Here is a 63,401-nt window from a genome sequence, read left to right as displayed (position 1 = left end):
TTCTTTAACCTGTTTTCACTAGAAATGAATTTGGGGGAGGGCTGGATTGAGCTTCAGCTCCTGCTAGCCTTAGCTCAAATCCATGTAAATTATTTTTTTTTTAGTTTTTGAATTGTCAATTCATATTCCTTTTAATCGGCTCGTATTTTTCAATTCAAATATGTTGCCCATAATCTGGCTCAAATTAAATTTTTTTGAATTAATCCAATATCCAAACTCATTAGATCCTTCTCATTCCCTCCTCTCTCTCTCTCTCTCTCTTTCTTAATGTTCATAGGCATCGTTCCTGACTTTCTTCACACTTTACAATTCACGCCTTCACCACATTGACTTTCTTAATTTCCAACCCATGCATTCTAAATTCATGAATCCACCCTTGATCTTCAGCTATTAAGCCCATTAGCCATATATAAATCCAATTAGTTTATGATTTGTGGTGCAAAATCTTTTTAAGTTATTTATGATACACAACAGATGACAAGGACTAGAAATTGTTTGTGTTGCAGACTTTCTCAAAGTTCACCACTTGGTCCTTTCCAACATGTGTACAACCAAGAGTTGATCATATTTACTTAGCTCGTACAAAGTTGTTGCAAAATTGTACAAGAGTTCATATCTATTGTGCTCGTACAAAGTTCCAAAATTGTCCAAGAGTTCATATTTACCAAAATTATCCAAGGGTTCATATTTACTGTGCTAGCTCCTATAAAGCTGCAAAATTGTACAAGAGTTTACATCTATTGTGCTGGTACAAAGTTCCAAAATTGTCCAAGAGTTCATATTTACTGTACTGATACAAAGTTGCAAAATTGTACAAGAGTTCATATTTATTGTGCTCGTACGTACAAAGTTGCAAAATTGATGTAATATAATGAATATTGATCCAAGGTTGTTAGTTGTACACTGACAATAATGTTTGTTTACTGTTCACATGAGTAAAGTGGAGGCTTTTGAACTGATGGCGCAATGAAATGAGGAACACTTTGGTTAATTGTAGGGATGTTATATTTAAATTATACAAATGATTAACTTCACTTATCTGAGATTAACATAAATACAAGAGTTTTTGATATTCATGTATTCACTCTTTATCATGTTGCAAAAATAATTATTAGTATTCAGTTTTTATACTTTGTTTTAATTCTAAACTACTCTTAACACCATTGCATTTTTATCATTAATTGTTGATATACCAAATATTCATCCACATGGTTGACACATCGGCCCCATACTCTTTATCGAAAACAATAGACATAGCCGAACCAATGGTTGTGCCTTTTTTTTTCTTTCTTTTCTTGCGGCTTCTATTTTATTCTTCCCCTCTTTTTCACACTTGCTTGAAAAAATGACAACCACGACTAAATTGGTGGGTTCGACCACGGTTGTCATTTCATTGTCTTCTTCCAATATTTTTTTCTTTTTTCATAATTCTTCATCTTTTTCTTCCCTAAAATGACAACCATGACTAAAACTACCATTGGTTTAGCCATGGCAACCGAAAAGTGCTAATCCAGTGATGGTTTGGCTCATGATTATTGTTTTTCCAACAAGAGTGAGAAAGAGATGGAAGAAGAAGATGAAGAGGCAACCATGGCCAAATCACCCCATTTGGGTATGCCAGTTGTTTTACCAACAAGTGTAAAAAAAAAAAAAAAAACAAAAGTTGTGAGAAGAAAAAAAAAAAGAAGAAAAAGAAAAGACAACCGTGGTCGACCTAATATGTTTAGGGTTTAGTGTTGTTTTGCTTTTATGTTTTGATTTTGATGATAAAAAATAATATTCTCTTATAATGAGAGAGAATTATTTTGTATTATTTTCGTTTTTCTGCCCTAAATTATTTTATAAGTTGTTTAACCTTCAAAATGAAAATCAATTTCAAATATTTTTAATCCAATGACAAATATATCTTGGTGGCACTTGCAAAATCAAGTTTCTATATCATAAGATTCAATTGAATTTGTTTTATTAAAATGGGTTTTACAGTGTTGAAAAAATAAAGTAAAATTTTTAAAAGTACAGGACAAACTGTCGATCGTTTTCTTCCATGCTGTCAATCGACCCTCGTAGCCTGTAGACCAATCAAATGTTAACTCTCGACCAAGTGCGATCGACAGCTACAACATAAAAATTAGTCGACCATTTTTTAGAATGTCGACCATTTTTGCTCTTCATGTTGACCGATTTTCAAATTTATTCATTAACTTGTCGGCCAATTCTATGAATCTGACAACTATTTTTCTAGTAAATTTTTTTAACGGCTAGTTCAACAGTTCATTTAATGCCCCCAACAACCCACAAACAACCATATTTTTCAAATGGCTTGTAAAGCTCTGTAAATTTCTAGATTTGGTGGAGCATTAAAGAGAGTTAGAGTTAATTGCAAGCTTTAAGTGTCCCAGTTACTCACAAGTGGTCAATTGTTTTAATTTTTTTTCTCTCTCTTTGTTCTTCAATTGTATTCATTGTTTCAAATCTTGTATTAATTTTTGAGAGATCTTATAATTGAGAGATTCATCTGTCATATCTTCTCATATTGTAATTTTCTTGTATTTTTTTAATAATAGTGTTAAGAGGGTCTATTTTGATAGTATGAGATTATAATTCTTAGTCTTGAGAACTAGATGGGCTACTTGTGATAAGTAGAGGGATTTAGTGGAGTTTTTAAAATTTTTAGTGAGAAGTTTAAGTAGTGGATTATACCATTTGACTGAACCATTTAAAAATTGATTATCGCTCATTTGCATATATTTTCATTGCATTTATGTTATCAAGCATTTTTATCAATCACCGTCTTTTACACTAAATCCTTATCCTTAGCCAAAAAAAAATTAAGTTGAACTAATTTTTTTAATCACCCAATTCACTTCCTCTCGTGGGTGTGTGATGCCATTGCTAGACAATTCTATTATTTAGAGGCAACCGTGATTGTCGTTTCTAATAAGGAGAAGAAAGAAAAAAAAGAGCTAATATGGCAACAATATACAGATGAATATTTGTCACCTTAATAGTTAACAATAAAAATGTAATATAATCTAGAATTCAAACTAAGTGCAAAGTTAAATATCAAAATTGATAAAAATAAAAAGTCATTCTAAAATTGAGAACACAAAAAAATGTTTGTACTTTTTCTGTAATTATCCCATAAACGTTTTCAAACTCTAATCATTTTTTAAGTCCATACGATGTCATGGCCCATCACTTAGAGACCAGCCCGGCCCAAGTCCACCGGCAAACAATGCGGGTCTACAAGCCCGTAGGCTAATGTCTCGAGTGGGCTGGGCCTGGTTTTTGTTTGAGCCCGCAGGAGCTAGGCCCAATATTCTTAATTTTTCAAGTCTACCAATTCAAACTGCAATTTATCTAATCTAAATAGTTTTGCAAATTTTAAAATTCAAAAATAATGATTTCAATGGCTGCAAGCCTTATTTGTGCCTGAAAATTAAGGTACTCTTACTAAATACAAATATATTTGATGATGTCATTGAGCGAGAATTTATTGTGGTAATAATTATTGAACGAGACCTGTAATTAAAAAAAGAATCATCCCGTACTGATATTTATATTAGATAAGAGTTTATCAATGACACGATTAAATAATTCAATTCATTTTGCCTAACTTTAAAAATTAAATAAAAAAAATAAAGAGCGTGAGATGAATGTGTGATGTAAAAATTATTTAAACTTTTCACAGGTAAATGACCCCTTATATTTCCAAAATAATTTCTTTGATAGGCCTCGATTGTAATGCACAAAAATGGTTTGGAGGTATCGTTTCGACGTTTTCAAAATATTTTTCATCTTTGAAACTCCAAAAATATAAATAAAAAAAAAAACCTTTTAGGGTCGTTTCTACAATGTCAAAAACATTTCAGTATCGTTTCGTAATAAATTAAAAATATCATAAATTCTTTTTCGAATGTAATACTTATAGTTATGTATGAAATACTTATTATGTAAATGTATGTAATATTTATGAGTAATGTTATTCAATCTCAATAAAGATGATCAACAATGATGTGGCAATTTATGTGGAAGTGTTTGGTTGAAAAAGATAAAAATGTGCTCAATAAATTTTATTTTTATATTATTTAAATAGATGTATAATGTTAACTAAACACTTTTAGGTGGATTGTCATATTACTACGTATCATCTCTATTAGAAATGAATAGTATTAAGTGTTAAATATATATGAATGTATGTAATATTTAGTTATGTACTTATTAACAATAAATGTATGTAATATTTATAAAATTTATATTTATATTTGTTTGAATGTATTATAGAATTTATGTTTATTTTTAAATTAAATATAATTTTTTATATTAAAATTTATATTTACAAAATAACTCTTTATTTTTTTATTTACACATTTTTCTTTTATTTTTGTTTCTTATTTTTTTATAAAAAATATCACTTTTTTATTTTTTTTATTTCTATTTTCGTACAGCGTCTCAACATTTTCTCTAATTATCTTACAAACCAAAAAAAAAAAAAATTATTTGCTATAATTTTAAAAATTAAACAGGAAACATAAGACTGCGTTCTTTTTATTATTTTTAAGTTATTTTTAATTTTTGATTTTCTAAAATAATAAAAATACATTCTTTTTGTTGTTTTTAAAAATGTATTTTTAAAAATAAAAAAAAATTATAAAGAAAACTCAAAATAACAAATTTTAAATTCAAAATATATTTATTTATTCATATTTTATTATTGTAATGAAAAAAATATTATAAAATTTATTAACTTTAAAGATATATATTTTTAATAATATATTAACATTAAATATTTCTAATTTACTAAATAATCAAATTTATTAAATAAAGTATTATTAAAAATTTATTTTTAAAATTTAAAAAACATGTTTTTTAATTTTTTATTTTAAGAAATAATTTTTTAAAATGATAAAAAGAATATATTTTTAATTTTTTAAATACAGACTATCAAAATAAAAAATTAAAAATAAATTTAAAACTCAAAATTAGAAAATTTAAAAACAAAGAGGTGATTATAAAACTTTTGCAAAATTCAATTATGGCATGCATAAAGTAATTATATTGAATTATTTAAAACGTGATCAGAGGAGGTAAAATATTTATTAAAGTATTAAGGTATTAAGTGTTATTTTCTAAAAAAGGTCATAGCTGGAGCCTGGAGGGAAACTGACCGTTAAGAGTTCACCCTACCTGAATGTGCATCAATGGCGACCCACTTCGTCAAGAAAGTCGCCGCCAAATTGCCCACGAAAGCTCCTCCAATAGCCGCCGCCGCCGCCGCCGCCGCCTTCCGTTCCAAAACAACCTCGTCTCAGTACGTAGCCTCCAGAGCCAGAGACCCCACTTTCGAGAAGCTCATGGACAAGTACAAGAACCTCCTCAAAGTGGTTGCCGTTCAAGACCTCATCCTCGCTAGCCCCGCCAACCCACCCTCCGTGTCTCTCGACTTCCTCCGCCGCCTCTCCCAGAAGCTCCACCTCAACCGGGGTGCCCCCGCGTTTCTCCGCCGCTACCCCCACATCTTCGACGTCTTCTACCACCCGTCGAAGTCCCAGCCCTTCTGCAGATTAACGCCTGCCGCCGCCGATATTTCCCAGGAGGAAGCCGCCGCCATCGCCGCCTCGTCGCGGGCGACCATTGACCGGCTCGTGCGGATTCTTTCCATGTCGGCATCCAAATCGATCCCTCTCCGAGCGATCTTCAAGGTCTGGAGAGAGCTCGGGCTTCCCGACAACTTCGAGGATTCGGTAATTTCCCAAAACCCTAATCTCTTTGAGCTCCGCGAAGGAAACGAAACCAATACTCATATACTGAAACTCGTTGGTGAAATTCCTAGCAGTAATTTGTTAACTGCGGTCGAGAATTGGAGAGTCATGGAGTGTTGTAGAGAAGATTCCGAGGTCGATGGGTCTGAAATTAGGTTTAGTTTCAAGCATGGGTATCCTCCGGGAATGAGGCTGAGCAAGAATTTTAGGGCAAAAGTGAAGGAATGGCAGAGATTTCCGTACATTGGTCCGTACGAGGAGGCGGGGAAGAAGAATTCGTCGAAGAGTGGAAGAATGGGGTTGGAGAAACGCGCCGTGGGAATAGTTCATGAATTCTTGAGTTTGACAGTGGAGAAGATGGTGGAGGTGGAGAAGATCAGCCATTTCAGGAGTTGGTTTGGGATTGATTTGAACATAAGGGATTTGTTCTTGGATCATCCTGGGATCTTTTACTTGTCCACGAAGGGGAAGAGGCACACTGTATTCCTGAGAGAAGCTTATGAGAAAGGGTGCTTGATCAAGCCCAATCCTGTGTACAACACGAGGAGGAAGCTTCTTGATCTTGTTGTTCTAGGACGCCGTGGCTTGTTCAACTGTGATTTGAAATTGAGGGATGCGGGTAGCAACCAGGAGCAGGGACGGAAAGAGGAGGATAGAGAAGGATGAAAGGCTTCTTATGACGGGCTTGTTGATCTTTTATTGTTCAGAATAGGGCTTTCCAAACAACTGGCCCCAATCCCAGATGAAGGAGAGAGGTTGCTTAAGTACCTGAGTGGTAGCCTAAAACTTATTGGATGAAACCACATGAATTTTACATAGTGAGATTATTGCTTGATATGTTATGGTATTAAGGCAGTCCAAAATACTATTACATGGTTTTAAGCTGTTTGTCCCGGCCCAGATTTTTGGAGGTTCACTGGCATACAGAAAATGTAAGTACACTTTTTATGATTTGTTTATGATGGCCTACTCGTGGAGTGATGCAGTAAAGATGAGAGTTTTTGAATTTTTCACTTCAAAATTTAATTTATCTCGTTTATGAAATTAGGGGGTGTTTGAATTTAAATAAATTTTGTGATGGGATTATTTTGAAATTTTATAGTTCCTTTAGAAGTTTAGCCTATAAATAATAGAGTTTAGTTCATCTTGGTTTCTTGAATCCTTTTCTGAATCAAGATGTCAAGCTGCAGTTCATAATGGGTAAGGTAGTAGAGAAATGGTAGTCCTCTGACAAATAAATGTACAGTAATGTGTCAGAGCAGCGTGCATGCAAGTGTTGAAGGTGAGTGACATGATAGACATTTATAGAGTTCGATTATAGATTATGCAACTTCACCTTTTAGTACAATTGTTCCTATCTCTTGTTGTAAGTAGATTTTTTGGTCTGTTTCTTTATGGATTCCTTCTTAGGGAGCATGCCGTCTCACTTACCAAGTCTATTCTACTTTTTTGTTCATGATGATCTCTTTTTATAGCTGGGTTTTTATCTCATTGTGTACAGCGTTTGGCTTTTCTCAGTTCTCTTATATATTTTTACTTATAAAAAAAAGAAAAATAAATGATGTTTACTTACTGCTGCACTACACACGGTAAATTTACAAGCCTTCCTGATAAATGATGCTACCTTTCACAGAAGTTAATATTGTCTAATATGGATCGTGCTATATATTAAATCTCCCTCTTGAGCTAAGCTATTTCCTTTGCTTAAAAGTTTTGTCATGATCTCAAGAGATGGGAAGAGAGAAAATATCATTTTACCGACAGGGTTTTATTCATTTTCTCTACTTTTGTAGGGCTCACAGAACATCTTGTGATGAGGTATCGTATTGATATATAAAACTGTAATGCAAAGTGGCTTTAGATGCTCTCCTTCATGGCCTATTCTACATAGAAAATATCATTCAGAAACTATTGCTTACACTGCTGAAGTTTGTGACTTTCTACTCTGTTGGTTGAGGGTCTGGCATGTGCCTTTGTAATCATCACTTAACTTTGTTCATATGCAGTTTTTCTGTTTCTCTTAAATATTTTCCATAAAAATGGTGTAATTTTAGGAGATGTTTGTTGGTAGGCATCTGTTCCGTGGGTGGCAGTTAATGGTTTCTTCGCTTATCTTTTCTCTCTGCTTTTTCCTTCTCATTTTCAGGGAGAACATTTCATTAACCTAATAAATATCTGCCACACCGTTTCACAAAGGTCGAAGATTGATTATGCTTTTCAGGAGTTTCCTTTTATTTGGATATTCAAGAAAATGATTGCTGAAGTTTTTATGCTTTATCTTTGACCGGGGCAAATCATATTGGCAGTTGTACAGGTACTTTGTTAAGCCCCCCCTTATTTTTCTTTTTTATTGTTTAATATATTTGTGACCCTTTAATGCATCCAAATCTGGGTAAATAACATGGTTGAGCTCTCAATTTTTTGCTTTGTAACAAAATACTCAACTATTAAACTTTTAATCTTGTTCCAATTTAGTCCCTCTCTAAAAATTCTGTCAGGCTGTAAAAAAATTATTACATTGTAGATATATAAAATAAAGAAAAATAAAAAATAAAAGAAAGAAGCCGTGGTTTTTGATAGCTATCACTTAACATGTTGAAAATTCTGTAAAAATATATGCATTCACATAATTTCACATATATATGAAATTTGCAGTAAAATTTTGATAAGCGAATAGAGGAATCTCTTTGATTTTGACAAGAATTTTTCAAGAAATTAAAGGTAAAGAAATTAGAAGAAAACCCAAGAAAAAGAGAAAGAACCAAGATGGGTTCTTCCGTTGTTGTGTTCGTAGCAACTGTTACTGATGGTTGCTGCTAGCAATCACTAGCTTTGTATTTTTATTTTTTTTAATTTTATGTATTTGTCACTTTATAATTTTTTGATGAAATTTTTAATGGAGGATTAACTTGTAACAAGATTAGAAGTTTAATGGTTGCTATAAGGACTAACTTGTCACAAAGCATAAAGTTAAAGGACTAATAGTGTTATTTAGCCATCCAAATCTTTGTCAGATTACAAGTCTGACAATAGAATTCTCGAGGAATCGAGAATGAGCATTGGGAGATATTTGGGAGGGAAAGAGAGATCAGAATAGAAAAAGAAATTTAGAGAGAGAATTGGAGGGAAACTCATTTTTAATTTCATTCAACACGATTGGCTTTAGCGCCTGGATCGGTTATTTATACTAATCCGGCAACTTGGGCGCCAAAAACGTTTGGTCTAGAGCCATGTGCGCTTACAACTTGGCTATAGCATGCTGGACCATTCTACTAACTATGCTTACACTGAAATTCAATTTCTAATAGCCTAATTACACATTTATTTATGTCACCAGCTAGCTACCATAACAATCCCCGCCCCTTAAAACATTTCTTGTCCACAAGAAATGTGTAGTAGGCTTGCTGCATTAGGAAATTGATGGAGGAATTATGGCAAGTATTCTTATGTATTATTATCCGAGTGAAGAGAGGACCATTGGACCAGTACTTGAACAAGAGGGACTCCATTTCGGTGGATCACCCTTCTATCTACAATAGCTATGGGTTCAGCATTTTCTTGTACTTCTCCCACCATAGGAGGCAAGGTAGGGGTCGACCTCTGTGTTTCCATAGCCTTCTCGAGGAGGGAAACGTGGAAAACAGGGTGTAACTTAGCATCTTCAGGCAATTGTAGTCAATAAGCCACAACACCAATTTTCTCCAAAATGAGGAAGGGTCCATAGTACTTGGGGTTCAGTTTGGATATAGGTTGTTTGGTCAATGTCTTGAGGTGATGTTGTTTAAGCTTCAAATACACTTCTTCACCCACTGAAAAAATCTGTTCACTCCTTTTTCGGTCCACCAGTTGTTTCATTCTGTTCTTGGCTTTGGCCAATTCTGTTTTAACTATCCTCATCACACCTTGCCTTTGTTGTAAGTAAGCTTCCACTGTTGTGTGTCCCCCCAAGGCTGGTAGTAAGTTTGGTTTATAGCCATTAAGAGCCTCGAAAGGTGTCATCTTTATAGAACTATGGTAGCTCGAGTTGTACCACCATTGTCCTACGACTAGCCACTTGTTCCATCCTCTAGGTTGTAAGAAACTCAAACATCTTAAGTATCTTTCCAAGCACTAATTAACTCATTCTGTTTGCCCATCCGTTTCAAGGTGGTAGCCAGTAGACATTAGGAGCTTGGTGCCTAATATCCTCATGAGTTTTTTCCAAAAGAGACTGGTGAATACCTTGTCTCGGTCCGATACAAGGGACTGTGGAATGTCATGTAGTTTTACTACATTCTCCAAGTAAGCCCTCGTCACTTCTTATGTTGTAAATGGGTGTGACAACCCTATGAAGTGACCAAATTTAGTGAATCGGTCTACTACCACTAAAATGCAATCTTTCCCTTTTGACTAAGAAAGTGTGGGCACATTGCTCAGTGCTCTCTTTAACTGCTCAAAAGCCTGCTCTGCATTGGGGTTCCATTTAAAGCCTTCCTTCTTCAACAACTTAGTTAAAGGCTTGCTAATTGTTCCATAATTTTTCACAAATTTTTGGTAGTACTCGGTAAGCCCTAGGAATCCCCTTAAGGCCTTGATGTTTGCAGGTTTAGGCCATGATACAATTGCCTCTATCTTCTTTGAATCAGTCCCTACTCCAGCCTTTGATATGATGTGACCGAGGTACTCCACTTGTGTTTGTGCAAATGCACACTTTGATCGCTTGATGCATAATTGATTGAATCGTAGGATCTCAAATGTAGCCCTAAGGTGGGTTAGGTGTTGATTGAAGGAGGGGCTATAGATTAAGATATCGTCAAAGAAAACCAACACGAATTTCTAAGGTAAGGTTCAAAAATTTGGTTCATAAGGGCTTGGAATGTAGCAGGGGCATTGGTGAGGCCAAACAACATAACTTTAAATTCAAAATAGCCATGGTGGGTCCTGAATGCAGTCTTTGGAATGTCGTTAGGGTATATCCTAATTTGATGGTACCCTGAACAAAGGTTCAACTTGGTAAATACGATTGCATGCTTAAGTTCATCTAGCAAGTCTTTAATAATGGGGATTGAAAATTTGTCCTTAACGGTGATGGCATTGAGCTATCTATAATCAACACAAAAGTGCCATCTTTCTTTTTAACCAATAGAACAAGGGAAGCAAAGAGACTGTGGCTGGGGTGGATAATAGATTGGTTTAGCATATCCTTGACCATTTTTTTGATTTCAAATTTAAGTTTGGGTGGATACCAGTATGACCTAATATTTACTAGTCCAACATTAGGTAACAGGGGTATGGTATGGTCTAGTGGTCTTTTGGGAGGCAAGGTCTTAGGTTTTATAAAGAGATCCTTGTATTCAATCAGTAAAGAATCAAGGAGGGTCAATTCATCTACCTACCATGTGTGATTGGGGTATCCCTTGCCTGATTCTTCTTCCTGCTGTTCAGTGGCTTGAATTGAAAATAATTAAGCCACTTGTGCCATTTTCTTCTTGAATAATTACTGCAGCTTCTTTCCCTTCATCAGTTTGCAAGTCCCCACTTCCACATTTCCTTGTAGCACCACCATTCTTTGCTCCTTTTCGAGTGTAACTTCCATATTGTTGAAATCGAAACTGATAGGACTTACCTCACACATCCAATCTACTCCCAACACAATATGACATCCCTCCAATTTGAGCAATCTTAGATCAGCTCGGAATTCCTCCTCTTACGTCTCCCAGCAAAATCCTAAGCAAGCTGATTTACTAATTACTTTGTCCCCGTTGGCTACAGTCACTGACAGTGGTAGGGTATTAGCCGTTGGGTATTTCATCTTCCTGGCAGTCATCTCATTAATGAAACTATGGTGCTCCCACTATCTATCAAGACCATGAGATAGTTGTCCTGTGTCTTCCTTTCGACCTTAATAATCTTACTATTGGATACCCCTTTGATAGCATGCAACGATATGGCTCCATCGTCTTCCTCCTCCTCTTCTCCTACAGCTTCCATTTCTTCCTCTTCTGCCTCATTTCCTCCTTCCAATAATAGTAGTTGCTTCCTACATTGGTGCCCCGACGTGTATTTCTCCCCACACTTAAAACATAGTCCAATGACTCTCCTATGTTCTATCAATCTGTCCCTGTTTTGCATATTTTGAGAAGTTAGGGTTAAAGTTGGATACCTATTGTTGGCACCAAATTTGACGAATTCTCTTCCCATAGGTCAGCTCCCGTATGGTATAGCTTCGATTGGTACCCCTTTACTTTGACTCTTTTGTTTCTTCAGTAATGCCTCAAACGTCATCTCCTGCGAGGTAGCCCCCTCTGCTGCTTCTTGTACAATCTTAGGTCGGAGAACTTGTACTACCAATCTCAACTTGTTGGGTTTTTTGCATGGAAGATTAGCTCTAGAAGTTGAAGAGAAGAACTTGTTAGAATGAAGATATTTTTCTGATTGTATTTTTTATTCTAAGTTAGATTAGATAACTTAGTTATTTTTATTATGAGGGGTATGTTGGTCTTTTGTAGAGGCTAAGTTTTAAACCCTTGTAATTGCCGCCTCCCTATAGTTTATAAATAGGAGGCGAGTGCTAGCAGTCGGATATATCATACTAAATCATTCTGATTGTTCTCTAGATGCAAGTGATGCTGTCAAGATAGCGAGAGAGAGAGAGTGAAAGGCTTAGAGATAAAATTAGTCCTTGTATTCTCTTGAGAGTGCAGCAAACTTGTGTGAGGGAGAGTAAGGAAGTTCTTGTATCTTGTTTCAACTGGTTTCTAGTGGATTTATTCTTGGAGAGAAGGCTGGATGTAAGATTGCTTTAAAGCAGTCCAAACCAGGATAAATCTGTGCTTCTTGGATGGTTTGATTGTTCTTGTCTTTCTTTTCCTTTTTGTTTTCAATTGCTGTTAAATATATTCTGTTGTTATCTTGATTTTCAGGTGAGGAGTGTAGAGAGATTGGCAAATCTAAGTCTTGAATCAGTTTTTAAGAGCTCTTAATCCTAAAAGATTGGTATCAGAGCCAAGAATCTTTTCAAGAATTGCCAAGAACCCTAGAAATCTCTAGTTTTAATCCCTGTTATGGCTTCCGCACCTTCTTCCGCTAGGTATGACATAGAGAAATTTGATGGATCAAATGATTTCGGTTTATGGAAAATTAAAATGAGGGCGTTGTTGGGAAATTTGGGATTAGAAGAGGCTTTAGAGGCAGATCAGAAACTGCTCAAGAATGCCTCTGAAGAACAGAAGAAAGATTACAGTGAGCGTAGGAAAGAAATCAACATGAGGGCCTATAATACTCTAATTCTAAGTTTAGGAGATAAAGTTCTTAGGGAAGTTTCAAGGATGGAAACCGCTGAGGCTTTATGGTCTAAATTAGAGAGTTTGTATATGACAAAAACCCTGTCAAATAAGCTGTATCTAAAGGCAAGTTTTTCACATTCAAAATGCAAGAAGGGGAAAAACTGAATAATCACATAGATGAGTTTAATAAAATATGTCTTGATCTAGAGAACATAGATATTAACTATAATGAGGAAGATAAAACCCTTGTATTATTGCATTCTTTGTCAAAAACATATGAAACTTTTGTTGATATATTAAAACATGGTAGGGAAAAGTTATCTCTAGAAGATGTTTTTGGAGCATTAAACTAAGGAGTTACAACAGAAAGTAGAAGGAAAATCTGTTGGAGATGTTCTTACTACTAGAAGTAGGACTGAAAAGAGAGAGTTTAAATCAAAGGGGAAATCAAGAAGCAAGTCTAAAAATGGCAAGAAATAGTTTAAGTGTTATCATTGCCATGAAGAGGGGCATATTAAGAAATTCTGCCCTAAGAGAAAGAAAGACTCTAAGGAGAAATCAAATACTGATATTACATCCTCTATATGCGAGTATGACTATGATAGTGCAGATGCATTAATTGCATCCTGCCTAGAAGATAAGGATTTGTGGGTGTTAGACTCAGGTTGTTCCTTTCACATGACATCCCATAGAGAATGGTTTTTAAACTATCAAGATATTGGCGGTGGAAAGGTGAGGTTAGGGGATAACCATGAGTGTATTATAGAAGGGATAGGAGACATAAAATTAAGAATGCATGATGGATTGGTAAAAATATTAAAATCTGTTAGATATGTTCCAGAATTAAAAAGGAATTTGATATCCCTAGGAGAGTTGGATAGAAGTGGTCATTCCTATAAAGGGCATAGTAGAGTCTTAAGGGTATCAATGGGATCCCTTATCTGCATGAAAGCAGCCCTTCACAATGGTATATATGTGCTGGAAGCAACCACTTTAAGTGGTGAGGTAGCAGTAGGTGAAAATAAAACCTATGATCAAGTAAAATTGTGGCATTATAGGATGGCTCACATCAGTGAGCAGGGACTTAGAGAATTGTCCAAACAAGGCATCCTAGGAGTTGAAAAATTAACAGATTTGGATCAATGTGAAACATGTATTTTTGGTAAGTCTTCTAAAGCTAAATTCCCTGAGAAAGCAAATCACATATCGAAAGCCCCTTTAGAATATATTCATTCTGATTTATGGGGCCCTAGTCAATCCTTAACACATGGTGGGGCAAGGTATTTTTTGTCAATCATAGATGACTTCTCTAGGATGGGTTGGGTATTTACAATAAAATCAAAAGATGGAACTTTTGAAACTTTTAAATCCTGGAAAACCTTAATAGAGAATTAAAAAGGTATGAAAATCAAGATTATTAGAACTGATAATGGTCTTGAGTATTGTAACAAAGAATTTGCCCAAATGTGTAAAGAAAGTGGCATCCTTAGGCATCTAACAGTTCCCGGAAACCCCAAACAAAATGGCCTAGCTGAAAGAATGAATAGGACCCTTTTAGAAAGGGTAAGATGCATGTTAATCCATGCTAGGTTGTCCAAATCTTTTTGGGGAGAGGCTGTTACAACAGCTGCCTATGTAATAAATAGGTCTCCTTCAGCTACAATAGGGTTTAAAACACCCTATGAAATGTGGCATGGTCATAAGCCAAACTTAGCACATCTAAGGGTATTTGGCTGCATTGCTTATACTCATGTTAAGCAAGGAAAATTGGAGCCTAGAGCCAAGAGGTGTCTGTTTATAGGATATCCTAATGGAGTAAAGGGATATAAGCTATGGGCCTTAGAAGGACTGCCAAGGACTTTGGTCAGTAGGGATGTGACTTTCAGTGAGGATTCCTTCTTAAAGGAGGATAAGGTAGATATTCAAAAGGATAGGATAGTAAAAGGAAAAGCTGGTGAGATAGATCAGCGAGTCCAGGATGCTGCCATGCAAAATCCCATGGATCTGGCAGCAGATCAGCACACTGACAGTGCTGAATATCCTATGCATATGGACCAGCATGATGCTGATCCTTATTCTCCTACCTTAGAGAGCTTTCCGCAGAGTAGCAGTGATGATCCCTCTAGTTCTGAGAGGTTCCAGCCTTCTGACAGTGCTGGACACTCAGGATCAGATAGTTCCCCTAGTGTAGGTAGGTATAATGTGGCAAGGGATGGACAAAGGAGGGAGGTTAGACCTCCTATTAGGTATGGATATTCTGATTTAGTCTCATATGCACTGTTAAGAGCAACAGAGTCAGCTGGTGATGAACTTCTTACATATGAAGAGGCTATGAGATCAAAAGATTCCAAGCTATGGTTGGATGCAATGAGATCTGAAATGGATTCTCTAAATAAGAATAATACTTGGGTTTTGGTTGATAGACCCTTAGGTAAAAGGGTAGTAGGCTGTAAGTGGCTCTATAAGATTAAAGAGGGGGCAGGTAAGGGGCAAAAACCTAGGTATAAGGCTAGGTTAGTAGCAAGAGGATTCACCCAAGTGGCTGGGGTGGATTTTAATGAGGTTTTCTCACCAGTAGTGAGACATATCTCGATTAGAATCTTACTTGCTATGACTGCCCATTTAAATTTAAATCTAGAGCAAATGGATGTGACCACCGCATTCCTCCATGATGAGTTAGAAGAGGACATCCTAATGGATCAGCCTAAAGGATTTGAAGTAAGGGGTAAGAAGGAGCAAGTATGCTTGTTAAAGAAGTCCTTATATGGACTTAAGCAATCCCCTAGACAATGGTATCGAAAATTTGATACATTTATGATCAACCAAGGTTTTAAGAGAAGTGCCTTTGATTGTTGTGTATATCTTAAGCATATTTCATCTAAAATTTCTATCTACCTCCTTCTATATGTGGATGACATGCTGATTGCTAGCAAATCAGATGTGGAGATTCATAGATTAAAGCTGAAATTGAATTCAGCCTTTGAGATGAAGGAGCTAGGAGAGGCTAGAAAGATTTTAGGGATTGAAATAGAAAGAAATAGGCAAAAGAGGTTAATCAAGTTATCTCAAAAGGCATACCTAGAGAAATTGATTAAGAGATTTCAAATGCATGATGCAAAGGAGGTAAAGGTTCCTTTTGCACAACATTTTAAGCTATCCCACAACCAATCACCTACTGATAAGGAGAGCATAAGAGAAATGAGCAAGATATCTTACTCTAGTGCGGTAGGTAGTCTCATGTATTGTATGGTGTGTACTAGGCCGGACTTAGCTCATGCTATGAGTGTTGCTAGCAGGTTTATGGCTAATCTGGGTAAGGATCATTGGGCTGCGGTAAAATGGATTTTTAGATACCTCAAAGGATCAATAAACATGACTTTAGTTTATGGTGGAGCTTGTGTTGAAGATGAGCCTAATATACTAGGATTCACTGATGCTGATTACGCAGCAGACTTAGACAGGAGGAGGTCATCTACCGGTTATGTATTTAAGCTATGGAATGCTACCATAAGCTGGAAAACAAATTTGCAATTGGTAGTAGCCCTCTCAACCACTGAGGCTGAGTATATAGCGGTTACAGAAGCTATGAAAGAAAGCTTATGGTTAAGAGGTTTGGTGAGTGAATTCCTAGGTAGAAAGGTTAAGGCAATCTTAAATTGTGATAGCCAAAGCGCTACTCATTTGGCTAAAAATCAAGCTCATCATGAAAGAACTAAATACATTGATATTAGGTATCACTTTATTAGAGAAATCCTTGATAGGAAGGAAATAGATTTAGTAAAGGTAGCAGGAGAAGATAATGCTGCAGACATGTTTACAAAAGCAGTTCCAATGTCAAAATTACATCATTGTTTCAGGCTCTTACATATTTTTTCTTGTGAATGATTAGTTGTTTTGCAGGTCCGAGAAGATTTCAGTTTGGTGGAGCCAGATTCTAGAAGATAATCATGCAAAAATGGTGGAGATTTGTTGGGTTTTTTGCATGGAAGATTAGCTCTAGAAGTTGAAGAGAAGAACCTGTTAGAATGAAGATATTTTTCTGATTGTATTTTTTATTCTAAGTTAGATTAGATAACTTAGTTATTTTTATTATGAGGGGTATGTTGGTCTTTTGTAGAGGCTAAGTTTTAAACCCTTGTAATTGCCGCCTCCCTATAGTCTATAAATAGGAGGCGAGTGCTAGCAGTCGGATAAATCATACTAAATCATTCTGATTGTTCTCTAGATGCAAGTGATGCTGTCAAGATAGCGAGAGAGAGAGTGAAAGGCTTAGAGATAAAATTAGTCCTTGTATTCTCTTGAGAGTGCAACGAACTTGTGTGAGGGAGAGTAAGGAAGTTCTTGTATCTTGTTTCAACTGGTTTCTAGTGGATTTATTCTCGGAGAGAAGGTTGGATGTAGGATTGCTTTAAAGTAGTCCGAACCAGAATAAATCTGTGCTTCTTGGATGGTTTGATTGTTCTTATCTTTCTTTTCCTTTCTGTTTTCAATTGCTGTTAAATATATTCTGTTGTTATCTTGATTTTCAGGTGAGGAGTGTAGAGAGATTGGCAAATATAAGTCTTGAATCAGTTTCTTAGAGCTCCTAATCCTAACACAACTCATCATTTAGTCCTCTTATGAAGCTAAATACGAAATACTCCTCATTCAGGTAAGGATTCTTGTTTAGCATCCTAAACTTAAGCTCCTTGAATTTTGCCTGATAGCATCGTCCCTTTTTGTCTTAGACAGTTGAATTTTTGTACTACGTCCCATCTTCCTCGCTCTCCAAACCTCTCCCTTTCTCACCCTGGACCATCCTTGGAACCATATATCCCCTACATCATGGAGATATGCCACAGCTAAGGCCACCCTCTGATTATCCGCCACACGATGGGTCTCGAATAATTTCTCGCATCGCCTTAACCACCACTGTGGTTTCACCCCTTTGAACACCGGTAGTTCCAATTTAGGTACTGAAAATCCAGTTTGATGCGAGTTGATTGGCACCTTCTGCCTTCTCTCCAGCGCTAATTCTTCCATCGTGGCCGGTTCTCTTTCTGACATCGACAATTCTACATTACGGTGACTACCACCAATTCTCGGTAGAATTGGTTCCGATCGTTCCCTTGGTGGAAAGTTGGGGGAGATCCTCACTTGCGGTTGACCTGCAAACATTCTCATAAACTGTTGCAATTGATCGCGCAATAGATTTCCCTAATCCCTTACTTCTTGCATTTCTTCCCTTGGTTGCATACGCGTATCGCCCCTAAGCCTTTCTATCAATGCGTCTAACTTCCTATCCACCAATAATTCGACCTTCTCTTCCATCAAATCCATTCTGCCTTGCATCTCGGCCACAAACGCCAAAACTTGCTGCAGTTGTGTCTCCATCTGTCACATCCTGGTACTGTCAGCCATTGCTCGATCAATTTTGCAAGAGGGGCAGGATCCTTGCTCTGAAACCAATTTGTCAGATTACAAGTCTAACAATAGAATTCTCGAGGAATCGAGAATGAGAATTGGGAGATATTTGGGAGGAAAAGAGAGATCAGAACAGAAAGGGAAATTTAAAGGGAGAATTGAGAGAGAAACTCATTTCCAATTTCATTCAACACGATTGGCTTTAGTGCCTGGATCAATTATTTATACTGATCCGGCAACTTGGGTGCCAAAAACGGTTGGCCCGAAGCCATGTGCGCTTACAACTTGGCTATAACATGCTGGAACATTCTACCAGCTATGCTTATACTAAAATTTAATTACTAATAGCCTAATTACACATTTATTTATGTCACTAGCTAGCTACCATAACAATCTTATTGAGATTCTAGATCTTGGGATTATTGCCCTTACGCGGTCCCCCTTCGCTCTTGCTCTCGATTTCAGTAGAAGAGGTAAATCGCAGACGAGCCTTTGGCCCTTGCCTAGACCGAGTATCGAACTCGTGACCTATTGGTACTAATCCTAGTATATCATTTGCCTGCCACTCAACCTATGCCTTTGGGGCGAGATTCTAGATCTTGGAATTACCGCCCTTGCGAGATTCTAGATCTTTATCATATGGCAAATGGTTGAAGTGACATCCAAATGTTCCTTTCCATTTGCTGCAGTATTTGGTAGTTCATAAATTCACTTTCTGTCCCTAATAAATTAAATTTATACATTAAGATTTTCACTATTTCTGTTTCTTCTTTCCCTTTTCTTTTTTTTAGCTCACAGATACTGTTAAACGACATTGGGAAGACGAGCTTGAACATTTGGTTTCAGAAGCTAACGCCAGGAAAACAGAGAGCTAGCAACCTTGACCTTCTTATTTAAAACATTAGGTTTCCTTGTAATCCTTGTCTTCATAACAAAGATATGCTATATCTCTGTGTCTGTCAAGTATCAACACTGAAAATTCTTTTTATTGATACTAACTCCTTTCCTATTTTGAGAACTGATACATATGCATTCCGAAAGAAAATTGTATATTGGATTATTGGAAATCAATTGTCAACCCACTGCACATGACCTTGTTTAGCTGCTCTTTTTCTCCTCCAATCTGACAGCAGAAGCAGGCCCAGTGGAGCTAACGTGGCTTACAATCAGACAATTGGGTGTAGCTAAACCATCAATCCTCCGATTGAATGAACTAGCTGTGCTTTTATTTGTTTTATTTTCTTGGCAACATTGAACTTCATCTCTTTATCGCTGTTTGATTTGTTATGTTGCACTTAGACACAACTTTTCTTGGTGAAATTGGATCTTTCTCCAGGAAACAACATTATAAACTGTTTTGCTTTCTCACAGTGTTTAGTCTTAAACTTGCATGCCTAAGGTTGCAGCCACTCTGTGATAAACCATGCTTTTACAAGAAGTGCACAAAAACCCTTCACACACCCAAACTAGTCATATTTCATTATAGAGTGTCTTATTGTCGCGTAAGATGAACTAAAGCCTGCAATTCAATATAAGTTTGCAACCTAGGAATTGGGCTCATGGTGCTGTGGATGCCTTCAGGAGGCTTATTTTGCTCTTACAGTAGTTCACCAGTCCATCGTGATCAGGGAGGTCGTGCTTGATGGCAGCAACTTCCCTAAAGTTCTGGACCCAAGTATGCAGGCGAGGGAAGCTATTGGCTTGCAGCAGTTCTACACCAACTGCTTCTTCAATGGCAGCAAGGCCGCTGGGTATCCATCCCAAGGTGATGTCAGCCAGCCCGACTGTTTCATCGCCACCAAAAAATTTCTTCTGCCCAAGGCCCTGCTCTTCCAGGATCTTCAACACTTCTTTAGCTTCCTCTATTGCCTTCTCTTGTTCTTCTCCTCCTCCGGCAGTTGCAAACAACTTGAAAAACGTTAGGATCTGTGGCACCATAAACACTTGGTTAGGGACGGGGCGGGGAAATGTTCCTTTTGTGTAGGATGAGTTAGCGACTTGACACATTTGAACTCTAGTGAAAGAGCAAGTGATTATCATCTCCTGCTAGTCTGCTACCAAGCCAACGGTTTGAGTGATAAACTTTTGGGTTTCGCAGGGTTATTTGGGGTATGTTGACCTTGTGAGTGAAAACGGAATTAACCATCGAACCATTACAACAACAGGAAAGATATCAAGTCTTTATCCAATTGTACGAGGTTGGCTTGGTAGCAGACTAGATTAGAATGAAATGAACCAACCCCTTGTGCATACAAACTTGATCTCGTCTTTATCTAATTATTATATGGGGAAAGGAAACGTTCCAACAAACGGGTCTTGATCTTCTATTTACATCTTTGGCTAGATTAGAATCAAAACCCACTGAATCATTAGTAGAATCGAAATAAACCAACCCCTTGATTGGGGAACATCGACATGAACTGACCTTGTCCTCTCCAAACTTGGTCCAGAAACGAGCCATGGCCCTCTGGTAGGGGTCGTGAGGGAGAAGTGGATTCTGTGGCCACGTCTCTTCGATGTACTCCAGAATGACAATGGACTCCGCAATGGGTTTTCCGCCATGAACGAGCACCGGCACCTTCTTGTGAACCGGGTTGGACTGCAACAGCATGTCGCTCTTGTTGGACAGATCCTCTTCTGCGTACTCATACTCCACACCCTTCAGATTCAAAGCCCATTTGATTCTGTGGACGTACGGACTACGCCAGGCTCCCAGCAGCTTCACTTCTCCCATATTGTTTGGTTAAAGCCTAACAATAATAGTTCATCTCTCTCTTATCCGCACAAACAAATACAGGTGTGCTTGCTGTGACCACAGATTTTGGGACGGCTCTGTTCACTACTACCATTCCTCGTTTTGAATATTGTGTGTGTTTGATTACAAGCATAGGTTGTATCGAAGGAAAATATTTTTTAGATTATTAAATTATTTAAAATTAAATTTTTAAAAAAAATATTAATTGAAGGTATTTGATTGACTTCATTTTTTTACTTAAAAATTATTATATTTTTTCAACTTTTGATATTTGATTGTCATTATGTTTTATGAAAATAATCACATACACACGTAGATAATTAATAATTAAATACATAAATTAATAATTAATTATATAAAATAATTAAATATATACATATTTAAAGAATAAATCAAATATACACACATAAATATACATACATCTAGTTTAATAAGTTCAATGATGGTTGTAGTTGCCACCTAGTCATAGTCATCGTCGCCGTTTAGCCATAATTGTCGTCAATGGCTATTGTTGTCGTCGCTATTCAACCATTGCCATCACTGTCGTCGCTGTCATGGTTGTCAATGTCCACGCCATCATTGTTGCCTATGTTCTACTCATTGATGGCCATCGTTGCAAGTCGCCGTCAGTCACTACTCGTCGATGAGAAAATCAATTCCAACAAAAGTGAAAAAATAATTTCACGCGATCATAAATAAGAAAATATTTTTTGTGAAAAATTTAATCAATTAAATATCTCAAAAGCTGAATTTTTCACCAAAAAGATGACCAATCAAACGTACTTACTTCATAGCCGCCAAATTACACAAATCACCCTCGACAGATACCCAAATTATTTATGAACTGTAATGGGATCATCGCTGCATTACTTAGCCAGCCAGCCATGCTCTCTTAACAGAGAACTTACAAATATGATTGTCGTGGTTCAGCTGTGTTCATCAGCGAATTAAATGACCATTTAGAAGACTGTTTCTTTGTGGGTTTTCAAGTTAAGACTGTAGTCTTGCGGATTTAACAGTTGCAAATGCTTTTGCCAAATTTTTAAGGTATTTTTCTATAACCATGTAAATTCATGCAAAGATAATGGCACATAATTTTTTTAGTCTTTTTTAATAAAGAAGTATCACATGATTGATTATGTCATCAATCATGATGATTGATTTTTAGTATTATTGTAACGATGATGATGATGGATGTATTTGGAGGAGGAGGCAAGCGGAGTAGAGAACCAAACTAAGTGAGAAAAGGGGCCTGGGGCCATGCGATAATAAACCGTAGAGTCGAGAGACAAAGAAGAGGTGAGCTTCAACTCGTCAATGGCAGCCACTTCGCTGCTTTGTTTCAGCTCTCTTTCCCCCTACAGTTGCCCTACTTCTGGCGCTCACTGGATTTCTCCCATTCTCCCCAGCCATTCCATTCTCTCCGTCCAAAGCCACGGCAGATTCGGTTCCGCAACCAACAGAATCCCAAGAAAAACGGGACCCGTCAAAGTTCGATCCATGGCCGCTTCTTTCGGATCCCGATTGGAGGAGAGCGTGAAGAAGACCGTCAACGAGCACCTAGTTGTCGTCTACTCCAAAACGTGGTGTTCGTGAGTACCCCACCTCCTCAATCTTCCTTCTCCCGCGATCTTTATTGGGTTTGCCGATAGTTGTAGCCGTTTCTGGGGAATTCTTTGGCCAATTGTATGCGTTTGTTCTGAAGGTATTCTGAGGAGGTGAAGTCGTTGTTCAAAAGGCTCGGCGTGCAGCCACTTGTTATTGAATTGGACCAACTTGGTGCGTTTTCCCCGTCCTCTTTAAACGTGTATATTAGCATCATTCTCTATGTTTCATTTTGTTTTCCAATGCGTTCTACGGCACCGTAATTGATATTTCCGTGTACATACTCATAGACGTTTTTAATCTGAACGAATTTGGTCATGTGACTTGAAATCTACGATTGCTCTAAAATTGAGTAATTGCTAATTTGATTTGTTATGGCTATGGGAAGATCAACCCCAGAGTGTAGGCTGCATCTTGTTGTAGGCATTATGGTTCAATAGAACTCTATTGTGATGGCCTTAGTGTTGGAATGTGCAATACGGAGATTTATCAAGATCAGCTTACGCCTGGTGTAATTTTTTTTTCTATCCCCTTGTACTGTTTTCCCCTAAATTTACCAAAATTCTACTAAATCACAATCTTCTTGTGTCCATCAGGCATACCAATTAAGTTAATGAGAGGTTGAATGATCTTGTACATTGAAATGATTTTCTTTGAGTTACTCTAAGAAAATGTGAACATATAGACAAGATACAGCCTCCTAAAGTTTTGCACACTCGATTGTAGATATGATGTTATTGCTTTGCAGTTTTTTCAATAATAGGGGTGCAAGAAGAAGACATTATTAGTGCACAAGCTGATCCCATAATTGTACATATTGGCATATAGGCACACGTTTACTTTGTCATTATTATATTCACGGGGACACTTTTGTTGGCTGAGATACTCTAGGCCTCAAGTCCTCAATCCATTCTTAGATAATGCTGGGAAATTTTATAATCCCCTGCCTTACGAGTAGGCCAAATTGCCATTTATGTGGTTACACTTGTCTGTATCAAGTGAACCTCAGAAATGCCGTGCTTGTAAGCTTATTGATGACTTAAGCATGTGTCTATTTATATATATGAATCTAGCCAAAAATGTAAATGCACTGTCCATGAAGTATTTATGATGCCTTTAAGTATGTTGGCCTACTTGTAGAGTGATGCAGTTAAGATAAGGGTTTTTAAATTTTGTACTTTTTATTATCTTGTTTATGAGATTAAGATTTTGGTAGGATTATTTTAAAAGAGTTTTAGTTGTTTTAGGATTTTCGGCCTATGAGAGCAAGCTTTGGTAGCAATGATAAGTTTGTGCCTTTGTGATTGAAAAATCATGGGTTTGAGTTTGTGGAAACAGCCTCTTTGTAGAAAAGAAAAAGGACAGTTCTGCACAAATACGACCCTCCCCTGATCCTTTGAAAGCAGGAAGGCTCATGCATGGGGGATGCCCTTCAGGATTTCCAGCCTATATGTAGGGATTTTTTATTCAATTTAAAAAGATGATAAGAGTGACAAGTTTGAGTAAAATTGAGTATCTTTGAACAATGACTTGAGCTGTGAGCAATAGAAGTTACCTACCGCAAGCACGGGTAGTGATGATTTTGTGAAAAATCAAAATCCTTCTTGCTAAAATGGTAACCAGTTTTTGTTTTTTGGTTTCATTAGTTCTTAGGTACCTTATCTGAAACAAGCTATCAGCAATTTATGCCTTGACCATTTGGTTAGCTTATTGATCTGTCAGTTTATTGATCAATTCTCCATATACAATTTATTTTGGAAATATAGCTGTTTCAACCAGTGAAAATATGTTCATTCTTTTGTTTAACACATCCTTCAATGTAACTAGGCTCTTGTATCTATGAATCTATCAAAAACTTTGGGCATGTAAGCTCTTTGTGATTTGATGGAGATGAATTAAAGGCATTGATTTTGCTACTGTAATGCAATACATCAATTTAATCCATACTTTTTGCTTATGCTCGACAGTTTCTTCTCATTTTCAGGTCCTCAAGGGCCACAATTGCAGAAGGTGCTACAAAGGCTAACTGGACAGCACACTGTCCCAAATGTTTTTATTGGTAAGTTCTTTTGCAATGCTGAATATTTAGCAGCATATCTAGGATGTTCTTTTTTTTTAGGGATACTGAATTAGTTCATCTTTGTTTCTTGAATGCTTTTCCAAATCAAGATGTCAAGTTGCAGTTCCTAATGGGTAAGATGGTAGAGAAATGGTAGTCCTCTGAGAAATAAATGTACAATACTAGACATTTATTAGGTCTGATTATTTATTATCATATGTTATGCTAATTCATCTTCTATTAAAATTGTTCCTATTAGGCAATATACTATATTTTTCCTTCCAAATTTAATTGTTACTTGGAGAGTATTCCTCCTTACTTCCTGGGACTGGTTTGCCTTCACACACAAACACACACACACACACACACACACACACACACACACGTACATGGCCTCTAATTGTATGTAGATTTTTTTATCTCTTTCTGTACAGGGTTCCTATTTAGGGAGCATTCCTTCTTACTTGCTAAGTCTTTTTTACTTTTTTGTTGATGATGTCTTGTTATAGATGGGTTTTGATCTCAATGTGTATTGGGTTTGTCTCTTTGCAGTTCTCTTATATGCTTTTATTTATAAAAAAAAAAAAAAAAAGAAATGAAGTTGATTTAGATTTACTGCTGCATGACCCACAGCAAATTTTTGAGCCTGCCTGATAAATGATGCTACCATTCACAGAACTTAATATGGTTTAATATGGTCATGCTGTATATTAAAGCTTCCTCTTTTGATTACTTCTTCACTTGAGCCAAATTATCTTTCTACACTTAAAAGTTTCATCACGATCTAAAGAGATGGGAAGAGAGAACAGATTATTTTACCAATAAGGTTTTCTTCATTTTCTCAACTTTTGTAGGGCTCATAGAACATCTGGTGATGAGGTACTGATGTATAAAACTGTGATGCAAAATGGTTTTAGTGGTTCTCCTTGATGGCCTATTCTATGTACAAAATATCATTCAGAAAACTATTGCTTACACTGCTACAGTTTATGTGAATTTCTACTCTGTTGGTCTATAGGCTGGCATGTGTCTCTAATCATTACTTTACATAGTTGATTTGCATTAGAATCATTATTTTTTCTGTTTCCCTAAATATTTTCCATAAAATTAGTGTAATTTCTAGGAGATGTTTGTGTTAGTCATCTGCTCCAGTGGGTTGCAGTTAATGGTTTCTTTAGTTGCTTATCTTTTCTCTCTGCTTTCTCTTTCCCATTTTCGGAGAGCATGTCTCAGCCTTTGTCCTAAGAAATATCCGCTACACATTAAATTTTCCAAGGTCAATTATGTTTTTAGAAGGAGGTTCCTTTTGCTTGGATATTCAAGAAAATGATTGCTGAAGTATTTGTCTTTTTCTGGACCAGGGGGAAATCATATTGGTGGTTGTACAGGTACTCAGTTCAGCTTTTCTTTTATTATTTAATATATCTGTGTTCATCCAAATGTTATTGGGGTTGTGGATCTTAATCATATGGTAAATAGTTGAAGTGATCCCCATATATTTGCTTCTATTTGCATCAGTAGTCGGTAGTTCATAGTCACTTCTAGAGTATCCAGCTGCTAATGAATTTACAAATTATAAGATTTGAAGTGATCCCCATATATTTGCTTCTATTTGCATCAGTAGTCGGTAGTTCATAGTCACTTCTAGAGTATCCAGCCGCTAATGAATTTATAAATTATAAGATTTTCACTCTCCTTGTCTTCTTTCCTTTTTTCTTGCTTGTAGATACTGTTAAACTACATCGGAAAGGCGAGCTTGAACATCTGCTTTCAGAAGCTAACACCAGGAAAACAGAGAAACAACCTTGACCACCTTATCCTTTGAAACATTGGCTTTCCTTGTTACCCTTGTCTTGATGACAAGATATGCTTATCTCCATCTCTATGAATTATCAACAATGAAAATCTGCTTTATTTATACCAACTCCTTTTCAAGTTCCAGAACTAATAGTCATGCATTCCAGAACAAAATTGTATAATGGATTCTTGAAAATGAATTGGCAATGCACTATACACGACCTTATTTAGTTTCTTATTTTCTCCTCCAATCTGACAGCCGAAGCTTTTCGTGTGGAGCTAACATGGAGTACAATCACACAATTAGGTGTAGGTAAACCATCAATCCTCTGATTGAATGAACAAGCTCTCCTTTTATTTGTTTCAATTTCTTGGCAATATTGAACTTCAATTTTTCTTTATTGCTGTTTGATTTTGTGTATTGCACTTAGATGAAACTTTTCTTGGTTACATTGAATCTTCTTACTGGAAACAACATTATATACTGTTTAGCTTCATCACAGTGTTTAGTCTTTAACTTGTATGTCTATGGTTGCAGCCTCTCTGATAAACCAAGTTTTAGCAACAAGTGCACAAAAACACACACACTCAAACCAGTCATATTTCATTATAGAGTGCCTTATTGTCATATAAGATGCTTTCCTAAACCTGCAATGCAATTGCAACCCAGGAACTGGGTTCATGGTACTTTTGCCCTTGAAAGGCTCATGTTGCTCTTACAGTAGGTCACCAGTTCATGATGATCAGGGAGATCGCATTTAATGCCATCAACCTCCTTGAAATTCTCGCAATTTGCGTACATATAGAGATTAGAGATGCAGGTGTGTATGGTGTGACAGATTTTGGAGAGGCAAAGGAGTGAGTTTATGTCTGTGTGGACGATTCCTTGTTTTGAAGAATTCTTAACCACGTACTGGCAGAGCAGAATTGTACTAAAGATTGGGTCGATTAGACATGTAAAACTTGTCGGGCCTGCCAGCTGCCAGCCCTGGTTCCTCCCTTATTGTGGGGTTGCCCTGCCCATCAGGGTCTCAGCCGTTTCCATGGGCGGCCCTTGGTCCACTTGGCCTGCCAGCTAGCCTAGCACGGCCTATAGGGCAAATCTTGTGTGGAACCCCTTTTGTCTCAAGCCCCAACACCACACGACCCACACAAGGTGGGACAGTTCGACACTGACTTATATTACTTACATATTTAGTGAGATTACTTGTACAGTCGTTAACTTATTAGAGTAGACATTGACTTTTGGTAGGTTGGTTCTAATGAGGGATTTGGTGGTTGAATAATGTAGCAATCAATCTCTTATCACATTCTTTCTCAAGATTTCTTTGTCGGTCATTTCATGTGAAGAAATTCTCTCCCACCCCGGCCGGGGGGCCGCTTTGCCCGCTAATTAATCACTTAACTTGACATTGATTTCTTTTTTTCTTTTTTTTTTTTTGGAAGTTTCGGGAGCCAATTGCTCAATAGTTTGGTAGAACCTATGTTGTATATGTTGGAAACGGAAATCTGATATGAAATAAAAATGCGGAAACGGACATTCTTTTTAAAAAAATAGATATAAATAGGGTCCGAAATGAGAACGAGAAACATTTCAGAAACGAAAAAATAGCTCCTCCGAGTCGTTTCAGTGCAAGATAAGGTAGAATTTATATTTTTGTTCTTATACTTTCATTTGACTGTTTGAATTTTTTGTTGTTTCGATTATATTATTGAATTTATATTTTTGAGTCATTTGACTCTTATATTTTGATTTTTTTTGGCATAATAACTCAAATTTTTTATTGTTTCTATTATAGCTATGGACTTGTATTTTCAATCCAATTTAATCCATGTAATTTAACGTAAATAGAGTATGATGTGTATTTTGTCATCTTATTTTATTTTTTTTTTAACGTATAAAAATACAATTGTTAAATTAACTCGAAAATATAAGTTCAGGAATGTAATCGAAATAACAAAAAATTTAAATTGTTACATGATAAAAAGATCAAAGTACAGGAATTAAATTGGTTCAAAAATTAAGTTCAGTAATATAATCAAAATAATAAAAAGTTTGTGTGATTACACCCAAAAAGAAAAATAAAATTACATGGATAAAAATATGGATTTTGGCAGCTAATTTCTTATCCATGATATAGATAAGAAATGTTACTTGTAAACTCGATTATAATACTTAAGGTGACACATATTAATGTATTATATTATATTAATTTAAATATATACTACATTTAGCATAAATATTAAGGGAAAGTGTCAAAATTAAGAATTAACTTAAAATCAGGGGACAGGTTGATCATTTCACATAAAATATCAACTTAATTAGTGGCAACAGCCAACATCTGTTTTGGTGGCCAATCTAATCTTAGCAGCTTTCTCTAGACAGCAACTCTATTCTCTACTTTGGGTAAAAGAATAGAATAATATCCAGACACGAAGAACAAGTAGTGAAAGTAATAATGATTAAATGTGTCAATTATTGCCCACTCAATTTTGTCATCATTTTGGTAACTATTGATTAGGCCATCATTAATCAACAAAAAGTGTACCAAATAGTACCCACTATTCTTCTTCTTTAAATGGCCCTCCCTTCATTCAACTCACATGATTAGTACCCTCTTCGTCTGTCCATGTGGATTGCTATTTTAACATTCAGCTGTGATTTAATTTAATTTATTAAAGTATGAATATTAATGAGAAATAAATAAATATAATATAAAATAGATATAGAGAAATAATATATTTTTTAAAAAAATATGAATAGAAATATGAAGAAATGTATAAATAAAAAAATATAGTGTTTTTTTATAAATATAATTTTTAATATAAAAAATAAATATAAATTCTATAATACATTTAAATAAATATAAACATAAGTTTTACTATTTATAAATCATGACTTATTAATTAAAAATAAATAATAAATTTTTAAAAAAAATAATCAAACATTACTTGTCCATTTTTAATCTCTCTTCTTGGATTGAAATATACTTTTTTAAATCAAAAATGTATTTTTAATATTTTTTTAATATTACAAAATAGTTTCAAAATATTTCTAAAATTGTAGAAACTATTTAGAAACGATTTTTTGGTATTTCTCGATATTTTAATACAAAATATTTTAAAAATATTAAAATAATATTTTCAAAATATTTTCGCACATCATAGTTTATGAAAAGAGGGAATAACATGTTTTGCATTTGTGTGAGTAATAGTAAAAAAAATGTTTTATATCAAATCAGAAACTATTTTTCTGGTTTTATTTTAAAAAGTAGAGATTTTGAAGTTTTATTATAAAAAGGATGGATAAAAAGATAAAATTAAATTAATTTTGAGTTGATTAATATTAAGGGGTTAGGTTTCTCCCTGGAACTGCACCACATGCAGGCACGAGGTAGGTGGGCAAAATTGATGAGCGGGTCAAATCAGATCCGCCCCGCCACCTGCCTGCCAATGGCTATTAAAAGTACTATGTAGCGACATGGTGGTTGGTGGTGGGTCCCCTTGCCCATTCCCATTTTATGGTTGCTCCTTTGCCTTGTTCTCCAACTGCCATTGTGTACGAATTATCGGTTTAATTATCAAATTAATTAAATTTTATTAATTAATTAATTTAATTTAATTTGACTTATTAACTCAAAAAATCAATAATTTTGAGTTGACATAAGAATTTAATTTCTATATTGTCTAAATAATTACTATATTTTCAGGACACCAATATATATGTATAATATTATGTTTATCTCGAGACCAATAAAGAGCACTACAAAAATATTCAACTGTCATCGATTGACTACACCTTTTAGCTTGATTTTAGGCTTGGATGAACCTTGCATAGGAGCTCTTAAGGTGCGTTTGATTGTTAGCACAGAATTTGGGTAGAAATAAAATATTTTCTAGATTTAGAATTAAATTTCAAGAAAAATGTCAATTGAAGATGTTTGATTGGCTTAAATTTCTAACTAAAAATTATTATTTTTTTTTAATTTTAGTTTTTGATTTTCATATATATATAGATATATATATATACGTATATATATGAAATTATGGTTGTAAATGGGACGGTGATGAGGAAGAAGATGAAAGGGAAGGGTCGTCACTAGCCGAACTTCTCCCGTCGTCATCATCATTACTAATCAAGCTTTCCCCATTGCCATCGCTATGCTTCCTTCATCGCCATCGTTCCGCTTCCCCATTCGTTATCGCTATCGAGTTTTCTCCATCGCCATCGTTGCTAAGTTTCCTTCTTCGCCATCGCTGTTAGGCTTCCCCTGTTGCTACCGCCTCATTGGCCAAGCTTCCTCTGCCTCTTGCTCGTTACATCTCATTCGATCGCCATTTCTCTCACTCAAGATTTTAGTTGGATTGATTTTTCATTTCTCTGAAAAATCAATTATAGCCCCTCATCAGAAAATGTTTTCCAGCAAAAGTGTCAAATGGGCATCATGTGACTCAAAGTGGGAAAATAAATTATTTTAAAAATTGGCTAATCAAATATCTCAAAAGTTAAATTTTGGGTGGAAATTGGCCATGTTTTATAAAAAAAAAAAAAAAATATGCAATCAAACACACCCTTAGATTTTTGGGACAGTGAATTCTCAGCAATGTTTGTATTACTCAAGCCAACATTTTTGCTTTTGCTTCGTCTAGTATTGTTGGCACAAGTGTAAAATTACACGATTCATAATATTTTTATTTAAAATTAATAATTATTTTAATCACTATTATAATTATTATTAATTTATTGAATTTAAATAAAATTATTATAGATTTTATAATATCACGTAAGTTTATAAATTTTGTTTTGTAGGTATAATATTTTTCCTATAAATATATGTAATGTTTGTAATTTTAGACAAAGTTTAAAAAAATGGAGAAATTAACAATCACAAAAATAGTTAATGCCTCACGTGGGAAGAGAAAAAGCTACCAAAACACCATTGTTCTACCCAAACAAACCCTGACAGTAGATCACCCGCGGATGGAGTTAGCATCCCACCGACCAGTAGTTAGATACCGCGACCGCGTTGCTTAGTGTCCACAGGCCACAGCCACGGACGAAACTTCGAGTCTAAAGTACCCTTTCCCCCGCTCTAAGCATAATCTTCCGCAAACTACTCCCCCAAATCTGCTCCGTTAATTATTATTTTCAATTATTCATTTTTTTTTATCATGAGTGTTCCAATTTTCGGCCCGGCTAATTCTTATTAGTTTATACATACAGCTCCATCTAACGGGCTAAACAAAACTTTACGATAAGTGGTGAGTAAAATTTCGTAACAATCACAAAAAACATATAAATATCTATAGAAATTCTATTACATGGCGTGATGAGTAGAGTACTGCATTAATCAGACACGACGTATAGAGTCACACAAATCTCATCATGCATCATGACAGACGCGACCCTTAAGAATTTAGTTAAAAAATGCATTCTGTATGTTATTAACATGACTTAAACTTATACTTTTTTTAATTATTTTTATATGTTTACATCTTAAAAATAATTATCATAATATATGTGAAACATAATATTCTATTTTCTTACATGTTATTCTTGTTGGATAATTTCATTTTCGATGCATGTGAATTTGGTTTAACAACGCTTTCTTACATATTAGCGTCATAAAAATAATTATTATTAGGTGTAATTTACTTAACATCTGACATTATTATTCCTAATGTTTATTTAGTGGAGGGAGGTATAATATAATTTTTAAAATATCGGTGTATGTGCTGTAATTTAATTAAATTTTAAGAATGACACTATATGTCCAACATTTAGTTATATTTTGGGGGTGCAACAGCAAGTGGGCGAATTGACGGGGACTATAAAGCAAAAAAGTGGAACCAAACTTTCTAGTTTATAATTGTAATCACCATATCTGTGTCATGTGATTGTTCGGATTTCTCACTTCAGTCCCTGTCCGCGTTATATTGCTTCTACGTAATCCAAAGTAATAAATGTATCAGACTTAACAAATGCAATTCACGTCCGGCAGAGTCGGTGCGGAGAAGACCGTGACTGCTCCTCTCGTTGCCGTGAATCACCGGCCACATTTCCCTCCGGAGTTTCTGTTTCCGGCGACTTTGTTTCCACTCCTCATCAGGTTCAATCTCTCTCTCTCTCACTCTCTGTCTCTCTCTCCAGAAAGCTCCTCTTCGTCTCTCTGTCCGTGGAAATTTTCGCTTGGCTGAGCCAGTAAGCTGTATTGATTCTACGATGTTTGAACCTTTTAGCTGTGCAGTACTTTTTTCGTTTCGCCTTTTTGTTATATCTCCCCCGTCTCGCTTTTCTGAGGTGACAGACAATGATGACCTCTCGACTGCTTCGTTTTATTCCTTGTTTTGTGCTCTTCTCGGCATTTCTTGAAGTGATTTTTCTGTGCTGATTCTTCCTCTTTATGTTGGACTTAATTGGCTGCTTTAATGCTGGCCTAACTTGATAATGCTTGAATCTGAAGTTCTGTTTTACTTCAACATAGCTTTATCAATTTGTTCTGGAACTTGAATCTGTTGTCTGTGGCATCTGAGTTTTTCCGTGTTATCTTGCGTCAATGTAGGTTGGTTGATGCTTTGGGTAGTGTTTCCATTCAGTTTTATAAGAGCACTTACGAGCTTTAGAGTTTATTCAGTCGCATTATGACTTATGAGGTTTAGATGTGAACATACTGAATTATTACCTTTTAATAGTAGCCTTGTCTCTTTACTCTTTGTATGTCCGATAAATCTAGGTTTCCTTTTCTGTTAAAAAAACTATTGGTTGCCTGGACGGGCTGTTTCCTGCTAAATTGTTGTATTGTTAATGTGTTCATTTATAAGTGTGCCTGGACTTGGGCTCTACTAATACAATCGTCATAAAAATATGGATGAATTGGATGAATCTGGTAGTTCATCCCTATATTGTGCATTTTGTTTTGTAGTTTTCATCACATTTTGTTTCATTCTCGTCTATTTCCTCCCCACCCTCTGGAAGAGGAGGGAGGGGAGGGAAGTGAAAGATAGCTTTACATTTGTTTAACTTTTAGTTGCTTTTGTTGATAATGTTGGTGTGGTTTGGAAAAGAGACAATTGTAAATTGGGTTAACATTTTGAAGATGTTATCTCAGGTTCTGAAATGAATGGGGCTCAGTACAACAGAACTTGTGATCTTGAGAAACCTTTTCTGGGATGCTTGGGGAGAATGGTGAACCTCTTTGATCTAAATACAGGTGTTGCAGGAAATAGGTTGCTCACAGAGAAACCACATCGTGATGGTTATTTCCTTTGCTAAGGCTCAAGTTGTTTTATCTTCTCAACTTGCTGATTTTGTTTGTTTTTTTTTTTTTTTTCTGTAAATCTTTCACATATTTCAAAAAGATGGCTGTCCAATTGAGAGGACCTATGTGGCAATATGGGCCAGGAGTGAGCCTGCCTGTTGTCATCTGCTGTCAAGAGCAAGAGGTTGTTGCTGCTCTGTGAAGCCAGCCTCACGCTTTGCCCTCCAATCTAGGTGCCATGAGGCTCGGGCCTTCGCCCCATGCCCGAGCCTCAGGCCCAGCTCCCAACTTGGAGCGAGCAAGCCAGCAATTGCAGCCCACAAGCCTTGCCACAATGGATTGAACCGTTGTCCAGCTGCCTTAATGCCCCTGCTCGGGTCACAAGCTAATACAACTTACCTTGGCACTTGCTAATTTTGTTGATATCTCCTGTTTGGGGCTTTATCAAATTAACATCAAACTACAGTAAGATTGGGAAGATTGAGGGTAAAACTAGATAAACAGTAATACGAATTCCTGTGTGATTGTCAACTTTGCTTCTGCTTGAAATTTGAGTGGTGGACTACAGTCTGGGCTCAATGTAATTGTCAATTACCTTATAGCTACTGCACATTTCAGTGCAGCTTTGTCGATCTCTCTGCCATTGCTGTTTTGACTGCAAAATTTCTTGATTGTAACTTCTTTCTGGAAAGTTGTCCACCTTACCTCACATTCAGAAAATATAGGGAAATCAAATCTAATCTTTTTCCTCCTGGAGAAGATTTCTTCAGGACTATAATCTGTACTATGAGATGAGTTGGAAAAATATCTCCAGTTCCTTTTCTACAATAATGCATTTCAAGTACTATGTCTGTTTAAACCAGATTACTATTTTTGGCCATTTATTAATGACAATAGCCTAAGTTACTGACTTGCTAGTAATTGATTGACAGGTTCTCCAGTCTCATCAGGACAATCAGATGCAGCAAGCGTGAGTCAATTTGGTGATCATATGAAGGATAAAAAGGTAAGCTTTGGGTTACCACACCAATGTAATACTCGTCCATGGCGGAATAAATTCTAAGGAGAATGTGTCTGTGATGCTCAGATTTGAATTATTGTACAATTTATTAACTCTGATCTATCTAGTGTCTGTGAATCACATGCAGATGGTGACTGAGCTAAGGAGTTGTTCAAATAAAAAATCAAATGGAACACCCGTGAGAATGCTCATAGGGCATGAAATGAAAAAAGAAGTGGATTCGAAACATAATCCTCCAAATGTTATTGCCAAGTTGATGGGGCTTGATACTCTCCCCCAGCACCAGCCTGATCCAGCCGGTCAAAGAACTCATTCAAGAGGCTATTCACAAAGTCATCTGGGCAATACTTTGGATTATTGGCAAGAAGAATATGGGCTTCGTGGGCAATTACACTCTGAGATTCATCAGTGTCCAGTTCAGGATGAGTGTAAAGATGTTTATGAAATATTGCAGCAATCACAGAATAGACATTATTTTAGAGATATATCTCCAGCAAAAGAAAGGCATAATAACTGTGCAAACGGGAAAAAGATGGCTCTTGTTCGTCAGAAGTTCATTGAAGCAAAGTGCCTAGTTACAGATGATAAACTTCGCCAATCCAAACAATTCCAAGATGCTTTGGAAGTTTTAAGTTCGAACAATGATTTAGTCCTCAAGTTTCTGCAAGAATCAAATTCTCTGTTTTCTCAGAATTGCTATGATTTGCACTCCATTCCTCCACCTGCTGATACCAAGCAGATCACTGTCCTTAGACCCTCAAAGTTGATGGGTATTGACAAATTGTCTGAGATGGGGAAGAGGAATGAGAAAGAGATAAAGAAAGCATTTCGCATTGGTCAGGTGATTGGATGGGATAAAAGTAATCCTGGATTTTCTCCTCCCAATTGGCGGGCTAATGATAGTCCCACTCAGCCAACTCGAATAGTTGTACTAAAACCTAGCCCTGGTGATCCTCATGACATTAAGGCTATGATTTCTCCCTCTGCTTCATCTCCAACACTATTTCATGGTAAAGGATTCTGTGGTCAAGCGGAAGATTGTGAATCACAGCAATCAAGAGGAATGGCCAAAGGAATAACAAGACAGATGCTTGAAAACTTGAGTGAGCATCAAAGGGACAAAACCTTGCTTTCCTCGGTATTTTCAAATGGCCATACTGGTGATAAAAGTTCCTTCAATAAATCAGAGAATGAATATACTGCAGGAAATGTCAGTGACTCTGAAGCCATATCACCAACTTCCAGGCATTCATGGGATTATATCAACAGGCCTGGCACCCCGTATTCTTCATCTTTAAGCCATGCATCTTGTTCTCCAGAATCATCAGTGTCAAGAGAAGCGAAGAAACGTCTTTCTGAAAGATGGGCCTTGGTGGCATCCCATGGAAATTGTCAAGAACAAACAAATCTGCGGAGAAGCTCTAGTACTTTAGGTGAGATGCTTGCCCTATCTGATGCTAAGAAGTTTGTGAGATCCAAGGAAAAGGGCATTAGGAAAGAACAAGAACGAAGGGGATCAACATCATGTTTTGCTAATGATTTGAATAAGGACAAAGGTTTGGATGATGCTCCTAGTAATCTTTTAAGGTCAAAATCTGTTCCTGTCTCTTCTACTCTGTTTGGGGATGGGCTAAATGGTCAACATTCAGATATTGAGGATGGTAAAATGGATAGCCCCAAGGAGGTGGCAGCAAAGCCAAGGAGCGTGAAATCATCACTGAAAGGGAAAGTTACAAGTTTATTTTTCTCCAGGAACAAAAAATCCCATAAAGAAAAATCTAGTGCATACAGAGATGAATCTCAGAAATCTGCAGAAATGCCCATACACGCCCCTGAAAAAATTATTGATGTTGCATCCCGAAGTTCTAACAATAGTGGGGCTGAAGGTGGTCCATTGTTTATTTTACAAGGATCCACGAGCAAAGAATCATTGCCACTAATGCATGACATAAGCTCACCTAAGGTAGGTTAATCTTCTATGTAGTTGTATGTGTCTTTTGGTAGTACTGTATATACACTCAGGTATACATGTCCATCCTGTTTTGCACATAACAGGGTTAATATTTTTAATTTAGTTTAATCTTTTCTCTTTGCTCCTTTTTTAGTAAACTTGTGATTTATTTTGTGAAATTTTCCCTTTTCATTTTATTATTTTGTAGAAGGCTACATCAACATCTTAACTTTCTCCCAATTCTTAGTTTTGGTGACTCCTTTTTCTATAGGGTACATTACAATGAGCACCTGAGGTTTGACAAAATAATAAAGAACCCCCCTAACATATCAGAAATGACAAAGACCTTCCTCGCTTGTGTAAATGGACCATTTTTCCCTCATTATTTAAGTCTCTCTCTCTCTCTCAGATTGGGTCCTGTCTTTGACGACCCTCCATCTTCTCCAGTGATGGTCCCTCCTTTTGGCTATGGCGTCAACATCTTCTCTGCCACCCCTCTCTTTCTTTCTCTTTCTCTTGCTCTTTGAAAATCACTTGATTTGAAGAGAAGGCTTGCCTCTGATGTTGATCAAAGAGAGAAAGAGGAGAGAGAAAACTTCACAGCGTCAGCGACATCTAATATGTCTTTCTCTCACTCTCTCCCTCCTCCCTAATTCACTAAGGTTGGGAAGCCTGCTGAGGTTGAGAAAAGCCCCATCAGCGATGGGGTTCGTCTCTCTCTTTCTCTTTGTCCTCTCTATTTGTGTTTCATCTCTCTCTCTCTCTCTCTCTCTCTCTCTCTCTAGGATCTGGGCTCCTCTGGCAGCTTTAATGGATGAAGCAGACAGTTGCTTCAAATCCATCATCGAAACAATTGGTTGCTTTGGTTGTCAATGGTGGTGGCAAGCAAACAATCTTTTTGTTTGTGTTTTTCTCTTCTAACTACAGATAGAGGAAGAAAGGAAAGAGAGGATAGGGGTATTTTAGAGATTTTAACAAAATTAACAGAGAGTAAGGGGGAAAGTGATGCAAGATCAATAACCTCAAGGGGTTTATGCCACTTCTAATATGTCTGGGGGCTCCCTGTCATTTTGTCAAACCCCAGGGGTGCTCAGTGTACACCCTTTTCTATAAAGCCATCCGCCCTGCTTCGGCATTTAAATTGAAAGAAATGATCCTGTTCAACAAGAAGATGGTTGAATATGCGTAACTGTGATGTGTTGGTTTTTGAAGGATTGGCATTCTCTTGTTCAAGTGACAGGATTCCTTGCTTTAAATATGATGGCAGGTGTTTTAGCAGATACTTGGTAAATTGTAGTGATGACATTCATGCATCTGTGACTGTTGGTTAACACTGTAGTTCTCACTCCACGTATCTATACTTATTATTTCTCCAATCACAATGAAGATTAAGCCAATCGTCTGATTTTGAATCATCTCCATTTTTGCAGGCAGGATTATCAAAGACAAAATCGGAAAACCAGGAGCAGCCAAGTCCAATCTCGGTTTTGGAGCTGCATGTTGAAGAAGATGACAATATAACACCAGTGTCCCGTAATGTTAAGGAAGACAGAAATGGTATATCAAAATCATTCTCGGTACTTCTCACTTCCGCTCATTCCACTGCCACTGCGTTGTCTCATTTATTCCTTCTAATTAAACTAAACAGGACAAAAGCTGCCTGCGCAGTCTATTAAATTCAAGCTGATTGACAAATCACCACCCATAGAATCAATGGCTCGGACTCTGTCGTGGGATGATGATTCCTGTGTTGAGACAGGCACTTCTTATTCACAGAAACCTTCATTGGTCTCCCAAGGAGCGGAGGAAGAAGAACAAGAATGGGTCTTCTTTGTCCAATCATTATTATCATCTGTAGGACTTGACGGCAAAGTCCAAAAGAACTCGTTCTTTGTCACATGGCATTTACCTGAAAGCCCACTCGACCCATCACTCAGAGACGTATACATTGATTTAAATGACAAGGAGATAGCTTGCGAGGCTGCACGAAGGCAAAGGAGATCGACCCAAAAGCTCGTGTTCGATTGTGTGAATGCAGCTTTGGTGGACATGACAAGAGATGGGTGGGAGACAAACTCGATGGCTACACCTTGTGATTGGCCAGCCCAGAACCAACACCTAGACCCGTCATCCATATTGGTGGATCAGGTTTGGACCCGGTTGGAGGAGTGGTTCTCCTGGAAGGGGAGGTGTGCTCCAGGCGACGTTGACGCCGATATGGACGGCGACGGCCAGGTGGTGGAGGCGCTAGTGAGGAATGAGGTGGTTGGGAAGGGCTTGGCGGAGCGTGTGAAATTGGAAAAAGTTGGGATGGGGAAGGAATTGGAAGCGAAGCTGCTGGACGAGCTTGTGCAAGAGGCTGTAATTGAATTGACAGGTAATGAGTGTTATAACTAAGGCGTTTTCTCTTCCATATTCTGCTTTTTAAAGTTTGTTGACTATTATTTTGTGTATTTTGTTCATTCTCTGCCTATAATTGTTACAAATGTATATTTGTTTTAGTCTTATAATGCAGATGCACGTACAGAATCAGAATTATATGGCATGCTTCCTATTTTAAGCCCCACTTATATTTGAATTTTGATATGTATGATATAATTAAATGTTAACTTATTAAAAATAGCACCTAAGTGAGTATGGAACTTATTGGATGTCTACTTTGGGATCTTTATTGGACTTAGATTTAAATGTTGAAAATATTCAAATAATAATAAATTCCTAGAGTCCGTGCAGTGCTGTGGAATGGACTTGTGATTTGGGAGAGTCGACCAAATTCAGAATAATAAATAGGATTAAATGAGGCAGAGGTAGTTGGTCACATAGAAAAAGAAAAAAAAAACAAAAAACAAATGAAGACTCTTCATTAATTGATATGCAACGGCTGGCGGCTGCCTATCAACTAAACTCAGTTTCTCATTAGGAGATGTGTCACTGCACTTTAGGGAGAAAAATATTCAATGCAACACGATGCATTATTGCACTGATGTTGTGGTACAATTGAGTTTTTTTTCTTTAATTGTGGTTAATAATTTAATCACACTTTTTATATGCGATAAATTTGTTAATAATTTTAATTTTAAGTAATTATTTCAAATAATAAAATAGTGACACGTTTAAGTGTAGTGATTATCAAGATTTTTTTTTCGCAACAAATATGTAACATGATTAAAATAAGGCTACGCATCTCTGTGCGCGATTAAATAAATGTTATGTATAATGACGGGAGATTAATTTTTTATAGAGGTGGAAATGTCTCATTTAGTAAGGATTGATTACGTATTCACTTGGGAGTATATAAGATTGTGATTGTATTCGATTTATTTGGAAGTCAAATCAAGGAGAAATATCGATCTTCTTCAAGATTAGGCGTGCAAAATCCAGATATTTGGGACAACAAAAATAATAATAATAATAATAAATAAATGTTATGCATAAAATTTCTTGTACTGAACTGAAAATAAAATTCATTAAATGCATCTTAAGAAGTGTCCTAATGATACTCATTTGCAAAACTTTATGTAAAATTATAGTATTTAAATTTACAATAATGTGACAAAATATTCTTCAATTATGTAAAAAAAAAAGAAAAAAGCAGGTTACCCTCGCTAGCTTCAAGCTTAATCTTGACGAGTTTTAAATTTGAAAATGGCTAAATTGCAATAATCACTTCTAAGGTTCAATGTAATTGTAAAAACACATTTCACATTTAAGAAATAATAATAACCTTTTTATTATTAAATAAATAAACAAAATTAACAACTTTTCATATTATCAAATAAATGAACAAAATGATTATTTTACTATTTATTCTCTTTTTATCTTCATTTCTTTATGTCTCATCTATGCTGTCTTTTGACTTTAGAAAATAATTAAAAATATAAATGAGTGATGTCTGTTTATCAACAACCACTAGGATCAAACCTCTTGTATTTGATTTTAAATTATACCTAGATGTCTTTGGGATGCTCTCTCCATCTATTGCTTGGTTCCATGATTTTTTATAAAAAAAATAAATTTAAGTCTGATTTACAATAATTGTGCAGGAAATGAATTCGAATCTGAGAACCCAAATAACTCTCCACTTATATCTAATCACTTGGACAATCCCAAAAAACTATACCTGAATGTATGTCCTTGCATCGAGGTTAGAAGATTCAAGTTCAATCACCAAAAATTGTGTGAAAGAGAAGACAAAAAAAAAAAAAAAATTACCTCGTATTAAATGAGAATAAGGCGGTGGATGGTAATGGTTACATAGACAATGGTGAAAATAAATATGGTTAGGTTGCAAGAAGTAGGAGAAGATAAAGAGTACTAAAAAAATAAAAATAAAAAGGTAGAGAAAACAATGATCGACAATGATGGCAACAACAATTCAATAGCCAAAGAAAGAATGCGATATAGAATGCCGAAAAGAGAATATTTACTATATTATATAAAACATCATATATAAATTTTATGATTATCTTAAATTTTAAGGTGATTACGTATAATTCTTTTTAAAAAAATAAATTAGAATCAAACATAAAACTAAATCAAGTGTCCAACCACTCATGAACAAAATTCTTTATATCACAACATTAATGAATGGGCGTCACGTGTTGAAATCATGCATACATAATAAATTATAATTAAATTATGATCTCACATTATTATGATCATAATAACATATGATATTAAGATTATACCTTGAATTTTTTGGGGGTCAAACATGTGTAGTTCCACTCTCTCTATGTTGACTTTGGGAGTAATCTCATGAGAAACCTCGGAATTTGCGACTGCAATTTAGTCAACGCAATAATACAACAACTGACCACTTCTCCCCTCAGCTTTGTTATACATTGTGTATGTATATATATATATATATATAAAACCCTCACCCCAGAAAAGAGGTACAACAGATACATTAATTCCTCAGCCATGTCCACTGCATCTGCACGTACCAGTCCTCTGCTTACCCTTTTCATCCTGGCCGCAGTCCTAGCTCCGCCGCCGGCGGAGGGCGTAGGCCGGGCTTTCTTTGTCTTCGGCGACTCACTCGTCGACAACGGCAACAACAACTACCTGGCCACCACCGCTCGCGCCGACTCGCCGCCCTACGGCATCGACCACCCCTCCCACCTTCCCACCGGCCGCTTCTCCAACGGCCTAAACATCCCCGACCTCATCAGTATATGCACAATAACATCTTCTCTCCTTCCTCCTTAGTTACTCTTTATATATATATATATTTAATTATGTGTATTGCAGGTGAGAAGCTTGGCTCGGAGCCGACGTTGCCGTACCTAAGCCCAGAGCTCACCGGAAAGAAACTACTGGTCGGCGCAAACTTCGCCTCCGCCGGTATCGGCATCCTCAACGATACCGGGTTTCAGTTTGTAAGTGTTGTTACCACTAGCTAGGTGTTTACCAATTAATTCATTTATATTTATGTTTATGTATTTGTTTTGTTTGTTGGGCCGGGTGGGTTCAGGCGAACATAATAAGAATCGACCGGCAGATGGAGAACTTCCGGCAGTACCAGGACCGACTGAGGGCGATGATCGGAGCGAGCGAGGCGCAGCGGCTGGTGGGCGGCGCGCTGGTGCTGATAGTGCTGGGCGGCAACGACTTCATCAACAACTACTTCGTCGTCCCCTACCGGAGGCTACAATTCACTCTCCCAACCTACTCCCGCCATCTCGTCTCCGAGTACCGGAAGATCTTAATGGTGATTTGGCTCTTTCTTCCATTTTCTTCTCTCATTAATTACCATTCCCAACTAGATGCAGAAAGTAAGCCGTAGGTAGTGGTTGAGATATCATAAAACCAGTTTGCTTACGCGTTTTCTCTTACTTTTTCCGCTACCAAACGGCCGGCCGCCGGACAATTCCATAGTTAAATATCTTTCCGTGATTTCGGATTACAGAGGTTGCACGAGTTGGGCGCAAGGACGGTGATGGTGACCGGAACTGGACCGTTGGGTTGTATCCCCGATATGTTGGCCACCAGAAGCAGAGACGGAAAATGCGCCGAGGAGCCCCAAGAAGCTTCCAAGATCTTCAACCCTGTGCTCTTCTCCATGATCGAGGGACTCAACCGCGAGCTTGGCTCCGACGTGTTCATCGCCGTTAATCTCTTCGAGATGCACAAGGACTTCGTCGCCAACCCCCAAGACTTCGGTAATTCCCCTTCACCCTAAATCCTAAATGATCCTATATATTATATATCATGGTAATTAAAGAGACAATAAAAATTATCACCCTTTGAGTAATTAATCGGATCAAAATTCTGAGTTCCACTACATGATTCAATGAAGATCAATCAGTCGCGTGTTTCGTCCAACAACCTTAATTAATACTAAGATGAAGCATCACACACACGGACATGTATATATATATATATGATTGCATGGATGGAAATTATTAAGTGCAGGTTTCGAGACGTCGAAGACGGCGTGCTGCGGGCAGGGGCCGTACAACGGGATTGGAATATGCAGCGTGGTGTCAAACCTGTGCAAGAACAGGAGCGCTTACTCCTTCTGGGATGCCTTCCACCCGAGCGAAAGGGCTAGCCGTTTGATCGTTGATCAGATGATGAGTGGCTCTAACAAGTTCATGAATCCCCTCAACCTCAGCTCCATCATGGCCATGCACTTCTCTTCTTCATCCACTGCCTGATCCTCATGATCACCATCGTCGTCGTCGTGTTGTGTCACTTAGCAATTGCATCAACACACACACATACACATACATACATACATATATATATATATATAATCAGTTTAGTCTCAACTCTTGGAATGTGACGTTGGAATGTTCTATACTTTGGCTATATATATATATATAAATATATATATATATGCTAGCTAGCGTTCATTAACTACTGCAAATTAACTTATATAACAAAGGGCTTGAGCTCTTGCTGCGACTACAACGGCAGAGCGCATAAATTATGACTGATCCTTCCATTTCTCTAATGCTCGGCCATCACATTCCGCCAAATACAGCTGCTGAATCAACCAAAGATCATGTCTCGCCAAGCTCTGCTCATTGTAGGCGATCGGGTTGGGCCTAGTAGGTTTGGGTCTATGACCCAGGTCAAAAAAGAGCTCGGTCTGGCCCGCATTGCAAGCCCATTTCGTTGGGTCCAACTGAAATTTATTTTTTAAAATAAGAAAATTATAATTTTTTATATTGTAATTTTAATTTTTTGGTATATAATTAGTAAGCTTACTACTTTAAAAATTATAAATTATAAAAAAAAAAGTCATAACACAATCGTAATAAATAAAAAGTATATAAACATTGTTAGTACGATCATTTAGACAATCTTAATGTGTTGGGTTTTGTTATAGGTATTTCTTGGACCACTTCTTATGGGCTGAATTCAACTCAGTAGGCCGGCCCAATCTCTTGAACCCCAATAGGTCCAAGGCAGAGTTCGTCAGAACAAAGTTACACATCGCCGAGACCCGATCTCAGATCGCGGAATTAAGCGAGCTTCTAGCAATGCTTCTAACTCGCTGGCCTAAGTGTTCAACTCGCATAGCAAAAAGACCACGGAACTTTCTCATTTTTTATGAGCATTTTTTTTTAATTTTTTATAAAAAAAAAAGAGTCACAACACGATCGTAATAAATAAAAAGTATATAAACATTGTTGGTACAATCATTTAGAGAATCCTAATGTGTTGGGTTTCAAATCAAATGTTAAAATGATTAAAAATAATTTTTGTAGCAATATAACTACTTTTAAGTTGTATAAATATTATTGATATGATTATTATGAGCATTTTTATTGCAAATTTAATTTAGTTTAGTTTTAAAAGTATAATTAGATTATTAAAAACTAGGAAGCGGAAATATAATTTTTATATTCATTAAATAAAAAGTATAATTTTGTAAAAATTAATTTTAAAAACTATATCAAAATTGGTTCCGAGATGTTTTTATTGGGCTAGAGCTGTTCATCTTTGCGAGTTTGAGTTTGGCCCAACCCATTTGATATTACTAGTTATGAGGTGTGTTAAAATATCACAATTGAACATATAAATAATATTTTTTTATAAAAATATTATTTAAACACTTAAATTTAATATTTATAATAACACTCTGTTAAAGTCTAATAAGTGGTCTAGAGCCTTTCCCTACCAAATGCTGGTACAACCCACGTAGTGATTCATTTTTACACTGGGCCAAATTACGGATGGATGGTCATTAGGGCCCAGCCTTTTGTTATGGGCCCATGCCCAATTACGATGGGCTGATAAATTTTTATTCGGCTCGGTGTTTGCCCAAGAAGTGTCACCCAACTATTTTCTTTTTATGCTAATGTTGGTAAAACAGAAATTCTGAAATATATTTTTTTCTCAAGTTCGAGTCCTGTTATATATAGATTTTTTTTTTGAAAATTCTTTTTTTTTTTTTACCTTCTATTGGTGGTAGTTATTTGTTTATCGTAACCTAGAAGTTGTATTTTAATGTTTTGTTTTTAAAATATTTAATTTTATTATTATCAAAATATAATTTTTTTTTCTTTTTTGCGTGTGGGAGAGAATGCCTTGATCAAGGTGATCTAACTTAGAGTCTACAAATGACTTGTAAAGAAGAAATCAATTAGGGATGTGATGTGAGCGAAAAGTATGTAGAGTTGTAGTTTTTCATATGAGTGTGTAAAATGTAGAAAGTAAATAGAGTTGCAATTTGAGCAAAGACATGAGAGTATCTTTGTTAAAGGATGAGCTTCTCATTTATAGGTAGAGGGAAAGCCCCAATCCTTGGTGGAAATTTTGGGATATCTTCTAGATTTATAGGCAAGAATATTGGAGACTCGCAAGAGTCTCTCAAATAATAGTGGTCGAGTGTCGCATGAATTCCTGAGAGAATTTCTTGAAGGATTTAAGAGAGGCTCTCTTGTGAGGTCACTCGGTCTTTTGGCCTCAGTCATTCGATTTTAGTCACTCGGTTGATGCCTTTCGAGTTTTTCGGTCATCCGATGACTTTATGCACCTATGATTTGTTTCCTAGATCTCTTCTTTTTGATAGAATTGTCTAGTAATGACACTTGTGGTGAATTGGGTTTTGAAAATTTTTGGCTTATTTTGAAAATTTTATGCCTCAAAGAGAATTTAGTGCATAAGATATTGATTGATAAAATTGCTAAATAAGATAAATGCAAAAAAAATCAAAAACAAATAGGACAATCAATTTTTAAATAGTTCAACCAAATAGCCTAATTCACTACCTTAACTCCTTATTAAGAATTTTAAAAACTTCACTAACTCTCCTACTTGATCACAAGGAGGCCCTCTAGTCCCCAAGACTAGAAATTACAATCTTCTACTATTAAAATAGGTCATATAACACACTTGTTAGGAAAATACAATATGAATATAATAAGAGAGGATTTGAGAGATGAATCTCTAAGTTACAAATTCTCTAAAAAATTACACAAGGTTTGAATCAATAAATACAATTGAAGAGTAAAGGCTTAAGAGAGAAAAATTTAAACAATTTTGAGCACTTGAGAGTAGATGAGACCATTGAATGCTTACAATAAATTCACTAAACTGCTTGAATGATTCACCAGCACGTAATTTATAGTACTTGATGGGCCATTTGAAAATTATGGCAATTAGTGGTAGTTGGAGGCATTTAATGAGCTTCCAAAACTAGTTTTGGAGACTCTATGACAAAAACGATTGATAAATTCTAAGAATCGATCGATATATTAAAGTAAAAATTTGAAAAATGGTTGACCGATTTTTATATATTGACTATCAACCGCACTTGGTCGAGAGTCATCTTTGGACCGGTCGATAGACTATGAAAGCCAGTCCACAATAAGAACAAAAACAGTCGATAGTTTCTTAGAATTGGTCAATAGTTTTTCCTTTACTTTTTTTTTTTTAAGATTTTGCTCCATTTCTCCAACACTATAAAACAATTTTTGAATCAAATTTAGGAGAATCTTTTAAACATAAAATTTTGTTTTTCCAAATTCCATCAAGATATTTTGAGAAAGAAATAATTTACATTTAAAGATGAGTTGAAATTGATTTACATTTAGGTGACTTATAATATACAATTAAAAAATGCACATAATAAGCAAATTATGCTGTCATTATAAAAATAGATTATTTTTTATCATCAAAACCAAAACATAAGAGCAAAATAACACTTCCGATGAGATTTTGGATCTCCTTTATTTAACATGGGCCCACTTTCTCACACACAACAAACTTAATTTTGATACTAATGATGGATTTTGCAAAAAGCTTGCTATTTCTTAATTTTTTGTGCTTTTTTGGTCCCAAAAGCTTTTATTTTTTTATTTTTTAAAAAGATAGATTGGAGTTGAAAGCACTGCCCTTTTCTTAAAGAAATAAATAACAATGTGGGAAACCCTAAAGAAATATGTTTGAGGGTTCCTTCTTTATGATTGTCAAACTGATTGTTCCTTCCTTCCTTCTTCTTAATCACTTTGTTTATTGCCAAACTTTGATTAGTTTATTTGCATGAACCAGAGATGGACTCTGTTTGGCTATCCCTAATTTCCGCTTGTAGCCAGTACGAGGTTTTTTCTCTCTTTCTTTTATCTTAACTAATCTAATCTAATAGTAATTAATATTGTTTATTAATCCAACCTACTCCTTTCCCTTTCACTACTATTTTATTCTCTCCCATTTAAATACGTCCCCTCTAATTAAACAAGAACCCCTTTTCTCCCTAATTAAGATTTAATATGTTTTTGGGTAGGTAGCATGTGATGATAGTTGGACTCGAGATCGTTATTAAATTTGTTTTAAATTGATTGCGTTCTAGTTGTGCTTGTCTTGCAAGTGGCGGGGCTCAATGTTCTAGTATGATATCCAACAATCAAGATAATCACGATATCTCAGGTAGAGTCAAGTAATTAACTCGTAATAATATACTCGCTCAGTTATCTTCTTTGAATTCATACTTTTATATAGGCACTATTATGTGAAAAGGGGAAAGAATTAGGATTGTGGCACGTGAATAGTTAGATCTAAACTTATTGGACAACCTGACCAAGAAAGGATTTAGTTTTGGATCGGGATGGATCTAAGAAAATAGGCCAAGTAGGGTTAGACCCATGCCTAAACCTGAACATCTTACGATATATATAGGGGTATGCGAATGGTCGGGTCGGTTATCAAATTGACAAAAATTCACTAATTGATTAAATTGAGCAGGGGAGTAAAATCGAACCGAATTAACCTGAAAAATCAAATTAACTGATAATCGAAAAAATTAAACGCAAACCTTATAAACCGAACCAAACTGATTAAACAAAATAAACGCAAAAAAAATTGAAGAAAACCAAAATAAGTAATAGAAAACACACAAAATCGAAGAAAATGACGTCGTTTTATAAACATTAAAATAATATCATTTTAAAATTCGACCGATTCGGTTAGTTTGATTCTTTCAATTAAAAAATCGAATTGAAAATAAGAAATTGAACTGATGTAAGAAAAAGTTTGAACCGACAAGTTCGATCAGTTTGATTTGATTAATTTGGATAAAATGAACTTTTGCTCTCTTTTAAGGTAATGTTTGTTAAAATGAGTAAGATAAGACTCTATTAAGATAACTTATTTGTAAAGTTTAAGATAAATTATTTATTTGAAGGAGCAAAAGTGATAAATTTATTTTAAAAGTTTAAAATAAAAAGTCATGTGATTTTTAAAAAAAAATTAAATAAACACAATAAAAATCACTTTTATTCAGGATATTTTTCATATCTCATCTTTTTTAGTCTATATCTCAATTAACAAACGTTATCTGAACATATATCCCCTTAAAAAAAGAGTGTTATTTTTGTCACTTCACCTGGAAACCAAAATATTCTCGTTGGTTTGTTTTCGTACATAAAATTTTGTGTTATTTAATATATGTGATTTATAAATTATTGTGCTTGTTTAGTAAATTTATAATAATAATAATAGAAAGAAACGTAGGTGTCACGCCTTTCCATTTACACATATTCCTAAATAATTTTTTATTTTATTTTATATACATATGAAATGGATAATTGGGATAAGAAGATACCTCCGGACTTTTTTTTTTTTTTTTTATTATTAAACAAACTCTTTTCATTTTTATATATAGCACGTTTTAAGTATCCATATTCAAAGGGCAGCGAGGATAGTTGATCTAAGAAGGGTACCCTACCCTACCCTACAAAGGGGACAATTTGAGGCGAAGGACACCCACTTTTGGCCTGCCCACACCCACTACTCCCTCTGGAGCCTGTATTAATTCTCATCTCAATGATTTGCACAGCCCAAATTAAAGCCCTGCTATTCCTGTACAGGAGGACTTCCACTGCCCACCAATCAGGCGACGCCAACTCGGCACCACTTGATGTTGTCATCATTACCCTCAACCATGTTACCAAAAGCATCCAATAATAACCCCAGGCCCCCATGCACAGACGGTCAAACCTAACTCCTCACTCCCCCCCCCCCCCCCCCCCCCCCCTTTCCCGTTAATTTATTTCCCAAAAAGGGCATCATTCCCGCTTAACTGCTCATCCCTTTCCAATTTGGGGCATTCCGAGGTTGTTAGTTTCTTCTTCTTTAATCATAATGCTAACGTTGTTGTTTTTGTATCCGTCCTTGCATTAGTCCAATGTCGCTGTATTGTTCTTGTTTTGGTTACTTCACTTAACCCTTTCCCATCCCATTTCTTAATTAATTCCAGGATTCCCTTAATTTATTCCTCCAAGTGTCGTACTTTATTAGTTGCGGCACTCAGATCACGTCTTCTAATTTATATATATATATATATATATTACTTATAATAATAAAAGTACAGCCGTTACAACTTAAAACCTCTTTAATGTTCCTTAGAAGATCACTTAAAACTATATATTTCCTAATCAAACTAACTATTATTATTATTATTATTAAAACAGTATGACGGCACGCACGGCAGTATTTATTTGATCGGTCATGTCCAGCTGGGTATTATTATGTTTGATACGGTGTCGTGTCTTCGTCATGGGCCCGCTAACATATCTAATACAGTTGCATTGTCTGTCTCCTCCCCCCATCCCATGAATCTCACTGTTTCCCTTAAATGCATTCCTCCGTCATATATATATATATAAAGCGCGGAAAACCAATCAACGCACGGTTTTAGTCCCCAATTATTTCACTCTCCCCTAAAACTCATAATTTGACACGTCTTTGACTTGAATGGATGGACAGGTGAGTCCCGATCTAAATTTTAGGGATTTAATTGATCCGTCGAATAATACATAAATTATCGACAACTACACAAAGACAGACTCGATTTTATGATTTTAAAATAATCCAAACTCAAAATATTATTAATTGGAAGTGAGAAAAATGAGATACAGAGTATTATAAAAGATAATGCTAACTATTCTAATAAGAGTAATGATTAAGTAATGATAAATATATATTATTTTCAGATAATGGATATTTATTATATTTTATTTTTAAATTCTAATTAAATAATTTCTTTAGAGGGTAATAAATAAATTGTGTTTTGAACTATTACCCAACTAATAAAATTGTTTGTATATTAAAAATAAATTGTAATAAATAAATTTTGTCTGAAATTAAAATATATTTATTACTGTTTAATTATGGTCTATTTATAAAAAATAATTATATATTAATTTAAAAATATTATTTAAACATTTAAATTTCAAGTAGTGCTATAGAGATGAACAACGGTGATATATAAGGGTATATAGAAGTGTTTAATTGATATTACATATTTATTTAAAATATATAAAAAATAAAATTTATTGAATTTTTTTTATTTTTTCTAAACAAATACATGCGCATAAATTATCATTGTTCATCATTAGCGAACATGAATAACGTTACTCTTAAATTTCACAGTTGTTGTGATATCACTTTATATTAATATTTTATATAATGATTAATGCTGTGGCATTGATTAGACTATGTTCTTGGGTCACCCTGTTTAATGAATTGTAGTTAGGAAAATGTTAATTATTTAATATATAAATAATTAATTTTATTAGTATATATGTACATGGGTAGAAAATAAGTAGGCATTTATGTTTGTAACACCATAGCTCCGTTGACAAGAATAAATGTTTTGTTAGTCTTAGCTGTAAAAGATGAAATCTTTCACCGGGTCTCCACACATTGTCTCACGCAGGTGAGAGAGATTAATCACGATACACGACAGTGTACCAGATAAGAGGCACAATACATGGTACCTATAAGAAGTCACCCCACAAGAGGGTAAAACTTTCACACTGTGACTGTCATGACTCAAATTTATATCATTAAGTGTAATCTGTTACCTGATAACCAATCATACTATGTTCATGGGATAGTGTTATGTTATTCTTAATTTAATAGAATGTGAGTTCAAAATTTTTTTTACACAATAAAACATAATTTTACGTTTGTGATTTATCTCCTTCGCATATTTAAGAATACGAGCACGAAGATCAGATTTCACACAAAAACAGTCATCGGTGAAGGCATTTATTAGCGTGTGGTGTGCACTGCGCGGGGGGGTGAAGGAGGCCACCCGCCGGGCCACCCCGGCCTTTCATTTAAAAATGGAGCGAGTGGAGAAGATAAGTGGGCCCCACCCCCCAAATTGTCGGCTGACAGGTCAACATGGCACGCTAGGTCGCTGCCACGTCTGCACGCCTCCCCATGCACACTTATTGACGATTCGCTAATACCCTGTAAAAAATAAATACATCATCTTAATTAAATTTTAAATAAGAAACTAATGGATTTACTTACTGAGTAACATTTTTAGTAGCCTATCCAAAGCAACACAGTTGGGTTTGTTTGTTTTTTTCTTTTTTTTTTTTTTTGCGCCGGGGGTGGGGTGGGGGGGGGGGGTGTTGGAATGGAACCGTGGAAGAATGGGAAGCCTGCAAAAACCATGAGACGATGATTGTGTAATCAGGTGTAACTCTGACCAGGGTGGGAATGATTAGGCGAGCATCGGAGCACCACGTGATGTTGTTCTGATCATAGGACCACACCCACACCATGAATGACTGATGATGACGATGATCAGGTCCCCTAAATTTCTCTGACCTTTTTCGTTCCTCCCATCAGCCTGGCTCTGACCACCCAGGTCAGGCAGGCAATGGGGGACTCGCAGTCACAGACCACATATATATATATATATATATAGGCGTCGAGTTTTTATCCACTACAGCGCGCAATAAAACTTAGCTTAAGCATATGAAGGGAGACCAGCCGCGAGTGAGTTGGTGTGGCTGCTGCTTTCGTCGACAGGGTGACGAGTAACTTCAATTACCAAAACGGAAAGCCGAAAGCCGAAGGCCGAAGGGTAGCTTAGCGTTGATTGTTGCTTAATTAATTAATTAATTGTCATTTTTGAAAATAAAAATAAAAAAAGAAGAAGTTAAAAGTAAGTCCATTTTGATATATATATATTTTTTTTTGTTTAAAAGGAGGGGGCAGCAAATCCAGCAATGATTATTTAAGACTGGCCGTGGAAATAAATAATTAAACTTTATCCGCCATGCCAAAGCCCACTGCTACTTGCTCCTAGGCTAAACCCTAACCTTTCCTTTCCTTTGCTTTCAAATCACATAATTTAATCATCACTACTAATTGCTGTCATTTAGAAGATTAATTAATTATTATTTACTAATAGCTACACTGTATGTATGTGTTAAATACCAAAGATAGATACTGAAATGAAGTAAGAAGGTGAAAATAATAATAATATTATATTGAGAAAAAGAAATTAAATTAAAATGAAGTGGATCTGCAAGTGGGGGAAAGGGGGTGTACGTGAGCGTGAGACAGACGAGAAGATACACACTTTTCGTCTTCTTCCTTTAGCGATATTCGGCTACGGAGAGAGAGAGAGAGAGAGAGAGAGTGCCTTATCCTTGGCTGCTGCAAAACACGTTTTAACGCAGAAGGCAAAAGAAGAAGAATAGCAGCAAAAACAAATACCTAGACCACCGCAAGCAAATCTTCTGAGAATTTCCCCCCCCCCATTTCCATCTCCTGCCACAGGCATCGCTGCAGGCCAGAGAGAGTTGCAGAGCAGAAGCAGAGGATTTTGCGAATAAGACATCGGAGCCGAAAACTAGCCTCGTGTTGTTAATTTGTTAGGACGAAAGAGGAAGATCCTTTGCTTTGCTTTGCTTTGCTTGGGCTAGGGCGACGAGAGCGAGTGCGAGAATCTCAAGCTGCTTTTAATTACAGGTTCGCCGCCTATATATATATGATTCAGCTAGCGGAGCTGAGGCTCTTCTGGATTTGGATTCCAACTGCTGAATTCAACCTGTAGGTTTACAGGTTGAATCGCCTGAGTTCCTACCGTCCGTTTCGAACCTTCAACCTTCTGTCGTTGTTTATTGTGCTTTTCTCAGATAGTGTTTGTTAGATTTGAGCCTGGGGAAATCGATCTGACGATTTTGTTTTTGTTACTTGGAATCAATTGGAGATGAATCACTATGTTCCGGATTTTGAATTGGACGAAGATTACTTAATCCCGGCTTCTTCGGCTTTAACTCGATCAAAGAAGTCGCCAATGTGAGATCATCTCTCGGATCTTTTCTTCCTTCTCGATCGTTCTATTTTATCTGCTGATGCTTTCTCTCAGTTTTCTCCTCGATGAATGAACACTTAAATCATCATCTCTCTGTATCTGGTGTGGACAGGGCTGAGGAAGACATCATGGAGCTACTCTGGCAAAACGGCCAGGTGGTTATGCAGAGCCAAAACCAAAGGTCTCTCAGGAGATCTCACATCGGAGACGCTGTTATGCCGCCGGAGCAGTCGGCGGCCAGAGACATCACCCGGCCGGAAGAACCGCCACCTCAGCTCTTCATGCAAGAGGATGAGATGGCTTCTTGGTTACACTGCCCCAGCGACGACACTTCCCTTGACCGCGACTTGTATGCCCCTGGAGCTGATCTTATCTATCCTGCGCCGGGCCGACCTGCCCCCCCTCCCGCCAGCATCGCCCCAGTTCCCGAACTCCGGCCATCGGATGTGCGGATCCCAGCTCCATCCGCCGCGGGGACGATGACTTCCGTGCCGCCAATACCGCCTAGGCGTCCGGAGGCGGAATCCTCAGGACGGTTCCACAATTTTGTTCACTTCTCGCAGCCTAAAGGGAGGACAGAAACGGGACCATCGAGCTCTAAAAAGACGACGAGATCGTCGACGGTCGTCGATTCGAGCGTGACGCCGGAATCTAGGGTCTCGCAGGTCGCTGGAAGTATGGCACAGGTTTCTAGCGCAAATATAGGGTGCAGCACCATGAGCGGCGCAGCAGCGGCAGCGACATCATCAGCCGGAGGTGGAGGCATAGAGACGAGAACGTGTGACCTGACGGTGACGTCATCGCCGGGCGGCTCAGGAGCCAGTGTGAGCGCGAGCGCGGAGCCGGTGCACAAGCCGCTGGTAACAGAGGATCGGAAGCGGAAGGGAAAAGAAGCCGACGATATCGAGTGTCAGAGCGAGGTGAGTAATTTCTGCTTCCTCTTTTCCCAGGTATTCGTCTCGTCTATCGTGCGCAGGTCGGGTTACATTGTTTTGCGTGCGCACCCTTACCGCTTTTGTTACTGTCTTATTTCGGTGCACGCTGGCATCTGGCCATATTGTTGCGTCGTGTATCAATGTATTCTTTGCCTTACACGTGGCAGATGGAATCTTCGCTTATTACTGTCGAGGACCAATCTGCCACGTGTATGGTGGGAATGTCGCGAGTTTCTTCATCACGGTCATGAAGGGTGATTGGGTAGTAGGTCCATGGGCTTCAAGGTGTGACCACAGGCACGGTAAAAATCGTATCCAAATGATATTGGAGTGCTGTTAGGCGGCGCATATTTCGGACTCATTCCCTAAGTTCTGCGACGCCTGTCGTTGCATATATGCGGTGGTAGTCCATTGCCTCTCAAACCTATATTTCTACCGTCTGTTGGCTGGCAGGAAAACGCTTTTTTATTTTTTTTAAATATATCTTTATATTTTTCGTGTGTTATTTGGCCTATAATATAAAATACTTTTGAGAAGTAAGCTTATAAAAAAGGAGCTTAATGAAAATTATTCCCGCAAAAACATTTTTTACTAAAATGATTTTTGAAAGCAAATATTTTACAACTATACCAAACCAATAAAGAAGCTTGTTAAAGTTGGGGGAAGAAGCTAATTGACGTGCCTGTGAGGCTGTGACAGGTAAACAAAGATTGAAAATTGATTAGTAATTTTTAAACATAACTTATATAATAAAAGAGATTAATTGACAAATTAAAATTCAAATAACTAATTTTACTTAAAGCTTGGCTGGCAACACGTGATCAACCTTGAACACATCATTAAATATGCCTACAGGCAAGAGATTTAATTTACCTTGATCTGGAATTCAAGTTAACTCATGCTTGAACAGAGATATGGACTTTGAAATTTTCTTATTTGACACTAAATTTGGTAAATAGGAAGTAGATCATCTAGCACTTGGTGCTTGATGAGGTGCTGCATAACAAGAGCCTCTCTGTTCTGTATACGCAGACACATGCCCAAAGAATAACTAGCTGATAGCTTTGATGGCTTTATTTTGTAGGATTTTCCTTAGATTTACTGACTCCTCTATAACATGCAACAGTTTGTGGGTACATGGAAATGGTATATAGCCTAAGACCTGAAGATAACTAGCAGAGGGGCTGAAGTTTTAGTTGCACCTCAAACTATTTAAGCTTCCAAATATAAAACAACAACAACATATCCAGTCTTTATCTCACTATGTGGGATCGGCTACATGAATTCTAGACTTCCATGTATTTCTGTCTTTTGTCATATCCTCATTTAGATCCATATATTTCATATCAAATTTTAATATTTCTCCCAAAGTCTTTTTGGGTCTACCTCTACCTCTTTTTGTAACTAATTATTCCATTTCATCAACTCTCCTCACAGGAGCGTCTCTTAGTCTCCTTCTCACATGACCAAACCATCTTAGTCTAGTCTCTCTCATCTTCTTTTCGATTGGCACTACTCCTACCTTATTACGAATAACTTTATTTCTAATTTTATTCTTTCTTGTATGTCCGCACATCCATTTTAACATCCTCATCTCCACTACACTCGTCTTTTGCTTATGCTGGTATTTGACTGCCCAACATTCTGAGCCATACAGCAAGACTGGTCTTATAGCTGTCTTATAAAATTTTCCTTTCAATTTTAATGGGATTTTACCATCACATAACACCCCCGATGCATTTCTCCATTTTAGCCAACTTGCCTTAATTCTATGTGCGACATCCTCGTGGATTTCTCCATCTTTTTGAATTACTGATCCCAAATATCGAAAATGGTCTTTTCTTTGTAAGATTTGGTCTTCTAATTTTATTATAACATCATCCACTCCTGCATTTTTACTAAATTTGTATTCCATATATTCTGTTTTCTTTCTACTTAATTTAAATCCCTTAGATTCTAAATTGTTTCTCCACAACTCAAGCTTAGTGTTCACTCCTTCTTTTGTTTCATCCACCAACATTATGTCGTCTGCAAATAGCATACACCATGGCACATCTATCTGAATATCTTTAGTGAGTTCATCCATTACTAAGGCAAATAAGTATGGACTTAGTGCAGAACTTTGATGCAGTCCTATTGTAGTTGTAAATGGTTCAGTATCCCCTCCGTATGTTCTGACCCTTGTCTCTACACCATGATACATGTCCTTAAGGGCTTGTATATAGGCTATTTTGACTAATTTCTTCTCTAAAACCCTCCATAATACTTCTCTAGGGACCCTATCACAGGCCTTTTCTAGATCTATAAACACTATATATAGGTCCTTCTGATGATCTCGATACCTTTCCATTAGACGCCTCAATAAATATATAACTTTCATTGTTGACCTACCAGGCATGAAACCAAATTGATTTTTTGACATCTTTGTTTCCTTTCTGAGCCTCTGCTCTATTACTCTCTCCCAGAGTTTCATTTGAACTTAAGCTTCCAAATATGTAATCAATAAAAAGTTCTTCCCCCAACCCCCTCCAAAACCAGATGACTCAATGACTTTGGCAAGGGGTGAGGCACATATCTCCAATTGTCAATCAGTTATGGTGGTTGGAGCAACTTAACATCCAATTAGTTGAATCTTTACATTTGAAACACTCTATAGTTCTAACATAAAGCAGGGGAAACTGTTCAATTTTACTGAGCAAAAATAAACACAAGGTGAAAGATAGAACAGGGGAAACTGTGATAATTAGGGATATGGAACACAATGCAGATGAGAGCAGGTTTAAGAACTGAATGTCATAAATCGTATATACTCTGGTTGGGTCCAAAGGAAGCAAGTACCAGAAGCATAAGAATGTGATTGTAGGACTAATTATACATACATACAGAGAGAGAGAGAGAGAGAGGGGGGGGGGGGGGGGGGGGGGGGGGAGGGGGGATTGATCGGGGATAGGTTCAGCGTGAAAGTGCTTTAGCATATTGTGAGGTTCAAGCTTATTTGCAAAATTGAAAAGAAAATTCGATATGATGGTTATGGAACTAGCTTATCCAAGCAGTGAGAATGATAGACGGCTAGTAGACAACGAACAATAGGAATGTTCTCATAATGCAGACATTATGATCAATATGCAATAACAACGATTAAAATTTTGTATGCCCTGGTTTTATGGATTTCAATGTTCTCCAACATTCCCCTTCTCCAGTTGACCTTGATATTTATTAGTTATTAGTATGTTGATGCTTAATGTAAATACATGCACCACACATACACGCGCTCGCGTATATATGTAGGAAACCTATTTACAGTTCTGTAATCCATTTTCTTTATTCTTCAAGTTTTCAATATTTTCATCTTTTTATTATTCTATTTTTCTCTTCAAGTATGGTTCCATTGTGTACATATCCGACTAGAGCATGAATAGCCATAAGACTTGTTCCAAATCTCCCTAGCAATGGGCAATCTGCATAATTAGACAGATGACCTCCCTTGGAAAGGATTTCCAGATTTCCACACCTGTGAAGCAGGTCTTTAAGTGTCAAATTTGACACTTCAAGCAAGCGGTTGGTTGCTCATCTGAAGTTCTGTTGCTTGTCTACTGCCGCAGGATGTTGAGTTTGATTCTCCTGATGCAAAAAAACAAGCTCGTGGATCAACATCTACAAAGAGATCTCGTGCTGCAGAAGTTCACAATCTCTCAGAAAGGGTTTGTCTTTTTACTCATACTGCAGTAGTATACATTTCATTTTGATGTAGTGCTATTTCTTGATGATTCTACACTCGCATCTCATGCAGAGGCGTCGAGATAGGATAAATGAAAAAATGAGGGCTTTGCAAGAACTCATACCTCGTTGCAACAAGGTTTGCCTGCTGTATCACATCCTATGTATTATGAACATGAAGAGAGTCTAACGTAGATGCTAAAACCTTTTTATGATTGTTTCTCCCTATCTGAATTTCAGTCAGACAAAGCTTCAATGTTGGATGAAGCTATTGAGTACTTGAAATCACTGCAATTACAAGTGCAGGTATATTCCCTTTTATTGTTTCTTTCTCATGGATTGATACTCTCTTTACGTGCTTCTCAACAATTCAAATCTTAAAAAAGAAAAAGGGATTCCAAGTGTTCCCGCTTTTCAGGGTTTTATTTTCTTGCTTCTTTTTCTTTCTTTCTTTTACTTTTTGGAAAAAAAAAAAAATAGTTGTTTTCATAACCCATGACTTAACAATCACTAAGGTACCTTAACATTACTAACAAGACTAGCAGCAGAGAATACCCTGGGTTCTATCATACTGGACATCATTTTTTATGTATATTACCCAAGTGGGGTGATCAACACACTTCTAAATTTTTGTTTGCTTGTTATTTCTTTCTCTCTGTCTTTTGGAGGTGTTAACCAGACAAATTTCAAACATTTACTTCAAATTTATGAGGTACAAACACTATAAAATTTGCACACACATACTTATTGGGCATGCACATGAAAAATGACTAGAACATGCCACGTAGTGTCTCTATCGGTCATTACTGATTAATACATCTTAGACACACCAAAGTTCCTATCCAATAAATGATCGCTAACTAGTTAGTTAAAATCAGGTCTAGTTGAAAGTTGAAAATTGGAAACTCTTCTTTGTATTTTTGGGTCACTCGTATGAATATGTGGCACTGATTTTTTTTCAAGTTGTTACAATGTACGTATTAGATTATGATATTTTTCATTTGTGAGTTTATCACTTTTTATGTTGAATTAACATTCCATTTTTTATTGTTCGTCAATATTATTTCTATAAACAAAATTGATATTTATTTTATTTTTTTAACCATATTCCACCATAATTGTACCTTTTTTTTTTAAGTAACTACATCTCATGTCTATAACCTTATTCGTACCATACATAGCTTAATAACCTAGACCATGCATTGGAATTCCTTTCTCTTAAGAGTTGATAATTATTTCCTCCCAACCCACAACGGCCTAAACGAAACACACACACACATGCACAAAGTGAATGGAAACTATCGATTACTCAACGTGCATTCTAGTCCACAAGCAACCAGCCTGGCCTTTCTTATCAGTAGTTGAGTAATGACGTTATCTTCTTCGTGAACATACAAAATAGAAACATACAATTTTTTTTGTTTTGGCTATATATAAATATAGATTTTTTATCCATGCTCTTAGATATCTCATTTAAATTGTAACTCTAAGCTCTTATGGGGATTTGACTTAGCCCAAAACAACACCCTTTCTCCTGGGAATGCACACTTTGGGCTAGGAACACTTGTTTGTGTAAACATCAAATGACAATACCAGGTTCCCTGCGTGCACCAAGGTCGTGAAATTACCTTCTAACCCAGATATGGTGGATTGATGTATATAATTTTTATTAATTGCCAAAATAACCTGGCTTTTCGGGGGAAAGTTCCGGACATAGAATTTTTTAATTTAAACTAATAAATATTACTGATTTCAGTTTTTTTGGACACAAACCTAAAACTAAAATAGGCGAAAGCAGCTCGGAAAAGTTCAAAAAGATCTCCGACACCAGGATCATGAATCCTGTTACCTGGGAAATCATTTAGGTTGTGGAAGTCAATTTTCAGGCTTGTCTAACCAACACAGCAGTTGATTTCATTGGCTATTTGATTATTTATTTGGTTTTCTTGTCCACGTAGAGGAGAGCCACATTTTATTAATTGAACTTAAAACTTTTTTATTTCTTTTTACCAATACAGAGCTTGGTTATTTACATGCATCTTGCCACGTGTCTCCATGAAATTATAGTCTGTCAATATTTGTTGTAGTTATTCAAAATGGTTGTTTCATACCATCAGATGATGGTTTCGACTTCATGGGCCATATTCCATTTATTTTGTTGGCATTCATTTTGTATTTCATTTGTGGCAAACTTTTGATTTCTCATATGAAATTTTTAGCTTTCATTATCTATTAAGATAGTGTTTATTAATCAAGATATAGACAAAAAAAGTGGGATACGAAAAGCATTCTGGACCAAAGTATTTTCTATTATATTTGTTAAATTTATTTGGAAAGAAGTTATGTGATTTTTTATGTTGAACTTTCCAGATAAATTTATCTCTCTTTCTCTTTGGATAAATTATGTTGAACCTTACAAATAAATTATCTTAATATAATCTTCTCTTACTCATTTTAACAAATGCTACCTAAAAAAACTAAGCTGTATTCAATTTTTACAGATGATGTCCATGGGATGCAGCATGGTCCCCATGATGTATCCTGGAGTTCAGCAGTACATGCCACCCATGGGTATGGGTATGGGCATGGGAATGGGGATGGGAATGGGAATGGAAATGGGCATGAGTCGCCCGATGATGCCATTTCCATCTATGCTTGCGGGTTCAACATTGCCAACACCTGCTGCAGCAGCTCATTTGGGTCCAAGGTTCCCCGTTCCAGGCTTTCATATGCCACCGGTTCCTTTGTCTGATCCTTCCAGAATGCAAGCAAATATTCAGTCAGATCCCATGCTAAACTCTCTTGGTAACCAGAATTCCAACCAGCCGCTATTGCCAAGCTATGCTGATCCTTACCAGCAGTATCTTAGCCTTCACCAGACGCAGGTGCCACTGCCTCAGGTATATTTGAGCATGAAATACATTTTTTAACTGGACTTCTATATGCTATTGCATTTCCAGAGAACGTTTACTGTCAGTTTCTTTTACTGTTACATCTTAAAAAAAGAAAATTTCCTTCCAACTATCTGCAGTGATACTGCATTCTGAGAAATAATCTATAGGTTAGGAAACCACCACTGCGTCCTCTTTTTGCATAGCCGTTTCATAGATTTCAGAGACCAGGAGATGTTTCATCTATACTTCTGCTAGAAAGTAACCAAACTTGGAGACTGGAACTCGTTTCGGCTTGATACAATGCCGAAGCTCAAAAAGTTGTTTTATGCAATGATGTGGTCTCCCGATTTTTGTGCAGAATCAAGCGACCGTACAGCCCGGTACAAGCAAGCCAAGTAGTGGCACAAGGGAACTTGATAATCATGATAATCTCCAGTCTGGTATGCTGATCGCTCTTGTAATTCTGTTTGATTTATAAGCTTGACCAAAATAAGTCCACATGGTTCCTAGTAACTGGAGCCTCCTCGGACTTGGTTCCTAGTAACTGGAGCCTTTTTGTTTTATTTTGTAATTTTGCTTGCAGGTCGATAGTGGGACAGACGGATCGTCAGTGGCTCTTGCCTGCTGAATTTTGTAGTGTAAAAAACAAGAAAAAAGAACAATACTAGCGCAGTCAGTACGTGCTGGCTGGCTAATGCAAATATAACATCTCTAACATGTATCATACCCAATATATAGTTCTAATTTTATTTCCAGATTCTCTCTATATATATGTGTATTATAACAATAATTCTCAATTGATCATGTCAGACCAATATGCTTCATTCAAGGTAAGAAGTATCCCAAAGCCTGAAGATGAATAATGATAACTTTGCTTCTTTGGGCTTTTGATTCTTATCCCGGCAACAGAGCTGTCGTTATCTCACTGATGGTGGTGGTTGGTTCGACCTTACCTTGGGTTGTACAGAAATTGAAATTCTGGCTTTGGCTGATCAAATTCAATTCAATTAGTCGCTGTTTTTGAATTTTCTCCGGAATGAATGACTGAATCATGGCATTGCAAGTAGGGATTACATGTTGGTAGAAAGAGATGGAGGCTCATATATGTTGGTTGGACCAGCTAGATACCTTATACATGGGTGTGAAGCTGAACACACACACACACACACACACACATATACACACACGTGTATATATATATATATATATATATGAATTGTTGATTAGGATATGCCACTGGGACACTTTGTTAGATGCTTTTTAAGTTCCAGAGTCTGTATTGCGAGCCAGTTGCCATGAGATATTTGGAGGTAACGACCACATTTTGTGTTGCGAGACATCCACCCGATGACAAGGAAATTGCTAGGTAGGCAAGTGCAAGTCCCAATCCCAATCCATGAAAAGGAATTCCTGACAGTTGCTGTTGCTGATTATCCAGCTTGATAATATTTTAGTGCACTCAAAATATATGGTTTATATACCCAGCGAATATATATACATACATATACACATGCATATTACATGTGCCCGCCCCCTTTATAAAAAATATATAGGTCAAATTATTATTATCCTACATATTTACTTCCTGTGGGGGTAGTGGTAACTTTGTTTGTCAATAGCACATGCCAAATGGCTTATAAGCACAAACTTATCAGATGTAACTGTATTTTTATATACGAACATTATTATAAAAATTATTTTAAAAAACAGTTCAATATCATCAGGAAACGCTTTTAATGTTATCATTTATGTTTCATCAATAGCTAAAAATAATTTAACAGTAACTTTTCAAAGCTAACCTTAGAAAAAAATATATATATATATTTTGTAATTTTAAATGTTAGCGGAAATATATATTGTTTAAAAATAATTTTATTTTTTCCATCACAAGAGAATCACCAAATTCTTATGTCTACTACACAACAAAATAACTTTGGCCATCACTAAAAATAACAAAAAAAAAAAACTGGCAGAAATACTTTAATATAAAAGGATACTTTTTTAACTTATAATGCACAGCCAAACTTTATCCAAAAATAAAAAATAAAAATAAAAAAGCGCAGCCAAACATACCCTTGGTCTTATAGCACAATCCTCTTCTTTACGAGAGTAGTCTACTTGGGTGATATTTATATGCAACATTTTCTTTACATTTTTGCAAAAAATTGCTACAACTCCATATGCCGCATTACTGAGTAATCGATAACGACCGACAGTACCTTCATCTGAAAGAACAACAAAAAAAAAAAAAAAGATACTTCTTTTTCAAAATTTAATTTGGAATCATTGCCCACCCACGTGACGAATATTAGTCATCATCACCCAATAGGCTGGGTCGAAATTAGAACTCATTTTTTGGCAAAATGAGTGCCTCCATCATGAAATAATTCTCAAAAACTTAA

General features: G+C 36.5%; 6 protein-coding genes across 10 annotated transcripts; 5 read left to right on the top strand and 1 right to left on the bottom strand.

The window, feature by feature from the left end:
- The first annotated feature begins 5,186 nt into the window (after window positions 1-5,186).
- LOC127796660 (protein ROOT PRIMORDIUM DEFECTIVE 1) lies at window positions 5,187-26,622 on the top strand. Of its 4 annotated transcripts, XM_052328919.1 has the most exons (5): window positions 5,187-6,694; window positions 7,909-8,076; window positions 24,775-24,849; window positions 26,211-26,237; window positions 26,576-26,622. In XM_052328919.1, exon 1 carries the CDS (start codon window positions 5,202-5,204, stop codon window positions 6,426-6,428), a length of 1,227 nt encoding a protein of 408 aa, XP_052184879.1. In that variant the 5' UTR covers window positions 5,187-5,201; the 3' UTR covers window positions 6,429-6,694; window positions 7,909-8,076; window positions 24,775-24,849; window positions 26,211-26,237; window positions 26,576-26,622. The 4 variants fall into 4 exon arrangements, with proteins under 4 accessions (XP_052184879.1, XP_052184878.1, XP_052184880.1 ...); XM_052328918.1 differs by lacking the exons at window positions 24,775-24,849; window positions 26,211-26,237; window positions 26,576-26,622 and adding an exon at window positions 19,222-19,448; XM_052328920.1 differs by lacking the exons at window positions 24,775-24,849; window positions 26,211-26,237; window positions 26,576-26,622 and adding an exon at window positions 16,928-19,207.
- On the bottom strand, window positions 19,883-21,233 carry LOC127796661 (probable glutathione S-transferase). The gene is made up of 2 exons (XM_052328921.1): window positions 20,856-21,233; window positions 19,883-20,356 (listed from the first exon to the last, which is right to left on the bottom strand). The coding sequence occupies exons 1-2, from the start codon at window positions 21,162-21,164 to the stop codon at window positions 19,988-19,990; spliced, it is 678 nt and encodes a 225-aa protein (XP_052184881.1). The 5' UTR covers window positions 21,165-21,233; the 3' UTR covers window positions 19,883-19,987.
- LOC127796662 (glutaredoxin-C5, chloroplastic-like) lies at window positions 22,412-26,929 on the top strand. Its single transcript, XM_052328922.1, has 5 exons — window positions 22,412-22,777; window positions 22,891-22,964; window positions 24,775-24,849; window positions 26,211-26,237; window positions 26,576-26,929. Exons 1-5 carry the CDS (start codon window positions 22,503-22,505, stop codon window positions 26,656-26,658), a joined length of 534 nt encoding a protein of 177 aa, XP_052184882.1. The 5' UTR covers window positions 22,412-22,502; the 3' UTR covers window positions 26,659-26,929.
- A 5,626-nt stretch (window positions 26,930-32,555) lies between these two features.
- Window positions 32,556-39,731, top strand: LOC127798169 (uncharacterized). The gene is made up of 6 exons (XM_052331538.1): window positions 32,556-32,756; window positions 33,756-33,902; window positions 34,838-34,911; window positions 35,054-36,889; window positions 38,308-38,434; window positions 38,526-39,731. The coding sequence occupies exons 2-6, from the start codon at window positions 33,764-33,766 to the stop codon at window positions 39,272-39,274; spliced, it is 2,925 nt and encodes a 974-aa protein (XP_052187498.1). The 5' UTR covers window positions 32,556-32,756; window positions 33,756-33,763; the 3' UTR covers window positions 39,275-39,731.
- Window positions 39,732-41,781: 2,050 nt separating this feature from the next.
- On the top strand, window positions 41,782-43,658 carry LOC127798170 (GDSL esterase/lipase At4g28780-like). The gene is made up of 5 exons (XM_052331540.1): window positions 41,782-42,047; window positions 42,128-42,255; window positions 42,351-42,587; window positions 42,786-43,038; window positions 43,292-43,658. The coding sequence occupies exons 1-5, from the start codon at window positions 41,798-41,800 to the stop codon at window positions 43,534-43,536; spliced, it is 1,113 nt and encodes a 370-aa protein (XP_052187500.1). The 5' UTR covers window positions 41,782-41,797; the 3' UTR covers window positions 43,537-43,658.
- A 9,023-nt stretch (window positions 43,659-52,681) lies between these two features.
- On the top strand, window positions 52,682-61,905 carry LOC127797057 (transcription factor PIF1-like). Of its 2 annotated transcripts, none has more exons than XM_052329549.1 (9): window positions 52,682-53,107; window positions 53,349-53,437; window positions 53,566-54,373; window positions 57,991-58,089; window positions 58,179-58,244; window positions 58,346-58,411; window positions 60,607-61,005; window positions 61,358-61,439; window positions 61,583-61,905. In XM_052329549.1, exons 2-9 carry the CDS (start codon window positions 53,349-53,351, stop codon window positions 61,588-61,590), a joined length of 1,617 nt encoding a protein of 538 aa, XP_052185509.1. In that variant the 5' UTR covers window positions 52,682-53,107; the 3' UTR covers window positions 61,591-61,905. The 2 variants fall into 2 exon arrangements, with proteins under 2 accessions (XP_052185509.1, XP_052185508.1); XM_052329548.1 differs by having other exon boundaries at window positions 52,682-53,223.
- Window positions 61,906-63,401: the final 1,496 nt, after the last annotated feature.

Source organism: Diospyros lotus, chromosome 3 (genome assembly GCF_014633365.1).
Source record: "Diospyros lotus cultivar Yz01 chromosome 3, ASM1463336v1, whole genome shotgun sequence".
Taxonomy (NCBI): domain Eukaryota; kingdom Viridiplantae; phylum Streptophyta; class Magnoliopsida; order Ericales; family Ebenaceae; genus Diospyros; species Diospyros lotus.
This window is presented reverse-complemented; position numbering and strand designations above follow the sequence as displayed.

Excerpts from the sequence above, each read along its gene's own strand:
- LOC127798169 (XM_052331538.1), top strand. The coding sequence starts at position 33,764 with ATGAATGGGGCTCAGTACAACAGAACTTGTGATCTTGAGAAACCTTTT. Across the intron at positions 36,890-38,307 it reads ATGACATAAGCTCACCTAAG|GCAGGATTATCAAAGACAAA; the intron begins GTAGGTTAATCT and ends CCATTTTTGCAG. Across the intron at positions 38,435-38,525 it reads TGTTAAGGAAGACAGAAATG|GACAAAAGCTGCCTGCGCAG; the intron begins GTATATCAAAAT and ends TAAACTAAACAG.
- LOC127796662 (XM_052328922.1), top strand. The coding sequence starts at position 22,503 with ATGGCAGCCACTTCGCTGCTTTGTTTCAGCTCTCTTTCCCCCTACAGT. Across the intron at positions 22,965-24,774 it reads TATTGAATTGGACCAACTTG|GTCCTCAAGGGCCACAATTG; the intron begins GTGCGTTTTCCC and ends TCTCATTTTCAG. Across the intron at positions 24,850-26,210 it reads TGTCCCAAATGTTTTTATTG|GGGGAAATCATATTGGTGGT; the intron begins GTAAGTTCTTTT and ends TTTCTGGACCAG.
- LOC127796660 (XM_052328919.1), top strand. The coding sequence starts at position 5,202 with ATGGCGACCCACTTCGTCAAGAAAGTCGCCGCCAAATTGCCCACGAAA.
- LOC127797057 (XM_052329549.1), top strand. The coding sequence starts at position 53,349 with ATGAATCACTATGTTCCGGATTTTGAATTGGACGAAGATTACTTAATC. Across the intron at positions 54,374-57,990 it reads ATATCGAGTGTCAGAGCGAG|GATGTTGAGTTTGATTCTCC; the intron begins GTGAGTAATTTC and ends CTACTGCCGCAG. Across the intron at positions 61,006-61,357 it reads CGCAGGTGCCACTGCCTCAG|AATCAAGCGACCGTACAGCC; the intron begins GTATATTTGAGC and ends ATTTTTGTGCAG.
- LOC127796661 (XM_052328921.1), bottom strand. The coding sequence starts at position 21,164 with ATGGGAGAAGTGAAGCTGCTGGGAGCCTGGCGTAGTCCGTACGTCCAC. Across the intron at positions 20,357-20,855 it reads CCAAGTTTGGAGAGGACAAG|ATCCTAACGTTTTTCAAGTT; the intron begins GTCAGTTCATGT and ends ATGGTGCCACAG.
- LOC127798170 (XM_052331540.1), top strand. The coding sequence starts at position 41,798 with ATGTCCACTGCATCTGCACGTACCAGTCCTCTGCTTACCCTTTTCATC. Across the intron at positions 42,256-42,350 it reads ACGATACCGGGTTTCAGTTT|GCGAACATAATAAGAATCGA; the intron begins GTAAGTGTTGTT and ends GGGTGGGTTCAG. Across the intron at positions 43,039-43,291 it reads CGCCAACCCCCAAGACTTCG|GTTTCGAGACGTCGAAGACG; the intron begins GTAATTCCCCTT and ends TATTAAGTGCAG.